General features: G+C 42.5%; 1 protein-coding gene across 1 annotated transcript; it reads right to left on the reverse strand.

Annotated features, from left to right (window-relative positions):
- Positions 1-7,385: 7,385 nt before the first annotated feature.
- On the reverse strand, positions 7,386-57,429 carry RYBP (RING1 and YY1 binding protein). Its single transcript, XM_083426744.1, has 5 exons — positions 56,720-57,429; positions 55,236-55,361; positions 16,254-16,430; positions 15,707-15,805; positions 7,386-11,659 (listed from the first exon to the last, which is right to left on the reverse strand). Exons 1-5 carry the CDS (start codon positions 56,749-56,751, stop codon positions 11,407-11,409), a joined length of 687 nt encoding a protein of 228 aa, XP_083282870.1. The 5' UTR covers positions 56,752-57,429; the 3' UTR covers positions 7,386-11,406.
- Positions 57,430-69,884: the final 12,455 nt, after the last annotated feature.

Below are 69,884 nucleotides of genomic sequence, written 5' to 3' on the forward strand. Positions count from 1 at the left end.
CTAGGGCTCAGGTAAATGGCAATCTAGCTTCTGTGAAGGAGCCGTTGTCGAACATTCCTTATCTGAGTCATTGAAATGTTTGTGAACATCCTTCCACCATCACCCCAGTTCAGTGAACAGAGGTTACAAACGTCACTGTTACGTGCAGCGCAATACAGATATTTCCCCCACCTCCAGCATTGGAGAGTTGTAAAAATAAAGAAGGGAAGGTGTTTCAGCCACATTTACATGGACCCAAGTGAGTGCACTCATCTAAAGGAATTAAAATCATAGAATCATAGAATCATAGAGTTGGAAGAGACCACAAGGGTCATCGAGTCCAACCCCCTGCCAAGCAGGAAACACCATCAGAGCACTCCTGACATATGGTTGTCAAGCCTCTGCTTAAAGACCTCCAAAGAAGGAGACTCCACCACACTCCTTGGCAGCAAATTCCACTGTCGAACAGCTCTTACTGTCAGGAAGTTCTTCCTAATGTTTAGGTGGAATCTTCTTTCTTGTAGTTTGTATCCATTGCTCCGTGTCCGCTTCTCTGGAGCAGCAGAAAACAACCTTTCTCCCTCCTCTATGTGACATCCTTTTATATATTTGAACATGGCTATCATATCACCCCTTAACCTCCTCTTCTCCAGGCTAAACATGCCCAGCTCCCTTAGCCGATCCTCATAAGGCATTGTTTCCAGGCCTTTGACCATTTTGGTTGCCCTCCTCTGTACACGTTCTAGTTTGTCAGTGTCCTTCTTGAACTGTGGTGCCCAGAACTGGACACAGTACTCCAGGTGAGGTCTGACCAGAGCAGAATACAGTGGCACTATAACTTCCCTTGATCTAGATGCTATACTCCTATTGATGCAGCCCAGAATTGCATTGGCTTTTTTAGCTGCCGCGTCACACTGTTGGCTCATGTTAAGTTTGTGGTCAACCAAGACTCCTAGATCCTTTTCACATGTACTGCTCTCAAGCCAGGTGTCACCCATCTTGTATTTGTGCCTCTCATTTTTTTTGCCCAAGTGCAATACTTTACATTTCTCCCTGTTAAAATTCATCTTGTTTGTTTTGGCCCAGTTCTCTAATCTGTCAAGGTCGTTTTGAAGTGTGATCCTGTCTTCTGGGGTGTTAGCCACCCCTCCCAGTTTGGTGTCATCTGCAAATTTGATCAGGATGCCCTTGAGTCCATCCTCCAAGTCGTTGATAAAGATGTTGAATAAGACCGGGCCCAAGACAGAACCCTGTGGCACCCCACTAGTCACTCTTCTCCAGGATGAAGAGGAACCATTGATGAGCACCCTTTGGGTCCGGTCAGTCAGCCAGTTACAAATCCACTGAGTGGTAGCATAGTCAAGACCGCATTTTACCAGCTTCTTTACAAGAATATCATGGGGCACCTTGTCAAATGCCTTGCTGAAATCAAGGTAGACTACATCCACTGCGTTCCCTTCATCTACTAGGCTTGTAATTCTGTCAAAAAATGAGATCAGGTTAGTCTGACATGACTTATTTTTCAGAAATCCATGCTGACTATTGGTGATCACAGCATTCCTTTCTAGGTGCTCACAGATTGTTTGCTTAATGATCTGCTCCAGAATCTTCCCTGGTATTGATGTTAGACTGACTGGGCGGTAATTATTTGGGTCCTCTCTTTTCCCCTTTTTGAAAATAGGGACAACATTTGCCCTCCTCCAGTCTGCCGGGACTGCGCCTGTTCTCCAGGAATTCTCAAAGATGACTGCCAGTGGTTCTGAGATCACATCTGCCAGTTCTTTTAATACTCTTGGATGCAGTTCATCTGGCCCTGGAGACTTGAATACATCTAAACTAGCCAAGTATTCTTGTACTATCTCCTTAGTTATTCTGGGCTGTGTTTCCTCTGCTGAATCATTTCCTCCAAATTCTTCAGGTCGGGCATTGTTTTCTTTATTGGAGAAGACTGAGGCAAAGAAGGCATTGAGGAGTTCAGCCCTTTCTGTGTCCCCTGTTTGCATTTCACCATCTTCTCCTCTGAGTGACCCCACTGTTTCTTTGTTCTTCCTTTTGCTACGAACATACCCATAGAAGCCTTTTTTGTTGCTTTTAACCTCTCTAGCAAGCCTGAGTTCATTCTGTGCTTTAGCTTTTCTGACTTTGTGTCTACACGTGCTGGCTATTTGTTTGAATTCCTCTTTGGTGGTTTCCCCCCTTTTCCATTTTTTGTACACATCCTTTTTTAATCTTAACTCAGTTAAAAGTTCTTTAGATAGCCACCCTGGCTTCTTTAGGCACCTTCCATGTTTCCGTCTCATTGGTATTGCCTGAAGTTGTGCTTTTACTATCTCCCTCTTAACAAACTCCCAGCCATCATGAACTCCCTTTCCTTTTAGTATTACTGTCCATGGGATCTCACCCAGCACTTCCCTAAGTTTTATGAAGTCGGCTTTCTTAAAGTCAAGAAATTGAGTCCTAGTATGCTTGGCTGCTCCTTTCCGTTGTATAGTAAACTTCAGAAGAGCATGATCACTTGCGCCTAATGATCCTTCCACTTCTACCCCATTGACCAGGTCATCGACATTGGTTAGGACCAGATCTAAAATGGCTGTTCCTCTTGTTGCTTCTCCCACTTTCTGGACAATGAAGTTGTCTGCAAGGCCAGTGAGGAATCTGTTTGACCTTATGCTCTTGGCTGAGTTTGACATCCAACAAATATCTGGGTAATTGAAGTCCCCCATTACTACTATCTCCCTTCCTTTTGCATGCTTGGCCATCTGTTCCAGGAAGGCATCATCTATGTCCTCCGTTTGGCTTGGGGATCTATAGTAAACTCCCACAATGAGGTCACTATTATTCTTCTCTCCCTTAATTTTGACCCAAATGCTCTCACTTTGGCTTTGAGGTTCTAAATCTTGGATCTCTTCACAGGTATACACATCCCTGACATATAACGCCACCCCTCCTCCTTTCTTGTCTGGTCTGTTTCTCTGAAATAGATTGTATCCCTCCATTTTTACATTCCAATCGTGGGACTTATCCCACCAGGTTTCAGTGATGCCTATTATGTCATATTTAGTTTGCTGTACCAAGAGCTCAAGCTCATCTTGTTTATTTCCCATGCTTTGTGCATTAGTGTACAGACATTGAAGTCCATTAGTCATTCCCCCGTGTCTCTTATTTAAGGATTTTTTCCTCCCACCACTAGGTCTGCTTGCTGTTTGCTCCATTTGGTCTATGACATTTGGATGATCATCTTCATCAATTAATAGACTCCTACCTTCAGGAGCATTGTCTCCCTCCCCCGCATTAGTCAGTTTAAAGCCCTCCTGATGAGGTTTCTTAGTTTTTTGGCAAAAACATTCCTCCCAACCGTTGTGAGGTGCAGCCCATCGCTTGCCAGAAGTCCATCCTCAAGAAACTGCAGTCCGTGATCTAAGAATCCAAACCGTTCCTGTTTCCTGTTGACCGCACAACCATCTCTCTCAGTAGGCAAGGTGAAGAACATGGAACAGCAGCAACAACACATTTCAAATTAACTCCACCCTTCAATAAGGGTATGGCCATTTTCAGCTCTGTAACAGGAACTTTTCTTCAGAATGAACTGCATTTTCGAAGCCAAATAAAAAACTAACCACTTTTTTGCCTTCTAGCTTTCTCTGGCGTAAACTTGGGATTCCACTAGTTTGCAGCTTTCCTGTCTCAACATCCCAGCCAGCTCTGGTAGCTGCAGCCAATTAATACTTCCTAAATGCTACCGGTTGTGTGGCACACAAATGTGTATTACACAGGGAATTTCATAGTACTTTAGTGAAATCTGTCGCATTACACGCTTCAGATATTTGTGACTCACCTGCCTGCAGGAGGAAATGAAGGCCAAGCAAGCACGGCGCTTGCAGAATGATCAGGATTTTCCGTTCCCTGGCTATGCTGACCGGATCATTTCTCTCGGGAGTGTTTTCATTTTCAGGAAATCTATGGGGGTGTTTCTTCAAAATATAGTTGGGGGCTGCATTTATAATCCTCTGAATGAATAGACGAGCAAGTTGTTCACAGCAAGAAGCTAAACTGAAAATCTATTGTGACTCTGTGGGTCACAGCTCATCCACACAATTTTCAATACCTAACTTTAATGCACATATAGGCGACCTGTAAATATCAACAGATAATCAAAATCACCAAGTTCATCCAAAATGTAGTTGCTCATTTTTGAAGGGATTGTAGGACTAGTTAGAATTGTTCCATTTAGAAGAATTTATGGGGCAGTAATTTTAGAAAACTGGCTATTTTAGTGCCCTACCCAAAAAATATGTCTGTAGGGTTGGAAAGGCAAAGCACTGCACATACACACTGTATGAAGTCGCAGAGAATAACTGGTCTTGTGACCCTCTTCACTATTAGCTTGGAGAGCAATTCCAAAGCCTGCAGTTTCTACAGCAACCAGTCTCCCACTAAGGAGCTAGACTGGGAGTGGGGAACCTGTGGCTCTCTGAATGTGGCTGGACCCAACTCCCATCAGTCCCAGTCAGCAAGGTGAACTGTGAGGGATGATGGGAATTGTAACATCTGGAGGGCCATAGGTTTCCTATCCCTTTCTAGGCAGTCCATGGGACACACAAATAGGGACTCACACACAAATAGGGACTCACATCGCCCCGCCCTGGGAGCAATAACTTTCACCTAGAAGTCACTTCGCCTGCTGTTGCTTCCCAGCTAAATATATATATAACTAAGTTAGGTGGGAGTATAAAGCAAGATGAGCGCCACAACCCCAGAGTCGGCCACGACTGGACCTAATGGTCAGGGGTTCCTTTACCTTTTTACCATGTGTGCAACAAAAGTTTGCGAGAACCTGAACATTTCGGTAGTAAAAGTATGATCTCAAGAAAAAAACGTATTGCTAAGATCTTGCTCATTTAATACAAATTGTTCCCTTTCTTGCCTGTCAACTGTGTAAGGCGTGTTCCAGGATGTGTCTAACATGTGCTTTGGGCTTTTCCCTAGAGGAAAAGCTAGCTCCTTATTCTTGGCACAAATTTTGACAAGCTTCCAACTGAGATTAAAGCGTGTAATGGCTTACACTGCTCCTTTAAGCACTGCCTCTACAGCTCTTTGAAGCAATTTCGATGTACGCTGGTTCTCACCCACTGGAGGATCTTGAGTTAATATTTTTATGGATGTTATCAGCTGAAGCTTTTTATAACAGATTGTGAACTTTTTGACAAGTATTATAAACTGTCCTTTCCTATAAATGAGGCAAAGACTAACTAGTTAACATTGCCTCCTTGCTCCTGACTCAAAGTCACACTTGCTACCCAGCTCTTGCTACTTTTTAAGAAAAGGCTGTTCATAAAAACTTCACCCAGTCGTAATGATTAAAGTCTGCCTGGGTTATGTAGCCTGTGAGAGCAGCCCTGGTTCTGTGGCTTTTCTCAATTAAAAAAAAAGCAGGTTCAGGTTGGATTCAGACAACCATGTTACCCAACAGTAATTTACATGTAACTACTTGATACTGGTTACCTTAGCCCAGGCATAGGCAAACTCGGCCCTCCAGATGCTTTGGGACTACAACTCCCATGATCCCTAGCTAACAGGACCAGTGGTCAAGGATGATGGGAATTGTAGTCTCAAAACATCTGGAGCGCTGAGTTTGCTTATGCCTGCCTTAGCCCACATAGAAAGACCAAACTATGGGTGATTTCTCTTAAATAGGAGTAAGTTCTTCAATGGGATAGCTCAGTCAGAAGAGTATGAGAATCCTTAATCTCAGTGCTGTGGGTTCGAGCCCCACGTTGGGCAAAAGATTGCTGCACTGCAGGGAGTTGGGCTAGATGGCTCTGGTAATCTCTTCCAGCTCTACAATTCTATAATAAAATTATTAATAATAATAATAATAATAATAATAATAATAATAATAATAATAATTTATTCATACCCTGCCCATCTGGCTGGGTCCCCCCAGCCACTCTGGGCGACTTCCAACAAAACACTAAAATACAATAACCTATTAAACATTAAAAGCTTCCCTAAACAGGGCTGCCTTTAGATGTCTTCTAAAAGTTTGGTAGTTATTTTTCTCTTTGACATCTGGTGGGAGGGTGTTCCACAGGGCGGGCGCCACTACCGAGAAGGTCCTTTGTCTGGTTCCTTGTAGCTTCACTTATCACAGTGAGGGAACCGCCAGAAGGCCCTTGGCGCTGGTCCGGGCAGAATGATGGAAGTGGAGACGCTCCTTCAGGTATACTGGACCGAGGCTGTTTAGGGCTTTAAAGGTCAGCACCAACACTTTGAATTGTGCTCGGAAAGTGTATCTATGATACACTTGTATAGGATTGTGCTGCTGCTCAGTTTCATAAACTTGCCACATGGCATAGAGAGTTGTATCGCATGCCAGATGCAGATATGTTGTATAATAGTACTCTATACCCACACTCAAACTCTGGTTGCTGAAAAGATAACACGACTCTACTACTGAATAATGGAGACATAGCAATTCCCTTTCAACAGAAAGGTTGAATTGCCACCTTTGATAGGTACTAATGGGCAGGGAAAAATTGCCTAACCAATATGTGGCTTTGCTCTTCCAGTCACAAGTGTTTAAAGCTAGCTTTTACTGCTGCTGTTTAAACCTGTTTCCACTACTGAAAGAGCCAGAAAAGCACAAAGAATTTAAAACACAAAATCAAAAACTGATGTACTACATGGCCACAAAGCAGTATTTCAGAGAACGGAACTATCAGTATATCACAATGCCACCTTAAAACGTTTCAAATGATCAGCTATCTAACTGTCTCAAGGTCTTTGGGATTCTGAGTACAGACTGTCACTTGTAGGATTAAGTACAGGAAACAAAGACACCTGGTTTGGACATCAGGCTAAGCTAAACCAAGGCTTAGGACAAACATGTGAGCTCACAGGACAGAGAACACAACCATTTTGCTTCTCTTCTCTTGGGTCAATTTGCTATTGCATCATACTAAGCCACACTTGGCTTAGCACATAGACTGAACCGGGGCTCATGGTTTAGCTCTTTCCAGACTAAGAATGAGCCCAAAACTAAAATAATCCTTCATCACAACTTGTGATAAGTCTGGAGAGCACAAAACCATGAGCCTTGGTTGGCATAACAGCCATCATCCAGCAAACTAAGCCAAGCTGTGGCTTAATTCAGTCCAGTGCAGGAAACCTTTTACATACTAGTAGTCCACAAGCTTATGTGTTCACACTAAAACATAGTTTCACTAAGCTTGGCACACGATCCAATCTAACAAGATCAGCTGTCTACACAGATTTGCTTAATTGAAATATCAATAAATATACACTTTTTCTTGCAAACAAAGTAAATTAAGCAATACCAAAATCAAACATGCTAGCACAGCAAACTGACTAGTCCTTTCCTCAACACCAAAGAATAGAAATTCAGGTTTAATTAAATGTTACTATTTTATTTGTGAAAAAACTACAAGCAGAATTCATAAATAGACATTTCTATTTAAAGCAGGAAAATGATAAAGTGGCTTCTAATAACAGTCGTGCACATGCCGGTAACAGGAATATATTAACATCTTTTATTTGCTAGACAAAGAGCAGTGTCCAATATAAATTTTCCGAAAACATTTAAGACCTGTGAATTTTTCTGACCAGTTCACAAAACCACCATTGACACTTTTAGCATGAAGATTAAACAAACTTAACAGGACTGTCAGCTCTAAAGACTTTACAGAGCAGAAAACTTTCAAAAGCGTTATACAAGCTGTCTTTCTGGGCAAATGAAAAATATAGCTCGTATAATACATTAACGTAAAAATCCACAAGATAAAATTATGTCTTGACATACTTAAACAAGCATTCTCTATTTGTCTCCAAACAAACAAAGCTAAAGAAATAATGTAACCATCTTTACACAGTAAATTAAGGTTACAAGTCATACACAAGAACAGAACTGCTTGCGCATTAAAAACTGTTCAGCTCCATTGTCATATTCTAAATGTTGGCTCTTAAAACCATTTTTTTTCGGTTACATACAAGCAAAGGTTATTATAGTCAGCAAGTAATAAATTTTCAATAATTTACGTTTACGGTTCTTGTCGTTTTTAAAAAAGTAGACTGAAAATGGTACTGATAAGGCAGATGGAAGTGTCTCAATGAGTACAACTACTGCCCAATTTTTAAATCTAACTGATTTTTAACAAGCAAAAGATTTTCAATCAAAACTGCCTATCCAATTGGTTTTCTTCTTATTCTTATTGTTCCCTTTGCATGACTATTTCAAACTGAGCAAGTCAAGCAAGCTGTTGTGCGTCTGGTGTGCACGTACGTGTGTGTGTGTTATGTGTTTGTCTCTGTGTGTGTATATATAAAGTGTAAAAATTGAAACTTGCAAATGTTAACACTGTGCTTTGTCCTCGCCTGCTTTCTGTGCCACTTGCTACGAAGCATTTCTGGCCCTTCTTCTACACTAGTATTTTAAAAACATGCTCTCAAAACTACTGTATGGCTAACTGAAATGCAGAAAAGTGAAGGAAATTCCATTTTTAAACATGCTTTTCTTTAAAAGAAAAGGGAGGGGTTGTTGTTATCGATTGCAGAGTTCGCAACGAAACAGCTAAAAATGCGGCCCAAAAGAAGTTTGAATGCTTAGCTGACAATTTCAGCCAAATGCAGTTCAGTCACACCACTTGTGCCAAAGACAGATTTGCATACTTTATTCTAACAGGCTAATATGCCAGAGGCACACACATATATATATTTTTTAAAAAGGGAGAAAACTAAAGAAAACCCAAAGAGGATTTCATTGAATTGGTAAGCCAGTGAGCAGTTTGTTACTGTTAAAGCTTTTGTTACCTAACCTAAAGGGCATATTCCACCAGGCAGAACCCGCCAACCCCTGCTGCTATGCACTATTTGAATGACGGCCCACAAAAAGCCGCACTAAAATGACTGGAGCAGCAGCGCTTGGTGGGTGGTGCTCACCATATTGAGCAATTTTATTCAACACACACAGGTTTTTTCCTACTCCAAAGGCCTTATTCTAGGAAGCCACTGAAGATGCACTCCTATTGCCCATGCCCGTAGATCAGGTTTTTGCTGGGAAGGGGCCAAATGCATATAGGCCTAATTCTTTCTGGTTCATTCATTTAAAAAAAGCTGTGCAAAATACACACATCTGGGACTTAAGTTCAAAACATCTCTTTAAAAATTATTATTTTTCTCTCTCCAAAAATAAATTATGGCTGACCAATTTACCTCCCTGAGATCCTTTAAAGGAATAGGAAAACTTGGAAAAGGAATGTCTTTACAATATCATACCAATGCTAAAAAATGTGGATTGATGTGGACTATTAAAAAGTACACCTATTGTATTTCAGAGCTTACGAGAATCATCTGGTTTTCCTTTGGTTCTTGTTTCTTTTTTTCTTTTTAATAAATACTTTTAAGAATAAGAGTTCAAAAAAGAATAATTCGATATATGAACAGTGAGAAACCCACCATGTTCAGAATTGAACTGCAGCTGCCAAGGCACTGCTCTGCTAATCTTACCTCTTTGAGCAGAGCGGCTTTTATTCAGTTAAGCATAGGTTAAAATTTAAGATTGATATGAGAGGAGCTTGTGTTTGTTGCTACTTAAAACTAATCTGATAAAAATGCAACTCTATACAACAGAAATAATTTATATATTTCAAGCAAGAAATTAGTACAGTAATTTTTCTAGCACCGAGTTCTGCCAAGTGGCCCACCGGGTATCCATTTTGATAATTGGGAAAGGGGCTACTGAAATTACAGCGAAGCACTCTGGGTCGCCTAAAAAAGCACACACACAATGAATTTTCTAAAACAGTGTTCCATCACTTCATTCTAGTGTTTTAAGTAGGGTAACATGTGAGCTAGGAAAAAACTGCAACACAACTTGAAACTGGAAAGCAGCTTACACTCAGAAAAACCTTTCTAGAAAGAATAAGAAGCTATTTGGCCATTCTGCTCCTAGCTTGCCGGTATGCAAGTTCTTCTCAACTTTAGCTCCCATAGCAGTTTATTTTTATCTAGACATGTCTAAACACCAATAAATCCAAAGACATCATCATTTGATGACTGACTGCTGTTGTTGTTGTTTTTAAAAAGGAGATCTCTCAGGATACACAATGAATTAATTAGAAATGAAAGAGCAGAGTCAGACATAAAATATTTGCATTGAGAATAAGCTGAGTGGCATAGTGGCCTAGTTATGATAGAAGGGGCAAGGGTGGCACCCTCAATATTAGGCTGTTGGCTGCCTTAAATCACAAATGCTAGCAGATATCCCCTGCCCCGCAGATATTCAATGTTACCCCCCATAACCGATACAGAGCTGGAAAATGGCTAGATAAAAAGTTGTGAAACAGTTAAAGTGAGATCAGTTATGCAAGAACTAGGCAACGTTAATGTGCAGCCATCATGTACATTAATACTAGGTATTCTGAAAACAGTGTAGACTGCAGTTTTTAAAATTTGTACACTACTGTAGGAAAAGGCTGGAATTTTATTGTTTTGTAGATATCCTACTGGGAATGCAAGTTACCTGGAGCACCTTTTGGATTTAAAAAAGGAACAGAAAATAAGAAAATAGACATCTATCTTTGTCCAGTACTCTTCAGCCAAAGCACAAGAAGAAAGCCAGGTCCTATCTCCATTTGAACCTCCAGGAACACTCTTGTTAATCTAAAACTGGTTCCGGTTTTGTTTAAGCACTTTCCAAAGGGCACTCACCGTCCCAGATCTTAAATTGTTTCACTTCACAGTGTTTCAAGCACCAGCGTTTCCATGTATTGGTTTCAAATAACCCTATATATATATTTTATTTATATATATATATTTATTTATATTTATATTTATATATAATTTATATCAAAACTGATAGTACACAGTATAACTGGAAGAATCGGGAGAATTGAACTCAACAGGATATGCTGGGGTGGGGGAGAAGAATGAGAGGATGTAGTTTGTGAATACAATAAATAAAAATCCTCCGGCAGCCCTCCCTTCCCACCCGCATCACATCCCCTCACCCAAAACAAAACAAAACAAAAAGCTTCCAATATTCATGGGGGCGGGGGGGGGGGGACGGGACGACTGTGCACAGCAGATTTATAAAAAAGTAGAGTCAGGAGCACATCCAATTATAAATGATTGTTAGGAAAATCATATAAAACAATGGAATACGTAAGTGTCAAAAAGTAATTGTCAGGGTGCGAAATTCGTCGGTGGCCAGATGCCCATGTAGCCTTCTCAAACGATCCTGGTGTCATCAGTTCAAGGGGACGATGTCCATAAAGTAGGTTGAAGCACAGGAAGAGGAAGAGAAAAAGTGGCACTGGCAGCTTTCCCAGGACTACAGCCTAGTGGACAGATGGAATATTTGAATTTCATACCCTGATTTCATCGAGTTCCCCACAATTCCATGTGCAATTCTCAGAAGGATTCATCGTTGACCACGGACATGTCGCCCTTTGGCGTGGAGGAGCGGGACGAGCCCTTGTCTGTGCTCTCTGAGCCCGAGCTGCTCTGATTCTGCTGTTCTGATCCTGCACTGGAGGTCACTGTCGATGAAGATGTGGAGGAGGAGCGAGTCTTTTCTTTAAAGTCTGTGATAATTACTGTGACGTTTCCCACTGTGACTGCCAGCTGCTGGGCGGTACTTCTGTCCACATTTTTCAGTCTGGGCCTTAACAAGAATAAAGAAGAATCATAAAAGAGAATACCAATTACAGACAACAGATGAGCCTTCTGTTAAAATGTGTTGTTGTTTTCTCGGCTAACTTACAAGGAACAGGTCAAAAGACAGCAGAGGTATCAGCCCACTGATGAATGGCTATGCATTAAACGAATCAACTGCTGCCCCTCCCCCCACTCAACACCTGACCTTTTGCTCTCTCTAAATGATGAGTCCAGAAAGGCTTCGCGAAAGCATGCTCAATCCCCAGTGAGCACACGTAGCTGGGGAATCAATTTTGGGAGCTTAGCCAGAAAGAACGGAAATATGACAAGAGCAATCTAGGTATCAAGAAAGCCTCAGGGTCCCTTCCGGAATACAAGGATTCTGTGCTTGGAATTCGTTATCTTGTCAAGTGCCCCAAAGCCGTGATTTTGCAATACAAAACCACAAGAAAGCACCTGCGAGTGGTGATGTCATTTGCAAAGGGGATCTCTGCCGCTACAAACACCACAGGCACCAGCACAACTTGGCATTCCTTTCCACCTGCTGGGAATTTATACAGAGAAGCAACCCAAATAAGCCATGTAGAAAATTGCTCAATAGTCCCTTCTGAATATGCCTGGAGAAAACAAGGTTTGAAAAATTCACAGTCATTATGCAAATCGTTAGTTCTGTCCTGTCTAGAAATAGAAAGTTGCAGTTTATAGCTCATGAACCTCTTAAGAGAGTTCACGCTATCACGCAATCAACATGCCAACTCATAAGGCATCCGCTTATATTACATGTGGCTGCAGTGCATTCATCCTGTAACAACAACACGGTACAAAGAAGTGGATTCATTTGAAGGCAGTCCTGCGTTTGTAACTACTGTAATTAAGATCTTAAGAAACTGTGAGTGGCTGCTTTGCAGCAGCTAAAAAATGTACTCTATGGGGAGATTTGGGAGGAGTTCAAATCTTAAATAGCTGACTCAAGGTAAGAAGGGTTAATACAACTAGAACCAGTTGCAGTTTTAAAAGGAGTTATTTTTATAGGGATGCCAAATTTAGTCCAATGCAGACTCTTCTCCTAGTTTGGCGATTCTGCAACACCCAGACCTTAATTTAAATATATGACCACTTCAGCTAAAGATATGAGGTCAATCTCCTGCTGGGAAGTATGGGTTGTGGACAATAATCCTTAATCAATCTTTAGTACATATACGAACACAGTCAGCAGCACCAAACTTTATTCTTCAAATGAGGTTTTGCATACAACTAAGTTCTACTCAGTGTAGACACTTTGAAATTAATTGATCTAAGCAATGGTCAGGAATTTCAATGGATCTACTCCAAGTAAGATTAATATTAGGTATAGCCCGCAGTTTTGAGTACCTTATCAATTCTTAGTATTCCCCGTTCATATCTGTATTGGATTTGAAATTGTTTGTATATATGCAATTGCTCTAAAATTCTTTTTATTGTACTGCTAAATTGCTTTGAGATGCTTCATAGGAAGTGATTCAAAAATGAGTATCTTATTCTACAATAAAATTAATAATACAAAGAAGTCACTGAGATGAAGGGGAAAATATGTCTTCTTCAACTAAGCTTATCTCCTAGTGCCAAGGGAACAAAAAGATTGCTTTTTTGTGCCAAGGTAACTAAGTGGTCGCTTCCCCCTTCCTGAAATTCTCAACTCTATAGGAAACCATCTCCTAGACCCCCAGTCTCCAACAATAATGCAAATGCATAGGGAAATAGTTCTGTCTCCTCTCCACTGGTCTGTTCTGGAGGTTCTTCTCACCTGCCCACCCCAAGCCAATGGGGTGCCGGGGGAAAGCCCTGCTGCTCAAGCTTCCACTGGTGGGACTCAGCTGGTTGCCAGGCAAACCAAAGCATCAAGCATAGGGCTTGCAAAGCCCCTTGCACAACATCTGCAAACCACCCAGAAATCAGCTAGTTGTTGGATGCTTGGGAAGTGCTGCAAAAGGGGCTTTACAGACGCTGCCAATTAGGAGTGTCTGCTAAGCCCCTTTTAGCCAAGACCTACTCTTACCTGCCACCTGTAGGTGGGTGTGGCTTGCCCCGAACAGCCCAGCAGGCAAAATGAGAAGGCCTGGCGAGCCAAATTTGGCTCGCAGGTAGGATGTTCCCCAACCTGCCGTGTAATTTCAGACAGGCTGGGATGCTTTAGTAAAGCAGAGAGCCACATCTCATCTTTCCACAGCCCATCTTTCCTAATTTCAATGTGCTTACGCTTGATGATGCACCACGTTGAGGAACACCCTCGTGGCGCCCTACTTTTACTCATGCAGAGGAAAAGGAATTTCAAGTCAGGGTTTGAATGGCTCAAATCTAGGTTTAACATCTCTCAGCAATTTTGCTTGCTACCTACTTTAAGCACATAGGGTATTTAAAAGTCAAAGTTAAAAATATGCCATAAAGTAGTAGCCACAACCCAAACAAGGAAACAAAATATTGTGAAAAAAATGCAAATACTATTTCTAGATGAGTAGAGCTTGAAGTACTTGAGGGAGTTACTCAGTTTTAAAAGGATTAAAAACAAAAGGAATATCCAGTGCTGCATAGCACGAAAAACATTTTCATCCTATTACTCTACAATTGCCAGCACAGTAAAGGTAAAGGTAAAGGGACCCCTGACCATTAGGTCCAGTCGTGACCGACTCTGGGGTTGCGGCGCTCATCTCGTTTATTGGCCAAGGGAGCCGGCGTACAGCTTCCAGGTCATGTGGCCAGAATGACAAAGCCGCTTTTGGCGAACCAGAGCAGCACATGGAAACGCCGTTTACCTTCCCGCCAGAGTGGTACCTATTTATCTACTTGCACTTTGACGTGCTTTTGAACTGCTAGGTTGGCAGGAGCAGGGACCAAGCAACGGGAGCTCACTCCGTCGCAGAGATTCGAACCGCCGACCTTCTGATCGGAAAGCCCTAGGCTCTGTGGTTTAACCCACCCATCACCTGTGCCCCAGTAGCTTTCCATTAAAGCCAAACTTGCCGGTAGTTGCCCCTCCATCCAAAGAGCCAATTAGAGAAAGGAAAACTCGGTTTACCAACTGAAATAAAGCTTTAAATGGTTCAAATCACATCAGCTAAGGTGCTACAACTGTCTGGAAGACAGTCTGTCTGAATGTTTTATATTGAAAGAAACAGCATTTAGATAGCATTAATGGTCATTTCACATGTTATCTTAACAAAGTAACTCATAAGTACTGTCAGAAAAAGAAGTTGCTATAGAATCTGGATTTGCTTCCTTGTTCTCTCTGGCAATGATTCCCCCAACTCCACCCCCAACTCTCAACTGCATGCAAGAGCAATTAAAAGAAAACTAGACATTGTGGTAATTTTCTTATTTTTTTTCTGGGAAAAGCAGGTATTATGCTAATGAATAAGTAAGTAGTGGATGGGGGGGGGGGTTGGAAGGCAAAGGAAGGACTGAAAAAAGGATTGACAATCCGAGTCACCTGTGGCAGCTCTTTTAAGAAGGAATGGTGTTAAGCTTCCTATTTGTTTTACCACATGTACATTTTGTTCTAGGGTATTGACACCCAAGCCTCAAAGGAACTATCCTTTCTTTCCCATTTTGATGAGAGGCCTATTGATGGGCAATGGAATCAGACCTCGCAAAGGAGGCTGCAGCCTCTACTGTGGGGGTGATCTTGTGAAAGGGAAACTGCAATTACCACTATATAGGTTTAGCCTGCCCGACAGCCTGCAAGTCCCGGCACACACAAGTTACAGAAATACCAAACATTCAGTGTCCACAATCTAGTATACAGTATATGAATTGGTGAGCTGAAATTATTCCTAATTATAACACCACAACTACCAGAAAATGGCAGTGCAAAGTAATAATAATAATAATTTGAGGCACAACCCACTCCATTCCCTGAACCCAATGATTCAAGGAAGTAAGCTAATGCATGGCTTGCAAGGAAAAATTACCACCCCACTCCCCGTTCAGTAGCATGGAACCTAAATATTTTCCCACTCCAAACAGAAATGCTAATTCAGCAAGCCTATAATCACGCAGTTCTTTACTTTAAAACAGTTACCTTGAGGTATGATTTGAGTCACTGGTCTTTGTTGTCATATTCCCAGACTGTATGCTGTTTGCTTCGCTTGGGGGATCTTTCACAATATCGGACTTTGGCCTGAAAGAAGGAGACAAGAAGAAATGCTAAAGGGCTTTCTACTGTAAAAATATCAACTCTGAAACTTTGACAACTTGTGCCAGAGTGTGCCTTCACACACCCAGCCACGATGCAATGAACGCATGCAACCCTCCCACTAGTCAATAAAGCTACAGGCTACAGTTACAGAAGATAATAATATACTTTCCTCTCCACCCACCCTGGAAAAGGACAAAACATGTCAAGTGAATCAAGAGATTGTGGTGACACGGGCAAGGGAAGGATGACTGAATAAAATCATCTGAGCGTCAGTGGAAATGTGCCTGGAAATTAAAGGTATTCTGGATCTGAGTGATATTTCAAGGCTGAGAGAACAAAAGTGTACATTTCTAGGAACTAAGCATAACATATTTGATGAGATCATTTGCATGAGGATACAGAGGGGGGAAAGGAAGGTCCAGAAACATACTTGGTCTTCTTGCTGGTACTCTTCTTTATAACACTTTGACTAATTTCTTTTTCTTTGTCTGGTTTCTTCTCTTCCTGCTTTTCCACCTTCTCTTTCTTCTCCTTTTTAGGAGGCGGCGGTGTAGCATATTGCTGAGCAACTTGTTGTGCAACAAGCTGAGAATTTATCCTAGGTTTCCTAAGAGGTGAGATGGGGAGAAAAAAGTCAGTGACTTTATTTATAAAACGGGTGTGTGTGACTGTAACCAAACATCAATAGAACAAACATATCAAAACAAGCAGTGTTTCTAAGTGGTACATTCACATGTTAAAGGTATGGTTCATGGTACTTAAGAACTGTCTGAATATTCCCTGTATATAAAATTGAGGATCCTTGTCATCATTGATTTTAGAAATCCCTCTACAGATCTTAACAGAATATAAATGAATGAAACCCTGCCCTTTATGTGCCTAAACAGAAGCAGCCCTGGAACTTGAACCTGCCACACTGTATTCCTTCTTTAGGAAATTTCTAGCCATCATGGTTTCTGAAAAACTGCCACTTCAGAAGTTTGGGGATGAAGATGTGCCACACTGATTACCGAAGGCCAAGAAATCACACTCATTCAGTCTACACTTTGAAGTGCTATGCCAACAGACAGCTTTCAGACTGCTTGTATTGTTTCATTAAATGGACACTAGCAAATTGTTAAACATATAAAGCAGAGTTAGTAATGTCTCATTCAACTGTAATTATTCAGAATAAATCCTTCTTCCCTAAAGCTACAAGCCTGACAACTACAACACAGCGATTGTCAATCAGAGCAAATCTAAAACAAATGGTACATTGAGTGTGCCATTAGCACTCTTGTCTCTGCCAGCCTCCAACTGGCACTGTGTCTTAACACTATTTCCTGCAAACTTCCATGATCATTATAACATATTGACATATAAACCTGCATGGCCAACAAGAAAGCAACAAATATGAAAGGCATTTTTTAGCAAGTTCTGCACATAAAAGATGTACTGAAGTTGATAGGAGCCTGTTGCTGTACTGACTAATAAGTAGCTGCTGTAATAACAGCTAGCAATCTTTCAGTCTATAGATCCAACACATTTTCAAGCCAAAGTACTTGGAGGTGATGGTGTGGTTTTTTATTTGCAACCACAGGCATCTACAGACTCCAGTAGGTAAAGCAGTGTGAGATATCATTCTGGCAGTGTGCATTCAGAGAGTGGAAATTGATCTGGTGAATGGCATGCAACTTTGCCTTTGTATGTAAAAAAAAGAATGGGTTAAAATCCACCTCAGATGCACTTTTCATTGCAGGATTTACATAGAAATAGGTATTCTTCCTCATTGATAACACAATGTGGTTAAAAATATATATATGATCCCATGTGTTTTTTCAACCAAAACCCAACCAGAAGGTCCTTCTTCTGATATTCTGTACATGGCTTTATTTTGGAACATTTTACCAGACCCGAGACACATTTGAATTATGCTTGGGTAGAAAAGAAAAGTATCTCTGAAATGGATCCAGGGGAGAAGATTAAAGTGCTATTCTCCTGACACAACACACATGAGCTCTGTTTGATGCATTCTACTACTTCAAGATACACTGGAAAGTATCTTGGGGTAGAAAACTAACCCTAGAACTGTCTTTGTCAGTTTTTTAGTTTTCCTGGATGAAAATGAAGATCGCATGACCTGGCACATGTCCTTTAGGGATTTATCAGATTTCTACATAAGTTAATATATTAAGTAACTAAAACAGGGTACCAAATCTCAAAAATTAGTTTATAGTTGTGTTGAGAGGGCTGCAAAGAAGCTTGCAGCAGCAAAGGAAGCAGTCAAGCCCATTCCCAAATTCCTCAGTGCAGCCTCTCTCCAGAGCAACACTGCATCTAGCACTCCTCTTAGGCACCAGGCAGCAAGGGCAAAGCATCCAGAGAAGCTCAGATGCCTTAATAAGCAATGCCTCTGAGAAGAGTCACTGAAGAGCAACACTACAAGGGTGGGAGCATTGGTGAAGGCTCCCTTGCTTGCAGCAGTGCCTCACAGTGCCAAGCCGAAGAAAAATAATAATTTTAAAGGGCCCACCCAACTATGAAGGCAGCTGCACTACACTGGATGGGCCCCTTTCAGAAAGCTTTTCTTCTTCTTCACATGGTGCTGAGTTGTTCCAAGCTGCACAACAAAAATAACACTCTATTTAATCCTTTTCTAATGTGGAGCTACACCATGTGAGGGACACTGAGGGAATTGAAGTAGCGTCTTCCTCACCTTTATCAGCACTTCTCCTTCTGCTCTTCTTCTGATATGTCTACTAGGGGCATGGTCTTTTGGGGAGGGTGTATCCTCAAACCTGGAGTGACCTCTTCCCCCAAAATTAAATAAGTACAGTCCACTTAAATAAACAGTAAAAAAACCCAGTTACTCTTCTAAGTAAAAAGAAGAAGAAGAGGAGGAGGAGGCGTCGTCTGGATTTGATATCCCGCTTTATCACTACCCTAAGGATTCTCAAAGCGGCTCACAATCTCCTTTCCCCTTCCTCCCCCACAACAAACACTCTGTGAGGTGAGTGAGGCTGAGAGACTTCAGAGAAGTGTGACTAGCCCAAGGTCACCCAGCAGCTGCAGGTGGAGGAGCGGAGACGCGAACCTGGTTCACCAGTACACCACACTGGCTCTCAGCTGGAACAAGAGCTAATAATAAGCCACTTCATTTGCTTGATATTCAAAAATGACAGGGCCAATTACAATTAAGAGAAGACTACTGCTACTGATTTCCTGAGTCCTGGATGAAGTTTCACTTGCCGCTGTATTAGGAGCCTTGCTAAACATTTATCACCTGAAGTGCCATGTATATACAAAGCATATAGATCTCCATCGTCAAAGAAATAGCAGTATGCAAAAATCTCATTTGCTATCAGCATTTGCAATATCCCTCATATTTTGCAAAATGGAATAATTGGACATTACTAGTTTGATCTTTCACAGCCTTGTTCTTTACAATACAGTATTGTATAATAAAGGAGAAATCACCCACAAAACACTATATCCTTGCAGAGCTGACACCACATTTTTTAGATTATCCTACCCAAACTTACAGAACCTTGGCTATTTTTAGTACTTATTTAAAATGGGAGCTTCCAGTAAAGGATGCAGATATGAACTGTGAAAGTATCAGCAGAAAAGTAAGATGTCAATCTTCCGCTCCCTCGCTGACCAAAACATTTTCATCACTTCGCGGGACCTTGATTTCCTTTTGCTGGTGTTACCCAGTTTGCAATGTTTTTGCTATATAATTTGAAACCAGTCTAATCTGCTTAGGTCTACAGAATGCCTAGCACAACATGTGCTTTCTTTTTAAACATCAAAATGCGACAGAGAGAAATAATATGCAACAACAATATGAGGCCAATGCTTACTGGAGAAAACACCAAAAATAAATATTTACTTAGCATGGAAAACCGTTCTTGACAAATGTTTTCATGGGCTAATAACATCTGTGGAATTATTTGCAAACATGACTTTCTGGCACAAGAAACTACATTAAATACCACCTGAAAACTACTACAGAGAATCGTAGAGTTGGAAGGAACCATGAGGGCCATCTAGTCCAATCCCTTGCAAGGCAGGAATCTTTTGCCCGACGTGAGGCTCAAACCCATGATCCTGAGATGTAGAGTCTCATGGTCTACCAACTGAGATACTCACAGGATAGGCTCTGGTCTCCCCTACTTCTGCTTTGTGCATCATGGTTCTACTAGGGCACTTTACTAGAAAAGTAGATTTTAAAATGAAATGGCAGTACTATGACCCCCTCTAGAAAACTAAGTAAAGGTTTAAAAACGTAACCCAAATTTCTAGCAAAGTTCCAAAGAAGAAAATAATTCCAAGTGAATACACTGCATAAAAATCCTTATTATCCAAAGTAAATGTAAATTCAAGTTTTAGCTACAAAATGTAAAAAAATTGTTGTGGGCCAAATTTGACAAATGAATTCAGCGGATTTGGTGCTTTGAAGTCCCAAAGTCAGGACTTCAAGGCAGGTATCAGGCAGCAAGGTGCTACTAATGGGAACTCCCCCCACTTCCTTTCAAAGGAAGAAACCTTCCCAATGGTAGTGCCTTACTTTCTGTTACATGCTCTTCCAAACTGGCCGGGTTCATGTGCGTGAGAGAGAACTCCCTGTAGAAAGCTTTTTTGTACACTTGCACCTATAGCAGGATCCTTGTCACATCAGCTGGTGCCCAGGGGGACACGGTATGATCCTGCTGAGGGCTGGGTTTGGGTCTGCCAGAGACCTCCATGAAGTAAGCTCAGGCACGTGCCCAGAACAAGCTGGCTCCCCCTTCCATTGCACTGGCCAATTGGGGTGTCTGTGTCCTGCTTAGTGCTGGAGGCTCCGTTAATATGCTTTGCAAAAGCCTCCCTTGAAGCAGCTTGTACTTGTCCTTTAAGTGAAGAGGCAGAGGCAGTGGAGAAATACAGGAGAGTTGTCTCCCCAACCCTGGTGCCACTAGCTTGAGGCTGAAAGGAGAATAGTGAGCTGCTTCAAAGGGCTTTCATCCCCACACCGTCTACCAGATTTCCATTATGCCCACTGTATCTGTGCAGTCCTCTAAGACCAAAAATCCATCTTGACTCAGAAGCTTCTAGCATTAGCATATAGATAAACTTGTACATGTTGTATCTCTCTAAATGTCTTTGGCACACGTTTTACCCTATGGTGCTATGACCTCTCTGAGTTACTATTATGTGTCCCTGAACTCTCAATGCCAAATTCTATCCTCCTCATTTGAGCAATAATATACATTTCCCCTGCATCCCCGGGGGATAATTTGTTCCAAACCAGATGCTCCTCATAATGGGGCCAGACACCATCTCATAATAACCCTCTATTATATTCCACCCTATACAATGCAGGCATACTTTCAACCTATACAATTTACCAGGTCTTTTGCCTCTTTCCCCATAGGTTTAATTTTAGAGTAACTCCTGCCATATTTTGAATGTATGTACACACTTCCCCAAGTTCATTACGCTGCCCTCACATTAAACAGGTAGGCTTTATCAATTTAGTTTCCTTAGGTAAAAACGTATGTCTACTATTTGAAATCTGTTTGGAGGTTTGTTTTGGCATTGAACAGTATAAATAATAGTGCTGATTAATGATAATGAATTAATTATAAAGAGCATTTTGTTTGAGGGCTGTTGATGCCTCTTTCCTGGAGTGCCTATTAGATTGCAAAGCGAATCGCTGCTGCTGCTGCTGCTGCTGCTGCCCAACTCATTTCAGACCATATTCCACCCCCATTGTTCTGCCTGGACACTGAGGTCCAGCGCTGAGGGCCTTCTGGCAGTTCCCTCGCTGCGAGAAGCCAAGTTACAGGGAACCAGGCAGAGGGCCTTCTCGGTAGTGGCACCAGCCCTGTGGAGCGCCCTCCCACCAGATGTCAAAGAGAAGAAAAAAATACCAGACTTTTAGAAGACATCTGAAGGCAGCCCTGTTTAGGGAAGCTTTTAATGTTTAACAGACCATTGTATTTTAATATTTTGTTGGAAACCACCCAGAGTGGCTGGGGAAACCCAGCCAGATGGGCGGGGTATAAATAATAAATCATCATCATCATCATCATCATCATCATTCAATCTCCTCTAGGAAAGGTTAACCTGGTACCTTCCAGGTGTTGTTGGGCTGCAACTGCCATAATCCCTAGTTGCCATTCTGGCTGCGACTGATATGGGTTGGAGTCCAGCAGCATCTCCTAGGTATGTTATAAAGAACATCACAGAGAACCCTAGGAGCCATTTCTGAGAGTCAGAGGAAAACCCTCTGGCTTCTGCTTAGCTTAATCTAAAAGGGATTTGTTTTAGTATTTTAACTTCTGTATGTTTTAAAGTATGGTTATAAATTTTTCTTTTCACAGATCTGGATAATTCCAGCACTCATCTAAGAGTTCAAAAGCCACCAAACAGGGTATAACCAGACAGAATGGCAATGTTACAGATATAACCTTCCTGCGAGATGAAGCAACAAAACATGAAAACACAGAGCTGCCAAAGTGCTACTTATGAAGATATTTTAGTAAGAAGGGTCCCTAAACATTTATGAATGCGATTCTCTTCCTGTAACGCAAAGCACATAGCAATTCACAAGTTTACCTATTGGCTTTCGAAAATTGAACTACATTCGCCCAACTTTGTGCTCCAAATGAAGAACTCTGTTACAATGCAATTGTGTACTACACAACCAGATAAACTTTTGCCATGTGCTTGAAAAGTAAACTTTATTTATTATTTGTAATTATGAAAGGCCTCATAAAAATTACCAGACAAAGCATGTTCAATAAAATACTCTGTAAAAGCCAAACCAGAACGAAACAAAGCAATTTTGAGAGTTCCATCCCCTCCCTTACATAAATACACTCATCTACCATAAGAAATACAGTATTTTGTTTATCTTTCAATTGCTGCCGTCAAAATAAATCAGTTGCTCAGAAAAAATCAGTGTAATTTTTTTTTAATGCTGCTTGTTTCAAAAACTGTACGGCACATTAGATAATATAAATCAGTATTAATTCCAACACCTAGGGATACAATCATGCTTTGATATGAGATTCTAAACTTCACTTCATTCTATCTTTGATGCAAGTAGTGCCACTGAAGAATGCTTAGCAGATGCTACTTTAAATACTGCTATACAATATGGGCACTTCTTATCAAAATTTCGTCTTCATCTGCCATTTCATGCAAAACCCTGTTTTTAAAATAAAATCCAGAAAAACCATGATATGCAGAAATTCGCATATATCTGACAGAATGGAATGAGCACCAGCAATAATTTGGCATTATTCAAATGCTCAAATAAGTTGATAAAATCTGTTATTTCTTAATGCTTTTAGACAAACAGAAAGGCATACCCCACAGGATCTCTACAGTTAAATGTGTACCAGTCTGCAGATTTCAACTTCCTTCCCATGTCAATGAAAATTTGACAGAATTACTAGCTGCATTAAGTAGTGAGAATGATAAACATGATCTGTATTGGATTATTTAAAGCCCAATTAATGATCTGTATTAGATTATTTAGAGCCCAATTAATCATGTCAGCTCCTTGAAAAAACTGAGCTAAACTCACAAAATCTAAATTGATACACATTCAACACAGAAAAATACTTGTCAATTCAACAAATAGGATTCTAAACCTTTTAAAAAAGCAAACTGATTCCACTCAAAAGAGTTTAATTACACCAGACCAAATAGTATGCTATTCTCCTATGCGAGTCCTCTGACCCCAGCCAGCCTTTTCCAGTACATCATAAGAGCGCAGAAAAACTTAGTGCTGCTTACACAGGAAAATCTCAGTAAAAAATAGATCATTCTTTATAGGAAATTGCTTTCTTGTGTAAAGGGGCTTTGCTTTCTCTCAGGTGTGATTTAGATAAAACTGGGCAAATGAGTTGGACGCGAGTAGAACTGTGATCTAAACCACTGAGCCTCTTGGGCTTGCCGAACAGAAGGTCGGCGGTTCGAATCCCCGCGACGGGGTGAGCTCCCATTGCTCGGTTCCAGCTCCTGCCAACCTAGCAGTTCAAAAGCATGCCAAAAAGTGAAAGTAGACAAATAGCTACCGCTCTGGCGGGAAGGTAAATGGTGTTTCCGTGCGCTGCTCTGGTTTCGGTGTTCCGTTGCACCAGAAGAGGATTAGTCATGCTGGCCACATGACCCGGAAGCTATACGCCGGCTCCCTCGGCCTGTAAAGCGAGATGAGCGCCACAACCCCAGAGTCGTCTGCGACTGGACTTAACTGTCAGGTCCTTTCCCTTTCCCTTTGGGCAAATGGGTTATTTGGGGAAACTCAGCCAGATGGGCAGGGTATAAATTATTATTATTATTATTATTATTATTATTATTATTATTATTATTTGCAGCTTGTCACTCACTGGTATATAAAATCAAGTGAACCAGGTGAGGGCGAGGAAAGAGTTTCATAGATAGGAAATGAGGAAGAGTGGAGGGATGGAAGCCTCATGCCTCTCAAACTGAACCTTTGACCTAGTTTTTCAACTTTTCCTTCTTTGAAGGAAAATACTCCCTCTTCCTACACCTCTGTTATGCACAAAACAAAATCAATTTTGTATACTGCAGAGGCAGATACATATATATTTGCAGCTTTCCATAAAAAAAGGAAATAGATACATGTCACAAACCCAGAGTAGTAGTAGTTGTTATTTTATTTATTAAATTTGTAGACCGCCTTTCATCAGAAGTTTACAGAGCGGTTATTATGAAGCATGCACTTGGGTCTTGCTTACTGTGGTCTCAAAACAGTTAGGATATTTTGAACAATAGAGGAAAAAGCTAATATTTGTCATATATGCCAATTAAACACATACTATTTTGTATATTTCACAAAAGAGAAAACACAAAGCCTGCTTAGTAATAGTGGACATAGCTCCAGCAAACACTGATTTAAGCATGAGTAAAGAACTGTACATTCTACAGCTCTAGCCCAATCTTGAAAACCGAAATTCTACATTCACACTTCTCATCTTGGGACACAAAATAGATTAGCCGAGTGTTTCCCAACCTTTTTCCAACCATGGCCCCCTTCCAACCTTGTTTCCTTCCTGTGCCCCTCCCCAATAGATATAGCCAAGGGAGGGCAGGGGGGCAGCTGCCACCCCCTAAATAAGTAAAAATCAATACAAATCTGAGGTTCTGCCCCCCCCCAAAGCCTATCCCCGCTAACAAAAATCCTGGCTACATCCATGCCCCTGTCCTACCAGTAAAAAGGTAGTCATTTAAATGTTCTGCTTGCAAATAGAACATGTTTTATTTATATTTTTTGTGATTTATTCAAAATTACCCTACTGGTCAAAATGGGAGCCTCAGCGATCATCCTCTCCCCCCAGAAACAAACCAGGATTGCTCCAAGAAAATGCATGTGGCAAAAAGTAGTGCTAGGCCCTGGTGAGCCACCCCCTTACCCGCTTGTGATTGGCCAAGCATCTTGTATTACAAATACCCTGTACAAAAAGTACATTTCCCCCACAGCTGTGCTATTCAAAAAAGGAAGATGACCAAAAGTTTCAAAAATGCACACATCCTGACATATGCTGCTAGTATTATACCTACAGTCTAGTCTGCATAACAATTTAGAAAAACCTTATGAGGAAGACGGAATCAGAATTCAAAATGACCTTAACAAAATGAATTTCAATAGGGACAAATGTAAGGTGATGCACTTAGGTAGGAAGAACCAGATGCACAAATATAGGATGGGGAACATCTGGCTTACTAGCAGTACATGTGAAAAGGATCTAGGGGTCTTGGTGGACCACATGAGTCAACAGTGTGATGCAGTAGTGGAAATAATCAAATGCCCTTTCCCTTGCTACTCTAAATTACCCACTCTCAAAGTAGTTGTGTTTGTCTCACTTTTTTCCTTAAAGTTATTGGGAGTGCTGTTAATTGTGTACCTAGCCCCCCTTAGCTGTATACCTCTTTCCCCCCAAGCTTCTTCCATCTACTGCCTATTCTGCACATTTTTTAAGCCTCATTTTCTTTGGGCTCTCTGATCCTCCGAAACCCTATTCTCTCTTTCCAGACCCCACCTTCTGTGTTTCATCTGAACTTTTCCTTCTTTCCCAGATGTTGAACTGCTTTATTAACTCATCAAATGAACATTTCATGCCATTACACCAGCGCAGCCAACCCATCACAGACGTCACTGCTACAAGCAAATACAGATGTGTTCAAGAGCACCTCACATTTCTACTATAAGCTAAAAATTAGTGAAAAATAAGTAACTCCATCTGTAGGCTAATTCTAGCTCTGCAGCTATAGCTCCCATGCAGAATGAATGCTACAGGTAGAGCTGATTCAAACAGAGACTGTGTAGATGCCACAATCAATGAAATAATTAGCTCTATCACCACAATTAGGACAATAATTTCTATGATGAGAATTCAGAGCTTGAAAATGCATCAAGTTAAAAAGAAGTAGTTTTAATTGGATTGTCGCATATTTTTCTTTTGAACATTCATCTTCTGAAGGCATGTAACAGAAATTCTAGCCATTTCTATAAGAAAACTAAGTCCATTTTATTAACTGGATTACTTTGCCATAGGTTCCTCAAGTGTTCCAAGGGTGCTTGAAGGGGCTTTGATAGATCAGGAAAGAGAGGCTTAGAAACAGGAGGGAGACATTGCAGGGGGTAGGAGTAGCATGTTGCCTTATTTATCCCCTCTGTAAATGGGCTCCCACGGCTGAGGGTTAAGTGGTGAATGGCTGTTTCCAAGCTGTCTGGCTTCTCTCCATGATTTCACAGCTGCTCCAATACAGACTGCTGCTGGAGAATTTCACATGTGCGCCACAGGCTCTGACAGCAGCCTGCCAAGCTTTTCTTCTCTGCTCCCACAGCATTCATCACAGTCATTACAGCACATGCAGCCCTGCCCAAACTGCCACCAATGAACACTGCCAGTTCTCCGCAACCGAGCAGTAAGTGGCTGTCTATGTCTAGCTAGACGCAGCGGCAGCAGGTGTGAGAGGAGGAGAGAAAGGAGTAAACAGCTAATGGCAAATAAACCAGAACATAAAAAGAGGGAACCTTGAGAACAGTTTGCTTTATCCCGCATCTCTTGCCCTCTCATTCCTTTGCTTAGCGGGTTCCAAATCATTCTGGGAAACCCTTTTCATTGCCAAGCAGAGCAAAAATACAGGAAGACCCTGCTGAATCAGGCGCCAAAAGCCCTTCTAAGCCAGTACTCTGTTCTCACAATGGCCAACCAGCCACAGGCATAACCCGAGAGCAAGAGGGCTCTCCCCACCTGCATTTCCCAGCAACTGGTATTGAGAAGCATACTACGTTTGGAGGTAAGAACACGGCCATCATGGCTAGCAGCCATTCATAGCTTCATGCTTCACAAATGTGTCTAATCCTATGTTAAAGCCGTCCAAGTTGGTGGTCATCAGCACCTCTTGCAGGAACTAATCCCATGATTTAACCGTGCACTGTGTAAAGAAATACTTTTGGCCTGAATCTTCCAACACTCACATTTATTTAGTATTTCAGATTAAGTGTATTTCTGTGCCATTTTCCATTCAAGTGAATCCCAAAGTGGTTTACAAGTGGGAGCTGGTAACAATTTGACTTGGTAGGGTGAGATGTTTTTAACCTGCTGCTGCCTGGGGGTTGGAAGAAAGACCGCTCCCTTTTTACCTGGCCTAGGGGGCAGGGCCCACACTCACTTTGAACCGCTAAAAAAGGCTCCTGGGAGGTCACTCGAACGTTGCTGGAACAACTCTTGGGTTGGGGCAACTGGCTAAAATGTTTTATAATGTTTATAATGCTTCTAATTTTGGTTCCTCTGTTTTCGTCAGGTTGGTGTTGGATAAATGTTTAGTTGGGGTTGGTGGTTATTTTAATTTGGGTATAACTGTAAACTGTTTGTTGTTGTTGGTTTCTATTGATTTATTGGTTGGTTGGTTTGTTGGTTTGTTGCTTGTATAGGATATTTTGTTTTTTAATGTCTGATGTGTTATAAGCCGCCCAGAGTGGCTAGAGAAACCCAGCCAGATGCGCGGGATATAAACAAAAACAAAAACCTTGTTGTTTTCATCACAATATGTTTTGCATAGCACATGTCCAAAGTGTCACTGTCTCCTCCTCTCTAAAGAACAAACAACACAATTGTTCTCATCTGTGGGCAGGGAAAAAGCTTCCATTTAGAGAGGGCCTAAGTATGATTTTCAGACAAAACTGACTCCATACCTCTTATTTAGAAATTAAATCATACCACATGACGTAAGTTTCTGAATTCATGTACTGTTTACACATCCATTGCAAAAAAACTGAAGCCAGGGTACACCAGAGCACAGCAGAACATATCTGCAATGCATGGTCCAGTCCTGAAAATGTGAAATAATAATCTCTGCTCATGTGCAGAGTTCATCACACCAGACTAAACACAGTCAACCTCCTTTATGTCTGAGTTTTGGGAGACTATCTTCCAGGTTTGGTGAAAGAAGTGGAGACATATTCAGCCAAGCACAGAAACCAAATTTCTTTGCGATAGCTATACTACTGCATTAGGATCTGCTGAGTGATCCACAGCTTATAAGTGTGTAGGACAGGAAAGAGTGTATGGCTTTGAGATTCTGAGGAGGAAATGTTTAGAAATGTTTTGCCTCCACTGCAAACGATGACGACAAAATAACACATAATAATTGCAGGTTAAACAACACAATTCCTAAATCTTCAATAAAACAATACTAACAAAACGCCAGCTAAACAATGTTACATTCACTCTCCCCCGACCCACAAGCTCAATAATTAGTCACTCTCCTCAATTCATAAAAGCAAACAGAGGGTACTGATCCAAAAGAAATGCCAACAAACTGTAGTGTAAAGGGCACCCAGTCGCCTATGCAACAATTACACAGATGTGTGTTCATGCGTAGTAGCCCTACTCCCAAGCAGGCTGCTGTCTTCCAAAGCCAGGTTTTCATTGAGAGAACAGGGTAAAATTCATTCACTCTTCCTTAGGTATCCACACGCTCACTGAGTACTGCCACCGTTGTTCCCCACAAGCAGTACCAGCAAATCAAGAAGGGGGTGATAGCCTTTAATTGATTTATGAATCGGGTTGCAAACAACTGGCAGCACTCCATACCCCATCATTCTTACCAACAGTTTTGCTATAACTCAAGGCAATGCCACAGAATGCCATAAGAATGCCATTCTAATGCAGATGGTTAAACTAGTCATTAACTAGTTTTCTTGAAGGCCCACTTTGTGGAGAGAGTGGTGGACCTGTGCTTCAGCCTAAATCTCTTAAAAGTGATCTGCCAGAAAAGTTCTGTTTCGTCACAAGGGTAGCAACAGTTGGTGTGCAGGGGAAAGAACATGTCACCTCCCAGAATCCAGGAGCCTCCAGTTGTTGTATGAGCAACAAAATTAAGCCAAAGTAAAGAGGAAAGTCAGCAAGCCCTAGGCTCTGTGGTTTAACCCACAGTGCCACCCACGTTCGAATCCCCGCGACAGGGTGAGCTCCTGTTTCTCGGTCCATGCTCCTGCCAACCTACCAGTTAGAAAGCATGTCAAAGTGCAAGTAGATAAATAGGTACCACTCCGGCGGGAAGGTAAACGGCGTTTCCGTGCGCTGCTCTGGTTTGCCAGAAGTGGCTTAATCATGCTGGCCACATGACCCGGAAGCTGTACGCCGGCTCCCTTGGCCAATAAAGCGAGATAAGCGTCGCAACCCCAGAGTCGTCTGCGACTGGACCTAATGGTCAGGGGTCCCTTTACCTTTTAAAGAGGAAAGTCAGTATCTGCAAAGCATTGGGGGGGGGGGGGAGGCAACACCACCCACCCAGCCTCCTGTCAGCAGAGCTGCTGCCACTTACTGACAGGGCAGGGGCCAGAAGGCCTGTGCCAATCTTCCCACTGGCTCACCTCTCTGTCTCTTGGTAACTGTAGAAACTTTGCTGGCAGAAGACAAGGTGTGCAGCAGCTGCTCTCCTCACTGGCCACTACTGCTTCACATACGTTCTGGGAATTCCCGCCAAGCTAGGCTACTGAATTGCCATTTATCTGCCACTAAAATCTTCTCCTTGAACATTTCACATACCAGTGTTGCTACATACAGCAAATATGTTATGTCACTACAAGCACACCTCCTTTGCTTTAACTGACTAATAAATGAAACCTGCAGATTGAGTCATACTGTAATGCACAGGCGGATTCCACCAGTATTATTGTGATTACAAAACATGAGGACAATGCCTGCAGAGATATGCAGAGACAATGCTTGCCTTTCCCCTGTTTTTCATTTTTGGTGGCTAAATTCATTATTAAGATGAAAGACTGTGGAGTCTACCTTTTCAGAAAAGACAATGTCTAAATCTCTTGGGACGCCACTTGCAAATCATGCTACGAAGACATTTCTTTTCAAGCAATTTAGGTAATGCAATTCACGACCAATTATAATCAGTAGCATGATCCTTAAATATAAAAGCAAAGCTTCAACAATTGCCAAATAGAAGGGAAACAAGTATAAAGGCAGGTCTCCTATGCATATAGTGTAACATTCAATTTCTCCTGCATTCTTTGCATCTCAAGTTTTCTATAGTAGGTTTTTAAAAAATAAGTCTTAAATTTATATATTGCTTTTTAACAAGATTTTCAAATCAATTTGTGAGAATGCTGATATAAGTATCTTCAGCAACAAGACCTGTCAACCCCAATCCACACTTCATATGGATTATTCAAGGGAGAAATCTGGGAACAGACCTTGCACTCATGTTTTTCCTCAGTTAAGAGATTGGGTTGAAAATGAGCAGAAAGGGAATGCAATTGTAGTCCACAGCAGTTGGGGGTATGTCAATGGGGAGAAGTTAGGGGGAGTGATATTCAAACAGGCTCAAATATAAAACAGAACATAAACTACAGAGCACATGCTAGGAAAAGTTAACAGAACAGAAAGTTGCAATATGTTCTCAAAATGTGCAAGTCTGGAAGACTTCTGACTCAATTTTTTTGCAGATTTAATCGTTCAGGAGGTCCATTCTTAACCCGAAACTGTTCTTAACCTGAGGTTTCACTAATGGGGCCTCCCGCTGCTGCCATGCCATTGTTGCACGACTTTCGCTCACATCCCAGGGCAAAGTTCGCTACTAGGAGACCTACTTCTGGCTTAGTGGAGCTGGTTACCCAAAGCGTTCTTAAGGAGGACAGTATGTAACCCGAGGTTCCACTGTAGTTAGTAATCAGTTCAATAGACTGATGTGAATTTTGGCAGAGTAGGCGACAGTACTTGACGATGGCATGGTCATGCCAAATTTGGGGCAGAAAGGGTAAGAAATGGCTTGTTTTGAATGAGCTATTATGTTTGATGAGAGACTTTGGAATCTGACAGGTGGTGCGCCTTCATAAGACTTTGTTAGAGTGGTTTTTCTGGATAGACTTCTCCATTTGTGCTGCATGCTGTGAGAAACAAGTTGTGTTAGGTCAAAAGAAATATCTAGTATGCACTTTGTCTAATAGTGTAGCATGTTTGGAGTTTTTTTTACTGAAAATTGATTTTATGATTGTAATCGGTGACAGTTCATGAGGGTGTCCCCTGCACACGCTCAGTATGAACCTGTTTTGAGATAAGGTTAAGTAGGGGAAGAAGGTAAATGAATAAAACTTTCTGGCTAAGCAGTAGCCTATTGGTTCTGAGCCAGTACTATGACCAGCAATTCTGCAAAGGTGGCCAAGAGACAGAGTGGTTGGGGAGGGGGGGCTCCTTCCCGCTGAGGGAAAGTCACCAGGGGAGGTTTTGAAGGGAATTAGACAGATAAATAAAATGTTGGGGTTTTTTAAGTAAACTGAATTTAATAGGAGGGATGATAGAAAATTGCAATTTAGGGGAAGGAGATAAGCATAAAATGATATGGGTAAGGGAAATGGCAGGAGATGAGTAAAAGTGGTTTGAGAGGCACAGGGTAACAGAAAAATATAAAACAAAATGCCCTCAAATTCTTTCTAAAATGAGGAGCTGAATCAGAATACCCGCACAACTAAAGGAAACCCATAATTCTACAGGTGCAGCTTTCAGAAACATATGAAATGTAAACTAAGGATTTCTGCCTGACATACCCATAAAATACACAGTTTTCGCTAAAAATGTCAGTCTGATGCATCTGAAAAACATTGTGCTCCTTCACCACAGCAACATGTAATGGTAATCCAGGCAGAAATTCTACAAATTGTTTACGCAATATGGATATGACACAACATCCTGCGTTGTGGTTAGTTCAAGCTTCACCACTACTTTGGGGGTAGATGCCTGTCAGTGTCAAAGAGAGCTAGACTTAAGTCCTAAATTGGTCTGAATAGACTTATGGAGTCTACACAACAGAAACTACAATTCCACACTAAAAGTACCCAACTGGCAAACAATACTATCCACACAGATTGGCAAGAATGGGAAGGGTCTTCAAGGTCACTTAGCACAACCCCCTGCCTAGTGCAGGGCCACAAGTGAAACATTCCTCTTAACTCCATCTGTACATTTCACACAGGGTAAAATCCTGTACTGTCAGTTACTTTTAAGTACTATGTTTATGCCACAGGAAGGATTTAAGTTTTAGGTTACTGAATTGCACTGTAACTGTAACTATATGCAAACTTAGTAAAATGCAAACCCTGTGGAAGGACTGGGGTTAGAACGCTGAACAACTGCACATACTTTATATTAGTAGTAGTATTTCTCTTTCCGTAACTTCTGTTGTAAACCTGAACTCCCATCAAAATGTTGCCCTCATTGGGAGAAGGAAAAAGCCTGAGGAAGGGGCATTAGAGTTCAGAGAGGAACAAATTATATGACAAGGTATGAGAAATGAACAGCAGTCCACCAGAATTGATTCTCTATAATTAATTAGCATATCTGCTCTCTAAAAACAGCAGGGACTTTTGGGGACTAGGAACCTTGCAAGGAGGTACAAAGCTTTAAAATGAAAACTTACTCCACTGAGTGTTCTGGTGACACATTTAGGAGAAAATACACAGCAATTCCATTCAGGCATCAAAGCATCCTTAATTATTATTTTTTTAAAAAGTCAATAAAACAATTTAAAATCATTATAGTTAAAGCAATGAAATCAGAAGTTCAGTGCTTTATCAGGGGGTTGAACTACCATATTTTTTGCTCTATAAGACTCACTTTTTCCCTCCTAAAAAGTAAGGGGAAATGTGTGTGCGTCTTATGAAGCGAATGTGCACTGTGCAGCAATCCCTCTTGCTGTTCTGGTTTCTGAGATTCAGAATATTTATATTTCTTGTTTTCCTCCTCCAAAAACTAGGTGCATCTTGTGGTCTGGTGCGTCTTATAGAGCGAAAAATACGGTATTTGACCTTCAAGGTCCCTTCCATTTCCCATTATTTTGTGTGATTGCCATTTGGGCACTGCTCATGCAGAATGGTAGTTTCAGTTGCATCACCTCCATATGTCTATTCCAGCAGATAGACCAATTTACCCTTCTGCCAATGACATCCATCAATCTCTTGAGGTAACAGTGAAGACTGGACTAACTTCATATCTTACACATATCTTACACATACTGCCTAAATAATACACCTATTAGGGGCATGGGCACTTAACAGTTGCAAATCTCCCAGCATTTTGGAGCTCAAGTGAACACAAAAAGCCATTAACACAACATGAACTGAATTTCCTTCTTAATTGAATATATCATCTGGAACTTCTCAGTTTCTGTCCTCTAATCATGAATCTGCAGAGCAGCTTAGCACATAAGATGCTTTATTTCTGTTACATTAGCACTTTTTGAAAACCCTTTTCAACAAGGTACTGTACAGTAAAAACCTAATGGAAAACCATACTAGAGGAACTCTTCCATTCTAACAATATGAGTGTTCGAAACCAAGTTGAGGAGTTCTCGCTAAGAACTTGCAGTTCTGCTGTGAGGCTGTGCCAACTGTAAATTCATGCCAACCATCCTGGCACCATCAGTTATAGACATTTTCTATTTAAAGACTCTCACATCAATGCCAGTGTAGCCTTTCATTATCCAACCCACTTAATACCCACAATCTCTCCACAGTTCACTTGCTCTGCCTCTCCACTGACCAAGGAATATAACACAGGCTGATGTGTGGATTATTGGGATTCCTATTTTTTCCTCTCCTGCTGGCTAAGTGCTAAGCGCTTGGCAGTGTGCCTGACCCACAACACGTGTGGAATTGTCAGCCTAAATATGTCATCTGGAGAGCCTTGATGTGAAGTGTAACTAAATGTTGCCATCTTAGCAAGAGCTTCAGGCTTACAAAACTTGCAGTTTTCGTAAGTTCCATTAAAATTAGTTTGTTTGGTTTTTTTTTAAATGTGAGTAAACATGAATTTTTCCCTCCTGTGTTATGCAACAGATGAAAAGTCAGGAAGAATGTGATTTCTTACTATTTGCAAAAGGCAGGTTAAAAAGAATGCAAAAGAACTGAAGTCCCTCTTATATTCTAATTTTCCTACTCATAGGACATTTTAAATATGTTTTGCAGGGTTTTTTAGGTTTTTATTTATATACAAAGAATGGATACAGCATTTAACTAGAGAATACAGAAATGATAAAACTATCAATGGTTACTTTAGTAGACTTTTCTGAAACAGGAAAATCACAAATTATAATCTGGTAAGCATAGGTCATGGTCTACTCTGACTGGCTTTCCCAAATCACAAGCAGCAGATCTTTTCTAACACCTAGCACAGGCATAGGCAAACTCAGCCCTCCAGATGTTTTGGGACTACACTTCCCATCATCCCTGACCACTGGCCTTGCAAGCTAGGGATCATGGGAGTTGTAGTCCCAAAACATCTGGAGGGCAGAGTTTGGGGGTGCCTGACCTAGTACCTGATCATTTGAATAGGAGATCCCAGTAACTGAATTTGGGATCTTCTGCACATGGTCTACCACTGACCCATGCCTCCCCTCTAACTTACAGCCAAATTAGCCATGCTACAGTTCAACAAACCAGGAGGAAGGGAAACAATGGCCCACATGGGCAAGCCCATACAGACCAGAGGTGTGGGTTGGACAGCATTTGGGGCTACAATATTTTTGGTTTTTTTAATAGAAAAAAATTGGACCAATAAAATAAAAGGCAGATCTGGCTGGCTATTAAAATTAAAGACTGGTGCAGCATAATCCTAAGCATGTTCACTCAAAGGTTCACCAATAGTGCAGCAGCATCAGACCCTGCTCCTTGCTCTCCATCCAAGACAGCCTATAAGAAGGGTGCTCTCCTCGGCTTCTGGTGTCCTGTTAAAATTCTGTTTATTGGACACTTAACTGAGGCTGAAACATTTTTATTGCAATGATAGTATGAGGAAACACAATTTTAAAAGTTACTTGCAAACCATGCTGTGCACCTTTGGGGGGGGGGGTCAGAAGGGCAAGTCAGAATTTTTAAAAAGTGGCTCTAGCACAAAACACAATGAGAAACAAAATATTTTTCCCAGTCTCCTGCAAAATCATAACTTAAGTAAATAAATGAAAGCGGTTTGATCCCATTTTATTTCAGCAGGCTAAAACATTACGAGTCCTTATAAGCAGTCTAAATTTTAAATTTTTACAAATATATCTAGGTTAACTGTAACTTCACTCTGTGTATTACAAGTTCACAGGAAAACAGTTTATATTTAAGAATTAATATTTTCTTTCAAAAAATGATACTATGTATGCAAGAAAAACTTCTAATTCTAAAATAATTTTTTGCTTCCCTTTTGCCGGAACTTGTTGACCTTTTTTTAGGGGAAGCAACCACAACCAACCAAAATTGTTGAACTCTGTTCCGGAGAGTTCCAGCTGAAGAAAAGCCCTGCCTTTATTCCATGTTCCCTAGCATCTCCCCAAACCTACACACCTTATTTCTGTTAGTTAAAATGCTAAACAGGCTTCTCCATTCAAGTGGTATTCTACACATCAGCCTGAAAGAAACACTATGTCCATTTCACACATATACATAATATAGAATACAGTGGAACCTCTCCTCACATACGGAATCCGTTCCGGAGGTCCGTTCGTAAGTCTATCCGGGTCGCTGGGAAAAGCGCCATTCTGCGCATGCGCATTCGGGGGCAGCACCATTCTGCGCATGCTCAAATTGCAGCAAACCCGGTATTTACTTCCGAGTTTGCTGCGGTCGCGAGTCAGATTGTTCACGAGTAGGGGCGGTGGTAAGTCAAGGTTCTACTGTAATCTATTAAACAACTTGATTCTGCCAAAAGACATGAACAAAAGAGGAATTTCTAGATCCTAACACCTCTATATTTCCTACTATGGATACAAATGCACATGCTGATTAAGTATAGTTAGATTTGCACAACTGTTAGTTTTGCACAAACAACAAGTTTTTCTGGAGCTCATTATGAAAAATAGCCACTTGCCTGAAGTGAGCTGAGAATTGCCTTTAAGCAGGCAGGCAAGCAAGTTCTACAAAAGAATACGGTATTTTATAGCAGACCACAAATGATGAACTAATAAATATTTTGGGGTGATCATAAATACTATGTGCAGAACAATCCATGTTTACTAAGAAGTTAAGTTCCCCTGAGTTCAATGAAACTCACTCCCAGGTAAGGGTGTAGCCTGTGCGGACTTATTGGCATGACTGCTTTAATACCACATTACTCATTATGTTTTCATTGTTTGTAAAGAAAGGAAGGTAAAGTAGAAGTTTTCGTGATAAACAAAATCTAGGCCATACTGTGCTATTCAACAAATAAATAAAGATCAACCAGCTGTTTCTTCCATTCAGGCCACGCATAAAATGTCTTCTTGCAGCGATAAGAACCCAAGAGAAACCTTGCTGGATCATGCCAAAGGCCCTTTTAGTCCAGCATCCTGTACTCACAGTGGCCAACCAGACGTCTAAATCTAAGGCTCTCTAAATCTTCACTGTATTCCTACTGTTCAGGTATCAGAAACCAAATAGACTATCATTTATTAAAGTTCGGGGCTTTATAAACTAGCTGTAACCTTTCCTTCAAAGGGGAGTTGCTCAAATCCCTTGATCGTTTACGGTTTCCCATTTCTGAATTTCTCCCAGCTCTACAATGCCCTTTTCGCAGGGAGGTGACCAGAACTGTATACAGTATTCCAAACATGGAATCACACTCAATATGCATAATGGCACTGTGATATTGGCAGTTGTTTTCAATCCAACCCTTAAGGTTCCCTAACATGAAATTCATCTTTTTTACAGCTATCACACACTGGGTCAACATCTTCATTAAGCTATCCACTATGAGCCTAAGGTCTTCTTCCTTGTTCCAGGAGCCCAATGCCATGAACACACACTCACAACTTCTGTCTGACTGGTAGATAACTGTACAAGTGACATTCCGGGAAGTACACTGAATACTGCCCACACCCCTTCTAGCTTGCTCCATGCATCTCTGTAGTTTATTGAAGTGGTGACCTAACAAATTCCAAGGTCCAAAATAACTAAAGGGAGGGGCAAAGCAGTTTGGCCTAGCATCCCACTGAACTCACTCTATTCCTTGTTACCTTGACTCTTTGTCAGTGGGGCAGAAACACTTCATCAGCTGGGCCTTGCCTCTTGCTTATTCATGGCACATTACTGCCTACATATCTCACCCGAAGGTAGAATCAAACAAGCTCAGCAGAGAAGAAGCTGCAAGGGCATCCAGTAGTTGTTGTTTAGATTGTACCACAGAGATTGAGCTTTGGGGGAGGGGGGAGTATGACAGTAATTTACTTCATGTTCAAAATTACTAGGAGCCAGAAGAGAAAGCTGGTAGGATTTTAGCCTACAGACATAAGCAGGCTAAAAATAGCATGGTTCTCTCTGGAATTAAGCTAAGTGATGGTGCAATAGCTCATAGTTCAAGATTCAAAATGATTTTATTCAGTTCTATACCGGTACAGTGGTACCTCGGTTAAAGTACTTAATTCGTTCCGGAGCTCCGTACTTCACCTGAAACTGTTCTTAACCTGAAGCACCACTTTAGCTAATGGGGCCTCCTGCTGCCGCTGCACCGCTGGAGCACGATTCTCTGTTCTCATCCTGAAGCAAAGTTCTTAACCTGAAGCACTATTTCTGGGTTAGTGGAGTCTGTAACCTGAAGCGTATGTAACCTGAAGCATATGTAACCCGAGGTACCACTGTACTTGTTGGCTTTTCAGCATTTTGAGTAATCAAGCCTTCTAACAGTAACAACTGTTCGGATCAAAATCCTAGAGAAACTTGTAAATTTACACATCAGAAAAAAATACAATTATATTAATGCAACTGACTGAAGCCTTAGCTCCAACTGCTTGCATGTTGATTAATATAAACAAAATTGCAAGGTCATTGATTTGAACTTTACAGAATGTAGACTCTGTTAGACACCATGTGTTTAAAATACACCTTCAATTTAAAAGATACAGAATTCTGTTGCAGCATTCGAGAAACTTCAGTAATAGTTGCAAGGTAGATATAAGAAATTAGATATATTAAGAAAAAGTTTAATTATGATAAAGTGTATTGGCAATAAGTAATATGAAATCGAAATGAGCCAGGAAGCCTGCACAAAAAGTGCAGTGTGACATAGGAAACCCTCTTGCACTCTCTAAAGTAAACAAAAAAGAGGGTTTCACGGGTATGGGAGGGGGGGCTTGCACCCCATGAGAAAATATTTAGAAATCTCTTTTGAAATATTACAAGGAAGAAATTGATGTCAAGAGCTTTAGCCGATATTGTACTATAATAGATTAGCTATAGAAGGTGTCATACTGTGACGCGATTGTTTCACATCACACAATTTGACATGACATGATGTTTTCCTATCATGTAACAAGAACAGAGGCTTTTGACAGGAACTGACAATCCTACACCTATCCTGACATAATGGTTACAGAATACATCTGCAATAGTGACTTGGCTGCAACTCTGAGAACCAACCACATGAAGAACAGTAATTCTGTGCATGATTTTCTCCAGCATTTGTTGGGGGAAGGGGACCAATGAATTACGCTATGCCACAATCTGTCACTGTAAGTTTCTCTACCGCTCAACTGTTAGACTTGAGTAGCAATTATAATATAAATCAACACCAGCTGACTGCATCGTTTCTCACAGAACAATTGTCCTAATACTTTTAAGAAGTTTCCACAGACAATGAATGCAGATGTGCTAAAGGTTTGTGCCAAAATAAATAATTAAATAAATGCTTGAAGCAATACGCATACCACCTTCTTGTATATATATTTTAGCTACCCCACGAATGCCAATTGGCATTGAATATACATTTTATAAAATGAAAAAGTAATAAAGCTAACGGAGCCATAAAAAAAACCATGCACCGGGAAGGGGTGTTTGTTTGAGCAGAGGTCTCCTTTCACTCAACTCCACCAGCTAAGCAGCCTCCCGCTTCGCTGCAGAAATGAAGGAAGCATCACTGCATTGGCATGACACTCCCCCTTCTGCACAGGCCTACTCTGATACACGGGCAGGGCCACTCACCTGTCAACCTTTGGGCATCATAATGTTGTGACAATGATAGGTGTGCAGGGAATCCCATCCACCTGTGAAATTTGAGGTATGGGGAAGGGGGTAATAATGGTAACTGACAAAGCAGCACTGAGCTGGATTGAACCGTTGAGTTAAATTCTGCTACTTTGGCTGCATGTACCAATTCCCCATAGCGAGGGCACAGCCAACAAAAAAATTAACCCTACCCATCAGCTAATATCACTTATCCATTGTGCTGACAACAGCTAGAGGCTCACCAGCCTTGCTTTATATTAAGAACGCAAGAGGAACTCTACAGGGTCAGGCCCATCTAGTCCAGCATCCTGTTCTCACAGTGGCCAAACAAGTGCCAATGGGAAAGGGATAAGTTATATCTGTCACCTAAGCTCTGGCCACCTCTAGGTTAAATTACTGCTATGCGCTATATATGTGGGGCTGTCTCTCAAGAAACTTCAGCAGGTGAAGAATTCAGCGGCCAGGTTGCTCACCGGTGCAAGATAGTTTGCACATATAATGCCAATTCTGGCACTCGCTGCCAATTGCTTCAAGGACCTCCTCTTCCCATACGAACTATCCCAGACCCTGCAATGATAATTTGAGAGCCTTCTTCATGTGCCTCCTCTGCAAGAAGCCCAGAAGACAGCAACATGAGAATGGGCCTTTTCTGTGGTGGCTTCCCATTGTGGAATGCTCTCCCCAGGGAGGCTCACCTAGCTCCTTTGTTAACATACCTTTAGGCACCAGGCAAAAACATTCCTCTTCTCCCAGGCCTTTGGCTAATTAAACAACCAATAGCCTTTTAAACTGGGGGGGGGGGGGTGTTTCTGTTTGGTTACTATGTTATGTATTTTTGTGTTTTTATATTGGTAACTCACCCTGAAATCTTCAGATGAATGGAGGTATATGAATTTAAATGAAAGCAATAAAGATAACAATAATTCCAAAGCAGAACCTGAGTGCAACAACAATTTCCCCACTTGTGATTCCCAGCAACTTATTTTTGGAGGTATATTGATAACAACAATGGAGGCAGAACTGGCTATCACAGCTAGAGTCATTAATTATCTTTTCCCAAAAGGAAAAGCTAATTAGCCCTAGTTTGGGACCTTAGTATTTTCAAGAAAAATTAAAAGCATCATACACTAATTATGAAAGTAGCACACAACAAAGTGAGAGAGACATATTCAAGCCCCACCTCTTCAAAAGACTCACTGCATAGCTCTGAACAAGTCACTGTCTCAAGTCCCACTTCCTACATATAAAAATGGGATTATCAGTCACTCATATTTTTATTATTTTTTAATGAGATTTATAAACCATTTCCCCCCAGGGTTCCCAGGGAAGGAAATACCAAAATATTCAAATCAACTGTTTAACAATATTCAAAACTAAGAGCATATGAATGAAGTTAACTTGGTAGCAGGACACAACACAAGTGTCTCAATCTATAGTGTGCTTTCCTGAAATGAAAGTAAGGATAAAGCATGTCACACATCTGAAGGGAGGTCAGGCCTGGAGCCATAGAAGAAGACCCTCTCACAGACACACCCCCCCCGTTATAATAATAATAATAATAATAATAATAATAATAATAATAATAATAATAATAATAATAATTTATTTATACCCCGCCCTCCCCAGCCAAGGCCGGGCTCAGAGTGGCTTACAAGCAATAATAAAAACAAGATGAATGATTACAACTTAAAAACAAAAGTAAAATACAACATTAAAATAATGGAACATTAAAATATTAAAATGTAGCCTCATCGCAGGAGGAGAAGGAAAAGAAAAAAGAAAGAGAGGGAGGGAGGGAATCAAATTGGCTCCAAGCCAAAGGCCAGGAGGAACAACTCTGTCTTACAGGCCCTGCGGAAGGAAATCAGATCCTGCAGGGCCCTGGTCTCATAAGGCAGAGCGTTCCACCAGGCCGGAGCCAGAGTTGAAAAGGCCCTGGCTCTGGTTGAAGCCAATCTAACTTCCTTAGGGCCTGGGACCACTAGGGTGTTGTTATTTATGGACCTTGAGGCTCTCCGTGGGGCATACCAGGAGAGGCGGTCCCGTAGGTACGAGGGTCCTAGGCCGTGAAGGGCTTTAAAGGTCAAAAGCAGCACCTTAAATCTGACCCTGTACTTCACCGGGAGCCAGTGCAGCTTGAAAAGCACTGGGTGAATATGCTCCCCCTGTGAGGAGTCTCGCTGCAGTATTCTGCACCCACTGGAGTTTCTGGGACAGCTTCAAGGGCAGCCCCGCGTAGAGTGAATTACAGTAGTCAAGCCTGGAGATGACCATCGCATGGATCACTGTGGCCAGGTCGGGGCGGGAAAGGTAAGGGACCAACTGCTTGATGCGGCGAAGGTGGAAAAATGTCGCCTTGGCTGTTGCTGTAACTTGCGCCTCCATTAGTGGGACAACCACAAAAAGGGTCCCTTCGGCAGATCTTAATGCATTGGCAAGTTGTTCAGGAAGAGGCATTCTTTCAGATATTTGGAGCCCAAGGGCTTTATCTATCACTATAAGCACCTTGAATTGAGGCTGGAAGGTAATAGGTAATCTGTGCAATTCTTTCAGATTAATGGTTATAAGCAGTATATATAAGCACCCTAGCCACAATGTGAACTAATTGCAGCCTCCAGACTGTACTCAAAAGGCAACCTACCCCAAGGAGCCAAAATCCCCCCCCCCGCCAGTGAACTAGCCAGAGTTGGGAATAAGCTCTCCCATACACTGAAGACACTTGGGGTTCAAGTGAGTGACTCCAGAAGTATTCTGAAGCTATGAACCTGCTTCTACAAGTGTAGTGCAGCCTCTTCTGGAATAGGGTGACTTCCCAGATCCCACCTGCAACAACCACACAACTCCAGCCCCTCCATTTTGTCTGGGTACAGTTTCAACAGGAGGCTCATGTTCCTGCCACAGAGGTACATTAAACCAGGGATGTTTAAAAACTCAGATATACTGTATAAGCTAATCGCCAAATGCCACCTTAAACCTAGGTTACGAGCACTACCATCAAATATTCAAGCGCCTTTTTGCAGTGGAATTTATTACTATAGTGGTACTTCAGAAGTTGAACGGAATCTGTTCCAGAAGTCCGTTCGACTTCCAAAACCAAGGCGTGGCTTCCAATTGGCTGTGGAAAGCTCCTGCAGCCAGTCAGAAGCAGCGGAAGCCCCGTTGGACGTTCAGGTTCCAAAGAGTGTTCACAAACCGGATCACTCACTTCCAGGTTTGCGACGTTCAGGAGCCAAAACGTTCGACTTGCAAGGTGTTCGGGATCCAAGGTAAGACTGTATTATTATTATCAATTTCCTTTCTATACTGTTTTATAGTTTAAAGGAAGAAATCTCAAAGCTGTTTACAACACATTAAAACATCAAATAAAACAAATCCAGACTAAAGCAAATTCAAGCTTCAAGGAAAATATTTCAGATCCTTCTCTAAGTGACATTTTGCTTTCCCCCTATTTATTTACCTACTTAATTTATACAGCTGCTTCACAGAAGAAGTATTCTAAGAAGCCAGTGTGGTGTAGTGGTTAGTGACCTTGGGCCAGTCACAGCCTCTTAACTTATCTCACAGGGTCGCTTGTAGGGATTAACCGAGGAGGGGGGTGAACTTCATGTACTCTTCGGAAAAAGGGTGGGATAGAAATGCAATAAATAAGCTCTTCTCCTTACCTGCTTAAGAAAGCTGGAGGGGCCGGCCAGATGGAGATGTTGGTTGCCAACCTAGCATCCAGAGATCTCCACGTGGTCACAACTGGACCTGCGCTAGTAGCAAAATGAGCCTGGATAATTTCTAACACTGGTTTGGTGGTTATTCCATTTTACCAGGGAACCCTGAAAATAGTTGCTGTGTGTGTCTCAGCACCCTCCATGCATGCACTGCGGTTCCCAGGATTCTTTGTGGGAAGCCATGACTGTTTAAAGTGCTATGATACTGCTTTAAATGGATAATACAGGTGGGTGGGCCATGCAACAGTGAGGCAAATTTAAAAGTGAGCTCCTTCACACTTCAGAGAGCAGCAAGCACAACCATCATAAAGATTACTATTTGTTGTGTGACTTAATACTACGTTTTAAAATGCCTCGGTATTTGGGTTGCATTTCAAAAAATAGTTCAGAACAGTAAAAATCATTCTTTATCTGGGATGCGAGACTCCATGGCCCTCCAAATGTTGGGTTCCAGCTCCCCACAGCCCTAGTCAGCATGTTCAGTCATCAGGGATTATGAGTGCCGTAGTCCCAACTGTGACCAGAAGGTCACAGATTCACAACAGCTGCTTTAGATTAATGCATTTTTAAATGTTTTGCTTTTTAGAAACCCAGGTTCTAAATTTAAAAAAAGAGGAAAAACTTGGCATGTATTATCTGAAACCAACTTTTCCTCAGGATAAATGCCAAAGCTGTCATCAGCCTGGTCTGGCAAGTTCATCCACAACCAAACAGCTACGGGCTAAGCAGCATTTGTTCTCAAGCAACTGTTTCCTCATTAAGTGAATGACTGAATTCCTATCCACCAAACTTCCTTGCTGTTACCACTCACCAAACTGGTTTATTCTGTTGCTTTCTACACATACCTGGAAGGTATACTGAAATTTTGTTGTGTGCAGTATTAGAAACTCAGGTGTATATGCTAGGCACCAAATGGCTCCTTGGTTCTAGGTTGCCACAATGGAATTCAAGGGGTTGGACTAAATGACCCTCAGGAGCTCCAATTCCAAAGCTACAATTCTATGATCTTAACTACATTGGTTAATTGTAGCTTGCTCTTACAACAATTCACATGTCCCAGTATGCAGGAAGGAGAAACCCACATAGAGGAAATGGAAATGCTATTAACTATGGAGTAAGGCAGACATTTTTGAACTGTGGTCACCAACCTGGTGCCCAGAAACCTCCATGTGCAACTGGACCAGACCAGTAGCAAAACATGTATGGCAACTGGCTAATTTCAAACTCTGGTAGTGGGTACATGGTAGTTAACCCATTTTGGCAGACAACCTGATTTAATACATTCATACCAGGTCAATTTGAATCCTTAATCTATAGCCATTACAGCAAGCTAGATAATAGAAAAACCTATCATCTTATGCAATGAAGGGGTTATCATATAATTTTTAACCTATTTACTTATGAAGCTGTCAACTGATTCTAAATAATCACGACCTTTACTCTCTTGCTCTTAAATGAATTAGGTAGGTTTATTTAAAAAAAAAATCATTGTCTTGAGTATAAAAAATTAAAAGGCAGTGGTTACTCTTAAAAAACAGCCCAGGCGAGTCTTGCAGCTAGCTAGCACCTTGCCAACTTAATTAATGTATAACAAGTCCTTCCAGGCAAATAGCTTGCCAGTCTCGCCTCTCAAGACAACATTCAATGCACACAAGTGTGCTGGCAACATTTCTCTTCCTTGGCTTACACTTTTATTTTATCCTGCAACATTTGGACAAATAAAATATTGCTCAAAATGCCACTTAAACACGCTGAAACGTGCAAATGTTGCCTACCACACAGCAACATCTCTAATTAATATTAATTTAAGTTTTTCACTTTGTTCCGTTCTGCTTAGGAGTCTGGAAGATAACAGCAACTTATATAAGGTTTGCTGGTGTACAGCTAAATAATACACTAAAAATAATCATGACACCAGATGAAGTTATGTACTTGCTCTCCTTCCCTGTCCCCAATGGAGCTGCAATGGCTCTGTAATAGTAGCACAGGGACAAGAGAGCTAATACACAGCATTAACATTACAGAGGAAAGCCTCCCCTTCTTCAGCTAATGATGTACTCCATACAAGTATGCCCAAGGGACAAGAGACTGTGCCGGCTGATTGACTCCATCACAGGGCCATCGTCCATCAATGTATTGCCTCTTCTATTGAAATCTTAGGAAGAGAAAGTCCTCAGCTAGGCAAGCACTTTCAAAATTAATAATGTCACAATGCAGCTGGTCAAACAACATAAGCAGAATAAACAGAATAAGTGAATAAACAGAAAACCTACCTTTGGCAGCCATGCACAGAAGTCATATACAGTTGTACCTCAGAAGCTGAATGGAATCCATTCGACTTCCAAAACATTCAGAAACCAAAGTGTGGCCTCTGATTGACTGCAGGAAGCTCCTGCAGCCAATCGGAAGCCGCAGAAGCCCCGCCGGACGTTTGGCTTCCAAAAGAACGTTCGAAAACAGTAACACCCGCTTCCAGTTTTCAATCGTTTGGGAGCCGGAACGTTCGACTCCCAAGGCGTTCAGGAGCCAAGGTACAACTGTACATTCAATCTAAGAACAATGCGTCTAAGTTTTTGGACCCCTGAGCTTTACAGAATTACAAGCAGCCCTCAAATGAACAACACAAAGGGTGACATCCAATGTTTCATCACATTTACTCACTGAAATCTTGATATAACCACCAATGGCTATCAGTCAAACTATTCAATCTATACTGTACTATGTTCCAAGTTAACAGCATAACTTGGAGGAGTCCCTGGAACAGATTCAGAAGACCTGCAAGGGGATGAGGGGAAGCTCTGTTGTGCAAGCAGAATTACATGGTTAGCGCTATGCTGAATACAACTCAAAGTATTTGGGAGGGGACAATGCAGATATATCTTTAAAAGGTAACATCAGTCAATTCCACTGAATTTCTCAGATTGAATCCATGGCACTAAATGCTACTAAAACCTATTACATGCTTGTCAACAAAAACCTGAGAACTGAGCTGTTCTAGAACACCTGAGGAGAGGAGCAAGATGTGATCCATGCAGTTAGAGGAGCCAGATGCCAAACGGTCTGTTAACAACAGATTAGGAGACTGTTGGGGTGAACCAAAACTAATAGCCATAGGTTCATTTGGGAGGGGAAGCAAGAATCAAAAAATGAAAGCATAGATATAGAATCTGTCAAAAAGCAGGATGAAACAAGGAATTGGAGGCAGGCATAAAAAGGTAAAGGGACCCCTGACCATTAGGTCCAGTTGTGGCCGACTCTGGGGTTGCGGCGCTCATCTCGCTTTATTGGCCGAGGGAGACGGCGTACAGCTTCCGGGTCACGTGGCCAGCATGACTAAGCTGCTTCTGACGAACCAGAGCAGCACACGGAAACGCCGTTTACCTTCCCGCCGGAGCGATACCTATTTATCTACTTGCACTTTGACGTGCTTTCGAACTGCTAGGTTGGCAGGAGCAGGGACAACAGGAGCTCACCCCGTCACGGGGATTCGAACCGCCGACCTTCTGATCAGCAAGTCCTAGGCTCTGTGGTTTAATCCACAGCGCCACCTGTGTCCCTAGGAGGCAGGCATAGATAAGCCAAAAACACAATCAGAAGATGGACTGAGATTGGTGCAAAAAGGCAAGAAACAGTGCCAGCCTGAAGCCAAGTTACTGTACTGTTTAGGCAAGGATCTCCAAACTGCTGTTGCTGAAGTTTATATCTAGCAAGAGTGATAGCAAGGACCGGTTGCTTGCTTTGGCGGCAGAGCCATGCGAATTATAAAAGTCACCACATCAGACCTTCTTGCTAGAGTCAAACCTAACCTGCAATAGAGCTACCAAACACTGCCAAGGTTAAGTTTTCCAGTTTAAGTCCTGGTGTCTCTTACATGAAACCTATGACTGTAGTAAGCAAAATTAAGGCCTATTGACTAAACTTCTCCAGGTCTTATAAAATATTATACAGGAACTTATGAAACTTAGCCCAGAAACACAGGACACAAATATACCGGGGGGGGGGGGGATTCCAGTTAAATAAGAACTGCAGCAAATTTCAACAGGAACTTTGATTTGATAACTAAACTTGCTTGCATTCATGTCCTGTCTTTCTTCACCTGACTTCCTTCATGGTATAATTCCAGATCCATAAAGGATGAAGACACCAAATAATCATAAGGAAACAAGATCATGTTTCTTCAACTTCTTTAAACCACTAGAAAGGTTGGTAGGTGATAATTTTTCCAATGCAAAATAAGCTTATCAAGAAGCTGAACTAAAGAGCCTGCCTATACGCCAAGATTTTGGTGCCCTCCTTCAGATATTAGACATGAGACTTGAAGGAAGAAACCTTTTTTCGATGTGGTGCTCTGTTTTTGGAAAATCCCTTTTAGTGAGGCCCATTTTGCATCTTTTCAGCACCAAGGAAAACATTTTTTTCAGGCATTCCTAAATCTCGTTAGAAGTTGGTCATCTATTCCTTGATTATTGATATTTTTACTGCCCTGAGGTTTTATTGATAATTTTTATTGCTGTTTTACCGATCAGGTTTTGTTTAAACTGAATTAACATTTTTATGCTTTCTTGAAAACTGCTTTTCAAAGATTATAATAAATTTGATTCAATGTTTATTTGTTCAGGAAGTTTGAAAACCTAACGATACAAAAATCATTGCTCCTCCCCCCCTTCTCAGATACATTGGGCATTTGCTTAGGATATTGTATAACAGACACTATATATTTTCTGTTTATTATTGAGCAAAACATAGACATATAAAGGTTCTCTTGGTTTGTCTAGAACATGTCACCTTTTAAAGATACATCCGATTACATTCAAACTATTTGCCATACAGCAGAGTAACATGTCAGGACCAGACAGTCAAAAATATCTCTATGGGGGGAGAGGGAGAGAACCCTGAAGCTGCACATCTAACCTGTGTAAATTCAACGGCAGGTCAAAAGCTACTTGTTATGGAAGAAACACACACCTTTCCAAATGACCTACATTCTGCAAAGAGACCCACTGACCTACAGAACCATATGAAAGCTCATAAAGTAGGTCACTGGGTTTCACTGTTTTTAAGCATTACACTTTGAAAGAGACACACAGTGACTAAATCTAAAGACAAATGCACATCACAGGGGATCTCCACATGCAGTGATATAGCAGTTTTTTAACCAAATTGCATAACAAAAAGCTATTATCTTTTAAGTCACATGACCGGCTTCCATTTTTCTTTTTTTAAAAAGGATTGAAGTGAAAGACTATTTAGACCTAAGTTCTCCACAGGTGAATTTTATGGCTTTCTGACTAGCCTACTGAACAATGAAACTGTCAGAACAGTGAAAGGAAGATACACACAGGAGTTTGTTTTCATTTAGGGGCCTACCAACAAGGACTACCAGCAAAAAGGATGAACTGCCCGTACTTTATGTCCATAAAAGAAAACACCACTCCTACAGCACTCAAGACTTTCCAACTTTGAAATCCTTTATTTCATCCACGACAGCTTTCAGCCAAGGCATTTGGGGTTTATTTCCAAAGCTATCTGAAGGGGCAAAATGTCAAGCACACACCCCTTTATAACTTCCAAGAGAGCTATGTAGTTCTGGATACTCATTCTGTCAACCTCCTGTGCAAGACAGTGCAGCCTCGCTGGACACCAAGGTGTTGTTTGAGGTAGTTCCCCCTCCCCTTTCCAACACTGCCCCATCTAAGGCAGTGTTAGAAAATGGGATATGAAAGCTAGGAGCTAAATTAAACCTAGGTTACAGGCACAAACAACGGATTAATAACAAGAATAGAATACAAAGCTGAAAATGAATGAACGGCAGCTAAAATATTATGTTCATTTTTTACATGGTCTAGTCCTTCCCCTGCCCACCCCCCTAATATTCTTCAGAAAGTCTATTCTCCAGTTTTCAGACAGTAGCTGGAAGTGGGGAGGCAGAAGAAGGTCTCCTTTTTCCTTCCACTTTGCACTTTTAACCTGAAATCTTAAGCGCAATACTGTGCCCAGAGCTCAAAAACGGCTCGAGTTTATTAAATTCTCTGTCGCAAAATGCCCCTAGAACAATGGAAGTTTCTAACACTGATCTAAGGTGTAGGGAAATTCATTAGAAAAAGAAACCCATAAAAGAGGCATAAGGATTCTAGAAACAGGCAAAAGGTTTTCAGCCTATTTTCCCCAAGTCAAGTTGTGGCCCAATTCTAAAAAGGTTTTTTTTCCCCACAGAGGAATGCTCTTAAATTTTACTATGGGGGGGGGGGGCATGCAAGGTTTGCAGAGATAGGCTGTAAACAAAAAGGACATTCTTGCCTACTGATTAATAAGAATACAGAAGGATTATTCCGGGGGGGGGGGGGGACCCACACGCTTAAAAATCCAATTCTTTGCTTTTTCATGCTTTTCCACCTATGACTTTTTATTTCCAAGATAGTTGTTCTTATGTGCACATAAAATAATCTGGAAGTCTTGATTATAGAGATAAAAATGCAAGACACACCAATAACATGGGAATAATTTGAGTTCTGTGCTTTCAACTGTATCGGCAAACTGTTCCGCAATCAATTATACAGTGGTACCTCGGGTTATATATGCTTCAGGTTACATACGCTTCAGGTTACAGATTCCGCTAACCCAGAAATAGTACCTCGGGTTAAGAACTTTGCTTCAGGATGAGAACAGAAATCATGCTCCGGCGGTGCGGCGGCAGCAGAAGGCCCCATTAGCTAAAATGGTGCTTTAGGTTAAGAACAGTTTCAGGTTAAGAACGGGACCTCCGGAACAAATTAAGTACTTAACCCGAGGTACCACTGTAGTATTATATAGAAAGGAAAGGATTGTTAAAGTAGCACTGTACTTTACTTTTACTTACATTGTGCTTACCCAGGAAGTTGGTCACAACCATTTTAAGGACAGGTCCCTCAGCATATTCAATCAGCTTCCAAAAAAATCTTAATTCACTCAATGGAAATTAATGCCTAACCATTCCAGGTCAATGGGAATGGGAAATAGGTCTCATTTGTTACAAACCGGAATGTGCCCTCAAATTTTTATCCTGTCTCTTTGCTTCTCTTTAAGAAAGATGGAAAAATGGAGGGGGGTGTATAGAAACTTGTAGCTTCTGCATGGCTGGAATGTAAAAGGTAAGAATCACATCTGTCACTCTGCCCAGTTTTGCAGGCTAGGCAAAAGCACTTCAGGCGAGTGCAGAATGATGAGGGGCACTGCCTGGGGAGAATCCTAAGGAACAAACAGTTAGACCTAGAAGGCAATTTGCCAGCAGACTAGAGGTCCCTTACTCCTGCTTTAGTTAAATTATCTGCCTCAATCATAGGCAATGCAAGGGGGTGGGAAATCCGACTTCTAGAGCAAAACTATGACACAGATGAGTGGAGGTGACCCCTTCTGAAGTACACTGTTCACCTATTCACAGCCACCTCTCTTCTCCCAAGCACTTTTGTCTGACCTGAATTCACACTTGGAATTGAAGTTCAGTTTTGGTATTGGGGGGGAAAGTGTGGTGAGAAAGAGAAGAGTATGGAAAGGCAAGCTGCAGACAGCAGATGGATAAACACACATGCTGTCTCTCTCTCAAAAACATGATTTTTCAAGGTATTTCGGCTCTTGCCCCTTGTTTTTTTATATGGCTGGGGCAGACCTGGATTTAAATCAGGGGTAGTGAACCAGCCCAGGCGAGGAAAACTTTGCCCACCCCTGATTTAAATAAACATGTCCACTGATGTTGCATCTGGTTTGGACTACAGAGTTAAAAACAACTTTAAAGTGCCACTTTTCCCAGTACGTATAGTTATAGCAATACGAAACTAATTATGAACACAAGAATCCTATTCAGGTTTACACTGATGGTGTCAACAGAGAACCACCGAGCTGAATTTACAAACAAGATAGCTCAAAAGATAAGATTGCAAGGAAAAAGACAATATGACAGCAAGAACACGCACATCACACAAAAAGCAAGAACATGCACACTGCACAAAAAGCAAGCCGACGCTATTAAAACTAATCACAGAAAACAATTTGCAGTTCTCGTTAACAATAGGAATGTGGTCAATAAAGGAGTTTAAAGAAAACAAGAACTGAATGCTGAAAAGATAGAAGCAAAAGTTTAGTCACAAATAGAACTTCTGTGTATGCGTTTACTCAGAAATAAGTTCCGCTGAGATCAGTGGAGCTTCTTTCCAAATCTGTGGTACAGAACTGGAGTATAACTTTTCTGAACTGTATGTAGCTGTATAGAAAACGATATATGAAAAGGCAAAGCAAAATACATGAAAAACAATAAAAAATATTGGGGCAACTCCATAGAGAGCCTACTTTTCCTTGAACGATGTGAACTGTTGTTAAAACTGAGTTGTTGAGTTTACACAAGTCACACCTTTAAGGTTGCTTGTTTTAGTTTTTTAAGAATTTGCTCCTTGACTCAGCTATTCAGAGCCTACCACACCACTGTAACTGGTTCTATTGTTCAAAATGCTCTTACCCAATGTTTCTCCCAATGTTGAACCAAAATCTACCCGCCCTGCAACTTGAGCCTGTTAAGATACAGTCCTGCCCTCTGGAACAGTAGAGAAAACGTTTTTGCCCTGTTCTGTGGGACAGACCATTAGGTATATGAAAAGTTCTTTATATCACCCTTCAGTTCCTTTGATTTTGCCTCATTGGACTTACTTTCCATACCACTGACCATCTTGATTTCCTCTTTACTCATTCCTATTTGCCTAGACAGTGTGCAGAACTGGGCAGCACGCCATATGAGATCTGACTTGTGCAAAATAACATTACTTTTTATTTTATGGGGTTTTTGTATATAATTTGTTTTTATTCTTAATTATTGTAAACAGCCCAGATACCTTTATGTTATGGGCTAGCATATAAGTGTCATTAATAAACAAAATGGAACTATTTCTTCCCATGACTTGAAATCTGAATCTATTAATGCAGACTGAAATCTGAATCTATTAATGCAGACTAAAATTGCATTAGCTTTTATTGCAGCTGCACCACACTGCTGACTCATGTTCAGGTTGTGCTTGACTACAATCCCAAGATCCTTTTCACATGCCAAGCCATGCTTCTGAAATTTAAAGTGCATCAGGTACATTCAGTAAACTATTTCCAGGTGCAGCTTCAAGTAAATTTTATTCCTCTGCCACATCATTCACTATTTCATGTGAAAATAACTCAGAAACAGCAGAATCATTTCTTGAGTGAGAAAACCAAGTGAGACTTTCACTCTTGGTCATAGCCACCTACCTCCTTCCCCAAAACACAATATCTCAAAGATTAATCAGCTCACAATCCACATTAACCTTTATAACTGAACCCAAAATCTATTAGCTGGTGCACAAAAGACATATTCTGAACCCCAGATCAAAAATAAACCTAGCCACCAAAACTACTGCTACCATCGTATCCTAACAATTTCATATGGTTATCTTAGAACATAATGCAGAATGAGTGCTTAAATCCTTCAATACTCTTAGAATATTTAGATGCCCTGGACTGAGCAGGTAAGACGGGGGAATATAGAAGGTGGTGCAAATCATCTTTTTTTTCAGGGAGCTTACCTTCCCTATTCAAGTATTTAGATAAATAATAAATGATTCCCGTTGTTGGACATTCCAGCTCATAGCAGTATCACTCAAAAACAGGTATCTTGCTGCAGATACTCTGGAGGACTGACTTACTGGTCCTTAAGCAATCCTAGTAGATATTCGCAACTGAGATTTTCTACAATACAAGCATGCACACAGATCGTATCATCAGATACAAATATTCTGAGTAATAGCAAACCATAAACCATAGCATTGTTGTACATTAAGTGTCAATGAAAAAAAATGCAGAAGGTTTCCTGAAACACCAACATGCGTCATATACAGTAACTCCCAAGCCACAACCCAAACTCACTGCAGAGTTTAGATAGTGTTCAGTTACTATCATTTGAGTTATTTACAAACGTATGTCCAATATTGAGTTTGTTTATAAATAATACTTAAATATGCATTTTTATTGTATATTTATTATGAAATATCATTGATAAGCACTTACTTTAAAGGCATATAGACACATACAAAAAGCGTACTTTAAATATGGGGTGGGGAACTAGTAGCCCTCCATATGTTGTTGAATTTAAACTCCCGTCTCCCTGGCTGGCCTTGATGGTCCAACTCCAACATACTGAAGAGCAACAGGTTTCCCATTTATATCTTAAGTGAATGCAATCATACTGACTTTGGTGAAACCGCACTCATAGAGGCAGAAATATAGCTAGAAACCTAACAAGAGGTCAGCATAAGCTTTCTGCTGCAGGGAACACATAATGAGAAAGTAACGAAACATTTTTCTAATTCTAATGCTCACTTGACAACTATGCCTAAGTTGAAATTTTTCCTTATTAATTGAATAATTTAACTTAATATGTAATTAAATGGGATAAGGTTTCCATATTAAGATTATTGTCTCTTCCCCTCCCCAAGAACCCATGTTACAGGACAGGTTGTTTTTCCTTAAGAGACACAAATATGCTTTTTAACAAATAAGGATACTAATCAAATTACGCTACACAAAGAGGATGCACAACGTCTGTATCCATTGTGAGGACTGTTCTGCAAACTGTACAATGAAGGCTTGGAGTAAATTTTGCCTCACAAAACCGAGTCCCTCATGTGCACTACAACAGCTCCCCAATAAAGTCTGCTCTTAACAGTCAGGCCTTCCCAATTACAGATCTCAAGCATTATATACAACAAAAATGTTATATATACACAAATCAGAAAGAGATCAAATATTGAAGTTCAAAGCTTACTTCATGCAACTTAAAAACATTGTTCTAGTCTGTTAAGAATGAAACTGGTGGGAAACTTTTTACTACACCTTAAATTAAATTTGACACAGGAAGTACATCTAGCCCACAAACTTCCAGTTGCCCATCCTTATTAAACACAATCTACAATATGCTGATGCTGCAAGTAGGTATAGAACAATACAACCCCAAAAGAAATCAACAGGTTTGTATGCAAGAGCCACAGGTGGATTCACTGATAATACAAAAGCCTAAATGAACGTGACTGAAGTCTACACACACACACAAATACACACAAATGTTCTAGACCGTGATATATATTAGACTTAAAATCAGTGTCCTCCAAAACAGTACAAAGTGTAGAAATACTGAAAAGACATGCACGCTATGTACACGAGTGGACATTTGACACCTACTTAACTCGCTCATGTAACAAGAAGCCTCAATGATCCAGAAAGTTTTTCTCATTGGAAGCATGCATTTTCAGCTTTCACTCTGCCATGCTCAAAATACTTAACGAATACATTACCAACTGCTCCCAATCAACAACACAACCTGCTGTCTGCCGTTCTGCAGAGTCTTCACATTAGAAAGTCTATTCATGGTAAATTCTGTGATTTTTTTAACATAAAAAGCATGCAACATATGACAAAGCTGATTAACTTTCCAAAAGTACTAAGGAGAGCATACAAAATAGAACACCCAATTCAGTTAAGACAACTTGTCAGCCTAAAACTTTGAAAGAATTACCTAACTCATACTTAACACTTTCAACATTGGGGGGGGGGGGAGCCATCACTAATACATACTATCTCATAAAGCTATCTCAGGATCTCATAAATCTGCATTATTGCTATGTTTCTGTGACATAAATCCATGTGTTAGATGTCATATGGCAGCACTCCTACACATAACTTGAACATCTCTGCAAGTATGCATAACCCATAGTATTCTTCAGGAAACTGGTTTTCCAAAGTTCCTTTATTTTACATAAAATAAATCATTATTATTAGAACAATGCAGGACTCTGAAGTTGCGCTTCTGTTGTGCCTCTTTATCAACCTTCAGAAAAGAAAAAAGGCACTCCTCAGACTATAGCCAAAAGGCTATGACATAGAAAAATACCCAGCTTCCAATCAAGCCTGACTGATCTGAAAGTCCCAGAGGCCTCTTTTTACCTACAAACATGACATACAGCAAATAGCATCAAATAATTATTATACAGTACCTGCAAACACTTGTTTTTAATGTGTACATGAACACTTGTAACACAAAACACAGGTTTAAACATTCTTTCAAAGGGAGTCATTTCTCGTTCCCACCACCATGGTAAATCAACAAGTCAGCAGCATTACAGTTAGTTACAGGAGGAAAAGGGACGACTAGCACGTTAGAATATGAACAATGTACCTTGTAGAGGTGCCTTTCCTGACATCACATATGCTGCATTTAAAGGCTTCAGCACTGTTCCTAAAGGTGCAGACACTACAATCCCAAAAACCTTCGTCGGCTGCAGGTTTTGCTTGCCTTTTTGGCCTTGAGAAGTATGTGTAGGAAGAAAGGGGAGGGGGGGAGAAGGAGGAGGAAAAGAAAGAATAAAACATGTTAGAAACGAGATCATAAAGCAAAGCTGTTTCATACTATGCTCTGCTTTGCTCTGCCTGCCTTTTATTTATTTATTTTTTTGCTCCTTGCCTAAAAAGTAATCAAATTTTCGATGGAGCAGGGAGGAAAGCGTACAAAGCACCCATCAAGCCAAAAATCCGACTTTGTTCTCTCTTCTCACCACACACGTTTCTCATGCCTTACCCCGCAACCTTCCGCCAACACCATACCATGCCATACCCCCGTAGTAGCAAGAGAGGAAAGGGGAACATTTTCCCCTCCAACCTTCAATCTCAAGGCAATCAATTTTCACACAACGACGACTACCCACTGAATCTGGAAGGGCAGGGAAAAGGCGATGGTGGAAGGTATCCGAGCCTGTTACCCTCCCTCTTGGGGTGTGCTTGTGTGAGTGAGTGGGGTGTGTGTGTGTGCTTGATTGTACTTTAAAGGATTGTAGGCGTGTCCCTCCATGCGCCCCCTTCGTCTGTCTGTCTGTCTCCTTTACCTTGTTAAATCTCCCTTTGTCTGGAAGAAGTCAGTGTGAGGAGACGAGGAGCTGTGTGTGTGTGTGTGTGTGTGTGTGTGTGAGAGAGAGAGAGAGAGAGAGAGAGAGAGAGAGAGAGAGAAGCAGCCGCCATAGCTGCTCTAACACCAGATTAGCCCTGGCACCAACAGAGAGAGAAACACAAACACTTCGCCCTCCTCCTCCTCCTCCTTTTTGCTTCTACACACTCCCTCCATCTTAAGAGCCACCCTGGGCACAAAACAGAGCAAGCCCCTCCAAACACACACAAAAACACACACACACAAACCTCCCGTCCCCCCCCCCTTCAGCAGTTAGCCACACAAGGAGCTCTCTCCGGCTTTCCTGCCCCTATAGCTTCGCCTCCCAGCACAATTGGAAAAACAAGGAGTTTTCTGTACCTGGCTGGAAGGCAGGCAAGGCAAACAAGCTCTCTCTCTCCCCTTCTTTACCTACTTCCTCCATCTTAAAAAGCCCCCCCCCCCCGTCCACCACGACTCCCACCACTACTACAACCACCACTGCCTCCGCCACCCCGGGGCCTAGCCGTCCCCACCCCCCTCCCCTGAGCCTAAGAAAGCGGGGTGGGTGGTGGTGGGTGCTTTCGGCTGGCACCCGCGCGGCGCGCTCCTTCCTGTCCCCACCGCCACCCTCGTCTCCATCTTAGGGAAGGGAGCCTCTCCCCCCCCACACCTCCTCTCGGCTCCTCTGCCGACTCTTCCCCCCCCCCCGCCCTCCTTTCGCTGGCCCCGCTTTCTCCTACCTGGTCGGGCTCTTCTTGTCGCCCATGGTCATGGATCGGTTGGGGCGCCGGCGGGGGTGGCGGCCCCCTCTTCTGCCTCGCGCGCAAGAAGCGGAGGGTTCGCAGGGCTGGCTCCTCCTCAAGACCAGCAGGATCCGGGCTGCTCCTGCTGCCGCCGCTGCTCCTGAGCCGCCGCCGCCGCTCCTGCCGCTGCCAGGCTCCCCTGCTCCAGACTAGGCAGCGCACGGAGCGCAGCCTCGGCTCCTCGGCTCCTCTTCCCCCCGCCGCCGCCGCCGCTGCTCCTCCTCCTCCCAGCCAAGGCGAGCACGGCTACAGCGGGCGGAGCTGGCGGCCCTCCGCGGCCAATCCGGGCAGCCCGGCCTTGGGCTCCGCTGGGGCGAGGGAAGGGGAACGTGCAGCTTCTCTCCCCCCCCCCCCAACCAAAACACGCACACACTCCCTCCAAGCACCCACCACCCACCGAGCCCCTCGGTGCACACAGCGCACGCACACCCCGCTCCGTCCCGGGAGGAGGAACGGCTCCCTCGGCGACGAGGGCAAGGCTGCGGGGACGCCGCTCCCTCCCAAGGCTTGGCGGTGGAAGAAGCCAGCGAGCGAGGGAAGCGTGTCGCCGTCGCTGGGCGGCGCCTGGCCACCCACAAGGCCAGCGTGTGACCCCGCCTCGGTCGTAGCCGCTCGCGTCGAGCGCGGCCCCCCTTTCAGACGTGTGCGTGTACACACACACACGCATATAAGTGGATTAGTCACGCGGGGGTGGGGTGCGGTGGGCGCGCGAGAAGCATGACGCGCCGCCCGAGTTGCCGCTCGCCCACTCGCGTGGAGTGCGAAATGTGTGTCAGGGTGGCCCCGTGTCTGCTTCGCCCTTGTCAACCGCACAGTTTCACCCCCTGGTTGTTTTTCTGCGGGAACAAAGTCGCCCCCTGAACAAGCGAGGCGGCGGGGGGGGTCCAATAAAGAGAATAACGTCACCCACACTGCAGTAGGAAATGGCCCGGGTACATTTAAGTGCCTCCCTCTCCCAGCTCCCCTTCGGAGAGGGAAAGCGAACACAGGCTACGGGGAGGGTGTGTGGTGTGAAACTTGGGTCCGCCTGCAGGCCTCTTGCTTCCTCGCCTCAGACAGTCGCCCACAAAGAAGTGGGGGAGAGGTAGCGATGCTCAGGTGTAGGGGAGTCTGTTAGCCACCCACAGGGGCAGCCTATGTCCCTTCAGCCACTTATCAAGTGCAGGAAGAACGTGTCAACATTTGCCCTTCCGTGTGTCACTCTCAGGAGGCCGCACACTCAAGGTTACTTGGGCTGCAATCCTGAACACACTTTGGGAGCAAACTCTTATTGAATACCACGGAACTCGATTCTAAATAAACCCTCCCAGGATTGTGTGCCAGACATGTGGCATAATTACCACTGAAGCATCTTGTTGCACTCCCGAAGTGGTTAAAGGGTTATAAATCTCCACCGTTCCCAACTTCAGTTTGCTTAACAGGAGTATTCTTTCTGCCTGCAAAACCTGTGGACATCATCCTGAGCAAAACCTGCACTTTTACACACTACTGCAAGCTGCTTCAAATGAAGGTTGTGTGGTGGCGTTCAAAATTACAAGCCCTATTCTGGACAAACAAGTCAAACAACCTTGTCATGACCAGGGAGCTATTTTGGGCCCCCAAAATAGGATTGCCCCAAGCAAGGAGATCACATGTGCCTACTCAGACTAATGCCTATAGGTGAAGAATGGATTCTAACCATGACTAGTGATTTTGAAGATGGTACCAGGCTACAGTAATTATTATTATAGATTTGTTAACACTTTGGACATAGGAAATGTCTCTTTACACCAAGTAGGTGTAAGTGAGAGATTTGCCCCATGCCCAAAATATAATCTTGTAGAACCCCTTCAGTCTGCCACCTACTGCGGGAGGAATGTGCCACTTACATGCATTCCTTAATTAACCCTCATAAAATCACACATGAAATAAAAAGTGTGTCATCAAGCTAGCATCTCATATGAACAGCATGCTTCTCAGTTTCCCAGAGCATTTGGGCCACTTCTCTTAAATATATACATGGGTATTTATTTACCACATTTATATACTGCCTTTCTGCCAGTACATGCAAGTGGAGAATGTGATATACTCACTGGGTATATTTCGTACCTAACAGGAAATGAGCATTATCACCAGGTGTCATGTTTTCTTAGTGAGCTACACATCCCCAGAAGAAAATACTATTCTCCCCGTGCTCATACCCACTCCCCCAGCACTTCCTTTTTACATCCTAAAATTGTTTTTCCCTTTAGCAAAAGACAGTGAAAGGTGTAGCACATGATTGCTCTGCTAGCCTGTGTTCCTTTTAGATGTGGAGGTTGATTCAATCACCAGAAGCTGGAAAAATGAACATCACTGCTCATTTCACATTTTGAAAATAAACTATTCAGAGAAGTTGTGACCACCACCATGCCAAAAATAAACCCATCACAAGCAGAGGGAGAAAGTAGACACTACGGAAAATGGCAGCAGAGTGCATTCATCCTCTGAAAGTCCCAGTGACTGAGGAATACGCTTGCCATTCCAATGTTAATACGGTTTTCATTATTCCCCTCTAGAAGAAGCGAAGCACAGGCCCACTGGAGACATATTGAAGCACCCTGGAGACAATCCTCTTCCTGCGGAGAAGAAAATATGTCTTGTCGGTACACAACTTACACAAAACAATGGTTGATACTCTGCCACAAATCAGGAGGAGGTGGGAGGAACCACATGGCTCCATACCCCTGCTGCACAAAGGCTTGATTAATCCAAAGGGCACCTGTAAGCCCACCAAATGTCAGAGTTTCACCAGCAACATATCCAGAAATTGCCAGTTCCCACTGTGTTGCAGGAGCTCTGGACACTTCTCATTGCTGTAGGCTGCCCACAGCCTCCTGTGCCAGCGCAACATCATTCCAGTATATGTGGCTTCTGTGCATATCTGATTTGGCCTACACCATGGTAACCTTCTGAGGTTGCCAAAGAACCCTTTGGCTTTGGTTTGAGTGGCTAGTTCAGGTTTCAGTCTGCTTCTGCTGCAGGCTGAGACCACAGATCCACAGCCAAATGTTGCTTTAAGTGGGATTCAGCAGCAGACATGTACAGGCAGATATGTCTCCCTCACTGACTCGCATCTTTTGGAAAGAAAAATAAAAATGGCTACTTGGATGACCAAGGGAGAAATAATCATTTTATTATTTTTACAGGTCTACCTTCCACCTACTCCCCTCAAGTAAAACAAAAATGCAATTGAATCTCCCTCCCTCCCAAAAAACTCAATGCACCCCAATGCTAAACATGATCTCACAGAATTCAGTGGGACTTACTACAGAAAAGGTGTGTGTAGGACTCCAAACTAAGAAACTTAATTTATGAAAGATGCCTAAAATAGGCTTCTCAACCAGGTCAAAAGAAGAGTAGTGAATTAGGGTTGCCACCTTTGGTCGGGCAAAATACAGGACAGGTTGGAAGGGGTGGAGATTGGAGGGCACACACACTCCCATGACACCAAATCTTCACACACACACCGTTTGTGGAGGGGGGTTCCCCACATTAAGCCTCCCTCGCCACCCCAGCCCTACTCTTCCCCTTGACTCACAAAGATGGGCCAGGTTGCCTATGCTGGCGGCAGAAGAGACTCAAGCATGGAGGAGGAGGAAGGAGAGGTCAGGTCAGAGTGGCGGAGGGGCTCAAGCAGTGGTGGACCCGCACCATGCTAGACCAGCACCAGCGACAACTGAGGGAGGAGCACCAGCAAGAAGAGAGAAGGAAGGAGATGGCGTGGGAAGGAGAGGGAGTTGCTTCTTCCCCTTTCTCTCTATTGTCACTCACACTGGACTGGGCTCCTCGTCAGTCACACCAACAGTGACCCAGCCACCATTTTGGGCTGACTGCCTCCTTCTCACGCCCAATAGTGTCAAGGAATGGAGGGGCTGCTCCTGGGGTTGGGGACGATAATACAGTAGTGATGAGGACAGTGACAGGGAGCGAGGGGAAGGGAGGCGGGTGACACCTACCAATGAACTCTCGCTCTCGCACTCTACCTGCAGAATTTTGAGGAGGAGGAGCTCAAATATAGGAAAAAGGCATCCCAGTTGAAGTGCTAACAGGACAAGAGCCATTCTTGTCCCAAAACTGAATGATCCCATTTTTCAAAGGATGTTTCAATAACTTCTTTAAGAAGAAGCTTGAATCGTTTCCTCCCCTTCCTCTTGCAATAGTTAATGTAACCAGTCAGGAAGAAAGGCAGACCCAAGCTCAGATTTTACAGCTGTACTATCTTGCTTTTCCTAATTTTTAAAATGAACGTATGGAAGAAATAAGGTAGTTAGCTTCATTGCATTTATCCCTTTCCATCCTAAGATGCCCAGGTTGCCTTGAGCGCTTTTGGAAAAGATTTGGAAAATGTGACTCAGAAATGTAATAAATAAGTATAGGGCAGTTGCTGGCTAACAAGCTCTATACCTGCCTTCAAAAACAAGCTTGCATCTGAATCTGAAATGACTCAGTTTGTGCACTTACATTTCTCAAAAGCCGCATGCACTTTCCTAGCACAGAGAAAGAGTAAACAATTATGCCTCATATTAGAAGTACCTTCCTGATTCAAATTTAATAATAGGCCTCGTGATGCAAAGAAATGGAACAAACCACACACTAACCTATCTGATCTGTGAGAAATTTTATTCCTACCCACAAAAATGAGAACCAGCTAGATCCTGAGTACAAAACAAAGCCTCTCTTCTGAGCCTCCCGTGATAAAATTTTATTTGGTTTCTAGCAAAGTTCTGGAGGCTGCTTGGTTTGCCACAGCCCTGGCATGCAATAACTCAAGTGTCTTCATGGTGATGAGTAAGGAGGAACGAGAGAAGAGAGGTATAGGAAGATGGGGGGAGGAGGGAGAGAGAGAAAGTGAGCATGAGGAAGAGCAAAACCTGTTTACTCATTCACCGCACCTGCTTGTAAGAAACATTCCAGGCAGCCCTTGGCCTGCTTGCTCACTTATGCTGCAGACGCGTGCAGGCAAGTCAAAGTCCTAGATTCACACCATTTTAGAGTTGGAAGGGACACTGGAGGTCATCTGGTCCATTCACCTGCTCTCAGTGCAGGAATCTTGCAACTGCAGCATTTCTGGCAGATGGACATCCAGTTTCTGCTTTAAGTACCTACGGCAAAGGAAAGCCCACCACCTCCCAAAGCACTCTGTTTCCCTGTCAGGCATTTCTTGGGAAGTTAGGAACTTTCTCCTAAAATTCAACCCCAAAGCTTTCCCCTTGTGATTTTCTACCCATTGGTTTTAGTTCTGCTCCTCTGGGGCAACAAAGAGCCCTTTATCTTCTTTTCTCCAGGCTAAATATAGCTAGTTCTTCTGACTGATCCTCAGAGGACCTGGTTTCTCACGTGGGCTCCCAGAGTCTTGGAACAGCGTCATCATAGTGATGAAAGAAAAAGTAAAGGTAGAAGACCTATCAAAGAGGAGATGGTGTGGGGCAAGAAAAAGGAAGGCAGGGTAAGAGAGGGGTTGGGTCATCCAAGACAAGAGAGGGAGCCAAGATGGGAGAACAGCATAGCTGTAAACCATCCCTTATTTGGCGGGAAACTCCCTTATCCCAGCGCCATATCCCGCTACTGTCCCTTATTGATGATGTCCCTTAAATTTCCCGGGTTTCAAAGGAAGCAGCTCCTCTCCCTCCCTCCCTGCCAGCCAGGGAGGAGGGAGGCTCCAACTGTGTTGCTTGGCTGCCCGGCCCGGCCCCCTTTGGCCTCCTCTCACCAGCCTTGGCCCCCGGGAGCACCTCCCCACGGAGAATGAGGAGCCTTGAGAGGAGAGTGAGGGCAACCATAGAGAAAGCAGTTCAGAGGGAGGAGGCGGCGGCGGAGGCACGGGCAGGTGTTCCAACCATAGAGGGGGAAAGTGGAGGAAGGACCGCAAGTGCTTCTCCCATAGATTTGTAGTGGTAGACTAGCATAGATGGTCTGATCTGCGGGTTTACTTTGGACGCTATTTCCCCCTCCCTCTTCCTCCCGCCCCGGCTGATGGAACTGAGAGCTGCAGATGGATCACGAGAGAAAAGATACAGAACTGCAGCAAGCTCTTCGTAGCTTGGACTTCCTTTTGCGCAAAAAGTGGTTGCTGCTTGTAGTTATTTAATTGCAGTGTTTCATCAGCTGGTGTCTTGAGCAGCAACCTATGGAAACGAAGGGCTAAAAACCGGCGCTGCTTTCCAAAATTATCTGGTCCCTTTTAACTTCGTATTTCAGCTGATTGTCTAAAATCCCTTATTTTGGCTGCTGATCCCTTATTTTCGAGGCTGCTGGCCCCTAATTTTCAAATGTGTAAGTTTACAGCTATGGAGAACAGTGCCTGGAACAATTCTGGTGGATTGGCCCAGCAGTAAAAACTCATTGGAGACCTCAACTAGAAACACTGCAAGTAGTTTGCACTGTAAATCAAATGTTTTAAATCAATTGGAAGCACAATGTTCCTGCTATGTGTATGAAGCTAAGTTATTATTCGTATCTATGCAGCTACCATATTTTTCGCCCTATAGGACGCACCATCCCATAAGGCGCACCGAGTTTTTTTGGGGGGAAATAAAGGGGGGGAATTATTTCCCCCACAGGCGCGGGGCTGGGGCGAGGGAAGCCCGAGCTTCCCCCGACCCCAGCCCCCAGAACAGGTAACTCTCTGCAAGCCATGGGAGCCCGGCACCAGGCTCCCGCGCTTTGCGGAGAGCTGCGTGAAGCCTGGGCACGCTGAGCTCAGCGCGCCCAGGCTTCAGCATGCAGGCAACTCTCCACAAGCCGCGAGAGCCTGGCGTGGGCTCCCACGGCATGCGGAGAGCTGCGCAAAGCCTGGAGAGCGAGAGGGGTCAGTGCACACCGACCCGTCTCGCTCTCCAGGCTTCAGCGAAAGCCTGCATTCGCCCCATAGGACGCACACACATTTCCCCTTCATTTTTGCAGGGGGGAAAGTGCGTCGTATAGGGCGAAAAATACAGTAATTATCTTTTGCAAGCTGCTTTGAGTGGGGTGGGGTGAGGGTTGTTTGCCAGAGCAGTCGGGAAGGCGAAGCAGAGAAAGTGCTAGAAGTGGAAAAGATGAAGATGAACCTTGAAAGAGAGCTTCTACCTGGATAGTATTGAAGCAGTGGTTGCCATAAATGAGCAAATAAAAGGCATCACTTGCAATATGTCTAGCACTTCTATTCCCACCCCCACCCCCATACAAATTCTGGCGTTAGGACTAATAGTGCATTAAAACAAACATACAGAACTTCTAGCAAACTATTCAAGCCACATTTAGAGACAGGACACTTCAGCCAGCCAGTACTTGCAACCAATAACAGGAGACAGTTGATCGTGTCCTGCTTATAAGATTTTCATGGACATCTGGGTGGCCAAGCCACTGTACAAAACAGAATTTGGAGTTTGAAATAAACAGACCTTGGAATGATCCAAGGCATCTACTGGTTCTGCTTTGGAGATAGCGCTTTGGTTGCTACCCCAATGTTATTTTCAGTGGCCCATAAAGATGTAAAAAACAAACAAACATATTTTCACAAGACACCACAGGTCTGTCCTCTGGAGAATACTGACCTCCGATAAGGTCCACTGACTTTCTCACCAGAAGGAAGAAATTCCCTAAATAGTACAGAGAAAAACACCAATGAGAATGCACAGCCAGTAATTGATCTGGACAGAATCACTCTAACAATAAAAATGCCAAGTTGTTTGTTCAAATGAGGGGGTGGAAGCTAGCTAAAAATGTAACTCACACTCTCCTTTATATTCAATGACAGTCTGTACAAAAACAATGCAACTGCAATAAGCTCTAAGATGCCTGGAAAGATGCTTTGAAGAAAATTTTATTCTCTCAAAAGTTGATGTTTTCTCCTACAAAATTCACAGTTTTCTCTTTCCTCCCCAGAATCTGCAAGATGAATGATGTAGCTTCCCTGGACCTCTTGGTTTCTTAGCAAATACTACAATGTCACACACAGAAAGCTTGCCAAGCCACCCCACCAGTCTGATTTCGTGTAATGTTAAAACATGCACAGAACAAGGCAATTTTCCTGTTTATGAAATGCTCTTTTTAAATGTGTAATTAGCACATTCCATCTGGGTATTGTTTTCTTAACTGGTAGCTTGATCAGGTAAGTTTAAGTCCAGCAATCGTAGAACAGACCTTAGACTGGTATAAGGTGGTCTGTTGTGATCTCATGTGGCTGTTATCAAAGGTCACACTTCTGCATCAGTGGTTTTCAGTTACTACAGGATACTATAAAGTGCTGCCATTCCTGCTGATTTATGCTGACCTTTTAAACCCTTCCCCTATTCTGCCAAAGTTCATGCAAGTGCTTTTCCTTACTTGCTGAGGGCAATCTTAATGTAAAAAATAAATACAAGGATACTAACAGGGTGTGATGGAATCATACAAGCATGAAAAAGGACCGACAAGATCTTGGTTGGGCACCTAAATCCTAAAGATATGCTTAATGGAATAGCTTGCACTGATATGGATACTAGCATCTATGTTTAGCGCGAATCCATCCATACGTGATCTCAGATGTTGCCGTATTGGGCGCATAGATTGCGCCCTCCTAGCAGAGTCCTGGCAGTCACCAAAATGCTTTCAGAAGGTATCAGAAGTGAGCTATCTCCAGGCTTACCTCTACAACAGCTTCTTTTTTTCTGTCCCATTTCAAATTGTGCAACAGCTTTATGCAATATTATTTCTGGAAGAGGTGACGGTTGCCCATGAGCAGCGCTGACCTTGCACCTGCACTTCTGGGCCAGTTCACAACACCACTGACAAAATAATCATAAAATTGTACAGTTTGAAGGGACCCCCAGGGTCATCTAGTCCAACCCCCTGAAATATGGGCATCTCAACTAAAGCACCCATGAACGTTGGCCATCCAAACTTTGCATAAAAACCTCCCATGAAGGAGAGTCCACCATTTTCCGAGGGAGTCTGTTTCACTGTTGAACAGCTCTTTCCATCAGAAAGTTCTTCCTGATGTTTAGTTGGAATCTCCTTTCTTGTCTTCCTAACCAAAGAGGAACCCCCTGTTTCAGCATGTATTGTTCAATGCACATATGACCTGTTATGACTGATATGGAACAGTTGCTTACGTTTATTATTTTTGTACCTAGTCAGGACAAGTGGGCAACAGAGTGGCATTCTTAATCGCTACCCTCCAACCCTTACTCTGAAAGCAGTGTAATATATTTATATTTACATGGGCTTTCAGTGGCCAGAGATACAGCGCTATAGGGGAAGTTGGTCATATTCAGTGTAATGGAAGGTTTTAACATTCAGATATAGTTAATTTCAACAAATAACATATGGGGATGAGATAGGTTATAAATCAATCAATTAGTGAATATTGCCCCAAGTAAAAAGACCAAGTGAAAAATGACAGAGTTCCCGCACCTTTAATATATGTGTAGAAAAGGTAATTTCAGCAAGTGTTGCTTATCATATAAGCTATACATGCTGAAATTTCCTATTTACATGTGTATTAAAGGTACAGGAGTCTCATATTTTTCTTCCTCACTGGGCTACCTATTAAAGATTATTTTTGAAATCTAGACACCTTGGTCACTGCTTGTAAGATATCTGCCACATCTAGGGCTCCAGCAAGTCCACCTTCTATTTTATACATGGAGAGCCAGCATTTATTTTTCACAGCTGATTCCCCTTCTAGCTACTACCACTAAATAAAAGTTTTTTTGTTTGTTTTGTTTATCAGTGTATTTAGCTATATCCGAGTAGCTGCTGCAATTTAGGCAGCCAGCCAGGCTTCTATAATTAAAGGTAATATATTCTTTATTATAAACAATAAGGGTATGATAAGGTGAATACTATACTTCTATTTTTTACTGATTATTTGAGCCTTACTATAATAAGGTTACTGTAACTTTAAACGATAGTCACAAAGGTTTATATGAGGCTGGCTGATAAAACTTAGTCCCTAACCCTATTTGATTTATATGCCAGTTATCCTTAGTCCTTCTTCCCAGTGGAATCGTCTCCCACAGGGTGTTGTGGACTCTCCTTCCGTGGAGGTTTTTAAGCAGAGATTGGATGGCCATCTGTCATGGATGCTTTAGTTGAGATTTCTGCATTGCAGGGGGTTGGACTAGACAACCCTTAGGGTCTCTTCTAACTCTACAATTCTATGATTCTATGATAATCTCACTACCAAGTACTGTGGAGCTCAACTGGTTTTCTTGGAGCTAAACTTCCAGGCAATTCTCACTCATGTCAGCTCCAGAGGCTTCTTAGTGAATTCTCCTCACTGCTCAACACCCTTATATGGCTTCACTACTAATCTGGAGCTTAAAACAGCAATTTAGCTCTTTTGGGCAGACTATACTGAAAGGCTTTTCCCTAGCCTCAAATAGCCTTTTGCCCATCTTGCTTCTTCTCCAGCACCAATCTTATTCCTAGCCATGCTCACTCTACTTTGTCAACTCTGGCTCCCTCTATCCCCTGGTCTCTCCTAACAGTAGCAGAAGAGGCTTATTTATATCCCAGCCAGCCTATCCTTCAACCAATCAGAGTTGAGTGGTATAGAATTCCCCCCACAGACCACTTTCCCCATCCAATCAGTGACCAACAGTTTCTACCCGGGAACCAATCAAAAGTGTGATTTTGCAACCCACTATCTCAGTACGTATTTAAAAGAACCCAGGTTTTCCAGACCAGACTTCTGTGTAATTAGCAGCCAAATGTCAGGCACCAACTGATAATTTAATTCTTACAATGCCCCCACCCTCATTTCCACACATTGAATCGAAACAAAACCCAGCTCTAATAAAGAGATTTTTTAAAAAATGATTTCTCCACAAAGGCAAAGAAATAGGAACATTATGCACACACCAGAACTGAAATTTATCTATGTAACATGTTGTTAGTCCTACAAAATAAGTGAGCAGTTGATATGTTTCATCAGTCAAATTTCTACTGGCAGGAGCATGTTTGCTAGGCTTAGGAGTTTAACAGTTTGTAAGGGGACGCGGGTGGCGCTGTGGGTTAAACCACAGAGCATAAGGCTTGCCGATCAGAAGGTCGGCGGTTCGAATCCCTGCGACAGGGTGAGCTCCCATTGTTCAGTCCCTGCTCCTGCAACCTTGCGGTTCAAAAGCACACCAGTGCAAGTAGATAAATAGGTACTGCTCCGGCAGGAAGGTAAACGGCGTTTCCGTGTGCTGCTCTGGTTCGCCACATGACCCAGAAGCTGTACGCCGGCTCCCTTGGCCAATAAAGCAAGATGAGCGCCGCAACCCCAGAGTCATCTGCGACTGGACCTAACGGTCAGGGGTCGCTTTAATGAATCTCACTTCTCTTCAGATCATTGTAATTATATATCGCCATTACCTATGCCATAACAACCTTCCAGACAAACTAGAAGGGCAGCATTGTCACATTTACAATTTAGTATTTAATAATGATCCATGTGGACAGTATTATGGAAATGTTCCTTGAGCATGTGAGGATGGTGACCACTGCGATTCTTCCTCACCACCACCCCAGAATTTAATGCATGGTTTTCATGTCCCTTCACCTAATAGCACTTGCTACAGCTTCGCTTCTTCTGCTAAGTAGATGGAATAAAACCCAAGTCTAATGTATGTGGCTCTGGAAAATGCAGCTGGCAGGGGGCTTCTCTTTGCCTTCAAAACATGCTTTCCTCAAAGCAAACATCAAGCTAATTGCTTCTGTGTTGTGTCTGGATTCTCACCAGCACAGGACTGCAGAGATCCGAGGATTATTTACCTGCACCTGGACTGCCCACACAGGCTATTTTAAACTCCTATGAAATATAAGGAATCAATGCTAGTATTTGTGCAAGCAGTTTGATGCCAACTATAAATGTTAGCTTGGAACACTTTGCTTCATTGGCCAATGTGGTTAATATAAGCCCCGCTTCCATGTTTGCCTTAGACTGTCACGCGTTCTTAGAAACACCATCTTTCTAGCTGCTAATGAGGGATTTGGCAGGTGAGTATTCTCACTAAACATTTGCTTAAATGAAATTTGAGGATCTATCCAGGAACTTGGTTTTCCTCATCACTGGACAGCCAGCGTGGCGAAGTGCTGGACTAAGCCCAGTGAGACCTGGGTTCAGTTCCCCATTCAGCTGTGAAACGGCTTGGATAACCTTGGGGTCTGACACCGTCTCTGAGCCTAATCATCTTCATAGGATTGCAGCGAGGATAAAACGAGAGGGAGAATCGCATACATTGCATAAAGACACAAGAGCATTTACTTATTTATTTATAAGTATCTTAATTATTAAATTTCCATACCACCCTTCATCCGAGAATCACAGGGCAATTTACAATATAAAGAATGTAAGAGCGCGAGAGGGGCCTGATGGATCAGGCCAACAGTCTATCTAGAAGAAGAAGAAGAAGAAGAAGAGGAGGAGGAGGAGGAGTTTGGATTTGATATCCCACTTTATCACTACCCGAAGGACTCTCAAAGCGGCTAACATTCTCCTTTCCATTCCTCCCCCTCTGTGAGGTGAGTGGGGCTGAGAGACTTCAGAGAAGTGTGACTGGCCCAAGGTCACCCAGCAGCTGCAGGTGGAGGAGTGGAGATGCGAACCCAGTTCCCCAGATTATGAGTCTACCACTCTTAACCACTATACCACACTGGCTCATCCTGTTCTCTCAGTGGCCAACAAGATGCCTGTGGGAAACCCAGAAGCCGGATCTGATCACAAGAACATTCTCCCCCCCTGCAGTTTCCAGGAACTGGTCTTTGGAAGCCTTACTGCCTCCAGCTATGGAGGCAGAGCATAGCCATAATGGCTAGTACACTGCCATAAGGTCCTTGGGGGAAAGGTGGGATATGAATGTAATCTTCCATATACAGTTAGCAGCATGCGGAAAATTATGGAAAGACGATCTAAAATTTACAGAGTGCTATATGCTGAGATTCTCGAGAGTCCCATGGACTGCAAGAAGATCCATTCTTAAGGAAATCAGCCCTGAATGCTCACTGAAGCTGAGACTCCAATACTTTGACCACCTCATGAGAAGAGAAGACAGCCTGGAAAAGACCCTGGTGTTGGGAAAGATGGAGGGCACAAGGAGAAGGGGACAACAGAGGACGAGATGGTTGGACA

Source organism: Podarcis tiliguerta (genome assembly GCF_965153285.1).
Source record: "Podarcis tiliguerta genome assembly, chromosome: 2".
NCBI classification, from domain to species: Eukaryota; Metazoa; Chordata; class Lepidosauria; order Squamata; family Lacertidae; genus Podarcis; species Podarcis tiliguerta.

Bases quoted from the DNA above. Each gene is read 5' to 3' on its own strand.
- RYBP (XM_083426744.1), bottom strand. From the start codon at position 56,751: ATGACCATGGGCGACAAGAAGAGCCCGACCAG. The intron at 16,431-55,235 runs GTACATTGTTCA...CTCACCTCTTAG, and splicing joins AGGAAAGGCACCTCTACAAG to GAAACCTAGGATAAATTCTC. The intron at 15,806-16,253 runs GTATGTTTCTGG...TCCTTCTTTCAG, and splicing joins AGTACCAGCAAGAAGACCAA to GCCAAAGTCCGATATTGTGA.